This window comes from Prionailurus viverrinus, chromosome C1 (genome assembly GCF_022837055.1).
Source record: "Prionailurus viverrinus isolate Anna chromosome C1, UM_Priviv_1.0, whole genome shotgun sequence".
NCBI lineage: Eukaryota > Metazoa > Chordata > Mammalia > Carnivora > Felidae > Prionailurus > Prionailurus viverrinus.
In genome coordinates this window covers 98166942-98237816 of record NC_062568.1, presented here as the reverse complement: position 1 = coordinate 98237816, position 70875 = coordinate 98166942, and the positions used below count along the sequence as shown (strand labels likewise).

Here is a 70875-nt window from a genome sequence, read left to right as displayed (position 1 = left end):
ACATGCTTTTTTACACATCTAGTGAGATGGTTATGTGATTTTTGTTCTTAATTCCATTAATATGGCATATGGCATTGATTTTTCTACTTGGCAATGATTTGTAACATTTTTTAATATGTTACTGGGTTCAGTTTTCTAGTATTTTATTAAGGATTTGTTTTGAGTGTCTATATCTATAAAGGGTATTGATCTGTAGTTTCCTTGTGACACCTTTGTCTGGTTTCATCGTCAGGGTGATAATGGCTACCTAGATGGAGCTGGGAAGTAAGTGTATTAGTGTATTAGATAGGCTGCTGTAGTAACAAAGTACTACAACCTGGGTGGCTTGACCAATAAAAATTCATTGTCTTATAGTTCTTGACTCATATAGTCTCATAGTTCTCCTAGGTCTAGAAATCTAAAATCAAGGTGGCAGCAGGATTGTATCCTTCTGAGATGGCCAGGGAAGGATCTATTCAGGCCTGTCTCCTTGGCTTGTCGATGGCCATCTTCTTCCTGTGAGCCTTCATATCATCTTCCTTCTATGTGTACATCTATCCAAATTTCCCCTTTTTATAAGGACATAAGTCAGATTAGGGCCCACCCTAGTGACCTTACTTTAACTTACTTCCTCTGTAAAGATCCCATCTCCGGTGCCTCAGTTGCTTAGTTGGTTGAACTTCCAACTTTGGCTCAGGTCATGATCTTGCGGTTCGTGAGTTTGAGGCCCGCATCAGGCTCTGTGCCGACAGCTCAGAGCCTGGAGTGTGCTTTGGATTCTCTGTCTCCCTCTCTTTCTGTCCCTACCCTGCTTGCACTTGGTCTCTCTTAAAAATAAGTAAATATTAAAAAGAAAACATAAAGACCCCATCTTCACATGAGGTCACATTCTGAGGTACTGGGGATTAGAACTTCAACATGTGAATTTGGGGGGAACACGGTTCAACCCATAACAGGAAATGTCTCATTTTCTATGTCTTGAAAGTATTTGTGAAGGATTATGATTAATTTTTCTTTAAAATTAGTTAGAATTTACTGGTGGAGCCTCCTTCTCTAGGTCTTTTCTTTGTAGGAAGTTTTTTTGATCACTAACTCAATCTTTTTACCTGTTATAGGTTGTTCAGATTTTCTTCTTGACTTGGTGTCAGTAGTTTGTGACTTTCTAGGAATTTGTCCTAGAAATCTATCTAATTTGTTGGCAGACAATTGCTCATAGTATTCTCTTATATTTTCTATTCTCTATTTTATTTCTGGAAGGTTGGTAGTAATGTATCCACTTTCATTTCTGATTTTAGTAATTTAAGGTTTCTTTCTGTTTTTCTTGCTCAGTCTAGGTTTGTCCATTTTGCTGATCTTTTTAAAGAATCGATTTTTTGTTTTGTGAATTGTTTTTCTCTATTGTTTTTCTCTTTTCTGTTTTCCTTATTTCCACTCTCTTTTCTTATTTTCCTTTCTTCTACTTTTTATGGGTTTCCTTTGCTTTTGCTTTTTTAGTTTCTTAGGTTACTGATTTGAGATGTATGTATGTATGTATGTATGTGTGTATTTATTTAAGTTTAATTTGAGGGAGAATGTGTGAGTGAGAGAGAAAGAGAGCAGGGGAGGGGAAGAGAGACAGGGAGAGAGAGTATCCCAAGCAGGCTTCGTGCTGTTGGCAGTGTAGAGCCAGATGTGGGGCTTGATCTCATTACTGTGTGATCATGACCTGAACCAAAATCAAGAGTCGGACACTTAACCGGCAGAGCCACCCAGATACCCCTATTTCTTCTTTTTAAATATAAGTATTTATACCTATAATTTTTCTCTAAGCACTGCTTTAGCTGTATCCTATAAGCTTTGGTATATTGTGGTTTCGTTTTCATTCATCTCAAATTATTTTCTAATTTCTACTTGTTATGTGTTCTTTGCCCAGCTGGTATGTTGCTTAATTTCCACATATTTGTGAATTCCCAAAGTGTATTTCTGTTGTTTTCCAGTTTTATTCCACTGTGGTTGGAGAACATACTTTGTATTTCAGTCTTTTAAAATGTATTGAGACTGGTTTTGTAGCCTACTGCATAGTCTGTCCTGGAAAATGTTCCATGTGTACTTGAGAACGTATATTCTGCTGTTGTTGGATGGAGTGTTCTATAGATGTGTGTTAAGTTTTGTTGGTTTATAATATTGTTCAATTCTTTGATTTCTTTATTGATCTTTTATCAAGATTTTCTACCCGTCACTGAAAATGGGCTCTTTAAGTCTCCAACTATCATTGTTGAGTGGCCTGTTTCTCTCTTCAATTCTGACAGTTTTTACTTCATGCATTTTTATTGTTAGGTGCATATATGCTTATAACTGTTATAAACTGTTATAAATTCTTGATTGGTTGACGCTTATTACTATGAAGTGTTGTCTCCAGTAACAAATATTGTCTTAAAGTCTAGTAGTCTTTTATTGTATAGTCTTTCATGATATAGTTCTGGTTTTTTTGTACTGTTTGCCCAGTGTATCTTTTTCCATCCTTTTACTTCCACCTATTTGTGACTTTGAGTCTACTGTGTGCCTCTGCAGCCAACAGCTGGTTGGGTCATATAAAACCAAATTCGTTCTGCCAATCTCTGCCTTTTAACTGGAATTTTAAATCTTTTTACATTTAATGTAATTACTGGTAAGGTAGGATTAATGACTGCCATCTTGCTATTTGTTTTCTGTCTTCTTTTTTATTCCTCGGTTTCTCCATTCTTTCTTTCTCTTGTGTTAAATAGACATTTTCTAGTGTGCAATTTCAATTCCCTTGTCATTTCTTTTACTATATATTTTAACTTATTTTCTTATTGGTTGTGTTGGGACTTCTGATTGATATATTACCTTATAACCATTTAGTTTGGGTTAATAACCAACTTGTAACCAACTTGGTTTCAATAGTAACTTCATTTCAGTAACTTTGCTCCTGTTTATTCTGTCCTCCCTCCTTTGTGCTGTTTTACAAATTACATCATTATACACCGTGTGCCCATCGACACAGATATGTAATTATTGCTTTGTGTTGTCTTTCAGATTGCAAACAAATATGTATTCACTCCTTGGTGAATCACAGAAACTACACCAGGTGAGTTGTTGAACAAAATCCAGTCATTATTGCTTGAGGGATAGTTTTGGTTTCCATCACTGGGATGTTACACCTGTAGGGTCTTTTGCCTGAATTCAGAGATAAGCTAGAAAGAAGAGCTTGAGGAAAAATGTGGGTCAAAGGTCAGTGGGTACAAGCAGGTACGCAGGCCAGGTCTTGGGGTCTCGGTGACAAGATGGGAGAAAGAGTTACAAATAAAGGGTGTATTTGTGTATTTATCTCTGTAGTTACCTTTACCAGTGTTCTTTATTTCTTCATGTGGATTTGAGTTATTTGAGTTATTACCTAGTGTCCTATTAATTTGTCCTGAAGGACTCCCTTTCGTATGTCTTGTAATAGCAGATATGCTAGTGATGAATTATCTATTATATTATATTATATTATATTATATTATATTATATTAATTATATTATATAAATTATATATATACTAATAATATTAGTTTTTGTTTACCTGTGAATATGTTCATTTCTTTCATATTTGAACATATTTCTAATGGGTATTTGGAAGTTTTTTTCTGTGAAATCTGGTATCTGGTCATTTTCACAGGCAGTTTTTGTTGCCTTATTATTATTTTTTCACAATGTATGGGTTGTATTTTCCTGTTTCTTGCATGCCTCCTAATTTTCTGTTGGAAACTTAGACATTTTAGATAATGTAGTGTATAACTCCTCCCCTTCCCCGCCACACACACACACACACACACACACACACACACCCAGGGCTTTTTATTTTAATTTTATTTTTATTTGCTTGTTTGTTTTTTAGTGAGTGGATTATTTTAATGACATCTATTTCCTCCCTGCTGTACAGTGTATTTCCAACTTGGAAATACCCACAGTTCCCTTGGGATGACAGTGGTGTTGGTAGGGTTCTCCTTCTTTCCCAGACCACAGTCTAGCTGTTAAACTCCACTAACTGCTAGATGATTGCTCTATTGTTTCCAGTAATGTCCTGGGGCACAAATTGTTCTACAGACTAATCCAATCAAAGTGTGGCTCCTTAGAAGGAGTAGCTTCTAAGCTCTGTGTTTGATATTTGTTCTGACCCCAGGAGGGTTCCTTCCCGCCATCTCTCTCCATGGTTCTCTTGTAAACTAGCCAGCTGACAGCTAGGCTGTATTTTCTTAAAAATCCATGAAATCTCCCCGTTGCCTTTTTTCAAAACCTCCAGTGTTCTTGACAGCGCCCTTAGGTTTGAACTTCTCCATGCTCTGTTGAAAATGAAGTCAGTTCCTTTGGGAAAAGATTAGGAGCGCTCCCATTTTATAGCCTGCTTCTCTGGCTTAGACAAATCGCTGAGCCAGGGCTCTGGAGCTATGGGTGGGAACAATGGCAAGCTTCTGAGTCCAGTTCTAGGAGCTGAGTGATGACTGTAGGGTGGTGGCAGCAGCCTGAAGTCCCTTTGGTTTGCCTCTCCTGGCATGGAGCCACTACCTCATGAGCTGGAACAAGGGTAATTGGGGGCCCAGTATTCTCAGCATGCCACACCCAAGGTAGGGGCCTCTGTTCTACGAGTGGGGGCTGAGCAGAAGAAAGGAGGCTGCACCTCTCAACAGTACTTGCTTGGAATTAGCCTCAGCAATAGGAAGCTGGGGATACAATGGGAAGCCCTGAAGTTCTGCTTTTCCTGGGAAGAGAGCTCTTTACCTGCTTCAGCTGGTGGCCTGAGGTTCTTGGCTGGAGCATTCTGGAGTGTTCACCTTACCAACCTGGAAGAGGGAGAGAGGGAGAGGTCTTGGTTCAGACACCACACACTCTTGCCTTTCTTACCAATTTTGGGGGGTAGATTTTCTTCTATGTTTTGTCATTTGTGATTTGCTAAAGACCATTTCCAGACGCCTTAAATGCTTGGTTTAAAAACTAATTTTCACCAGTTTCATTAGGGAGTGGTCAGTGGAGCTCCTCACACTGTCATGTTGAAGTGAATCTACTTGTCCCTCATATGGCAAGTATAGTTTTGCTGGATTTGGAATTCTTGGTTGACTCTCTTTGTCTTTCAGCAGTTTAAATACGTCATCTTTCTGCCTTCTGGCCTCCCTCAGGCTTCCATAACAAATACCCGTAGACTGGGTGGCATAAACAAATTAATTTCCTCATAGTTCTGGACCCTGGAAAGTCCAGGATTCATGGTCAGTTCCTGTCTCTTTGTTGATACTGTTTGGTGAGGGATCATTCTCATGCTTCTCCATAGTTATTTAGACATGATTTCCTTTAGTTATTCAAACGTATTTAAGAATAGCTCAGGGTACCTGGGTGGCTCAGTTGGTTAAGTGTCTGACTCTTGATTTCACCTTGGGTCATGATCTCGAGGTTTGTGGGGTCAAGCCCTGTGTCAGGCTCTGTGTTGACAGCATGGAGCCCGCTTGGGATTCTCTCTCTCCCTCTCTCTGCCCTTCCCTCCATCTCTCTCAAAATAAGTAAAAAAATATTTTAAAAAATCTTTAAATTAAAAGAATAGCTAAACTCTCAGGACACCTGAGTGGCTCAGTCAGTTAAGCATCTGACTCTTGATTTCAGCTCAAATCATCTCACCGTGGTCTAAAATCAAGGCGCCCTCCCCCACCCTCTCCCTGCTCCCAGTCAGCTCCAAGCTGGGCATGGAGCCTGCTTAACATTCTCCCTCTCCCTCTGCCCCTGCCCCCCCCCCCCCCGACTTGCTCTTTCTCTCTCTCTCAAAAAAAAAAAAAAAAAAAAGAAGAAGAAGAAGAAGAATAGCTAAACTCTCTTATTACCTATAGATTTGTAGATTCTTTCGGGTTTCCAGTATAGGAAATTATTACTTGTAAATAATGAGTTTTGTGTCTTTTTCTCTTGTTCTATATACACCATTTGTTTCATGTACTATTTTCTTCTTTCGCATTGGCTAGTACCTCTGGCACAATCCTTTTTTTTTTTTTTTAAATGTTTTATTTATTTTTGAGAGAGCACAAGTGGGGTCAGAAAGAGAGGGAGACACAGAATCTGAAGCAGGCTCCAGGCTCTGAGCTGTCAGCACAGAGCCCAACATGGGACTTGAGCCCATGAACCATGAGATCATGACCTGAGCTGAAGTTGGATGCTCAACCCACTGAGCCACCCAGGCAGCCCTTCCTCTGGTACAGTCTTAAGTAGGAGTGGTGATTGTGAGCATTTTTGTTCTTGATTGTAAGTGAACTGCTGCTAACATTTCACCATTAAGAATAATATTTGCTGTAAAGTTTTAATAGATTACCTTTGTCGGATTAAGGAAATTCCCTTCTATTCCTATTTTGCTGAGAGATTAAAAAAAAAAAAACCCACACACAACTTTTTGTTTGTTGCAATCTCCCAGTAATGATAAATTTCCCTATATTTCCTCCCTTTTTTTTGCTTTATGTATTTTGAAGCTGCATTATTACATACAATTCTAAAATATTTAAATCTTTATCATTATACAGTGACTATCTCTATCCCTAATAATGTTCTTTGACGTAAAGTGTACTTTGTATAATAATCTAGCCACCTCAACTTTCATTTGGTTTGTTTTTGCCTAACACATTTTTTACTATAGCTTTATCTTTAGTTTTTAGGTATGCCACTTGTAGATAGCATATAACTATATTGAAAAATCTGATCTGGCAGTCTCTATCTTTTAACTCAAGAGTTTAATGCATTTGTATTTATTGTGATTATTGATATAGGTGGATTTGTTTCTAACATCTGCTTTTTGCTTTTGATATCTGCTGCTTTTTCTATGCTATTTTTCTTTTCTTGCTTTTTTAAGAATTGAAATTTTTGTTTGTTTTCTTATTTCATTTTTTCCTCCCCTGAGGATTTGGATGTTATATTTTAAGGTTTTTAGTGGTTACCTTTGGCATTTTTCCAAGCTTAGTTAACAAAATCTGAATTAGTCCGTAATTTCTCCCACTCTCAAACAGATACAGGAGTCTCAAAACATTTTAACTCATTTACTCAGTCACTTTACATGTCATTGTTGTCTAGTCTTTTAGTGTGCCTTTTAAAAAAGCACCCATGTAAGTGGCCATGATTATTATTTCATATAGACATGGCTTATTTAGATGTACCTGTATGGTCACTATTTCTTTGGTTATCATTCCTTCTTGGATTCCTTCTTCCTTCTATCTGAAGTGTACTTTTTAGTAGTTCTTGAGATCAGAACTATTGGTAAACTCTCTAATTTTTCTATATCTGAAATGTCCTTATTTTGCCTTCTTTCTTAAAGATTAGTTTTGCTCTAAGTTGACAGTTATTTCTTCTCTGCACTTTCAAGATATTATATCACTATTTTCTGATTTCCATTGGTTAAGTTTGTTATAATGTCATAACTGCAAATAATCTGTCACTTTTCTCCAGCTGCTTTTTGAGCTTCTTAGTGTGTCTGGGTGTGGTTTCATTTTCCAAATTTGTTTTCCTGCTCGATGGCATGCATTACACTTTCTGCTTTTTTTAGATTTCAGTCTTTCATTGCTTTTGGAAAATCCTCAGCCCTTATCTCTTTAAAATTTGCCTCTCTACCATTCTTTCATCCTGGGGCTCCATTTATTTGTATGTTAGACTTTTTCATTTTAACCTCTCTTTTAACCTCTCTTTTGTATTTTTTATCTTTTTTTTTTTTTCCATTCTGGGTAATTTCTTCAGCTCCAATTTACAATTCACTAATTTTCTTCAACCTGCAGTTAAATCCATCAAATTAGGTTTGTTTCCAACAGTCTTTCATTCCTGAATTTTCATTTTTCATCATATCAAGTCCTTTCATTGTGCCTTATTTCTTACTTATTTTTGTGATTCTATTCTTTAATCCTTTAGTTTATCATTATTCTCTATTTGATAGTTCTATTCTTTGAAGTCCTTGGGAGTTGTGTCTCTGCTGATTCTCACCTGTGGTTTGTTGATCTTAGATATGGAGCTTTCATTGGTTGGTCTGAACTGAGGTTGCTCTTCTCCAGAAAGGACTTAAACTTGCTTTTGCCAGGAGCCAAGGACAGCATTGTCTTGTTTATTTGTATGTGCATGCATGCTCCCATTTATTTTCTGCCATGGTGGTTTCTCTTACCTCCTGAGAGTTTAGCAGTACATTTAAAAGTATGTCTTTTGGGGCGCCTGGGTGGCTCAGTCGGTTGAGCGTCCGACTTCGGTTCAGGTCATGATCTCGCAGTCTGTGAGTTTGAGCCCCGCGTCGGGCTCTGTGCTGACAGCTTGGAGCCTGGAGCCTGCTTCGGATTCTGTGTCTCCCTCTCTCTGCCCCTCCCCCACTCATGCTCTGTCTCTGTCAAAAATAAATAAACATTAAAATTTTTTTTTAAAAAGTATGTCTTTTGTTCAGGAACTAGTTGCTGTGTAGCAGGAAGACTCTTCATAAAGTGAAAGCATTAATGAATTCTCTAGTAAGGGAACAGTAATTTATTAAAAAAAATTTTTTTTTTAGCGTTTATTTATTATTGAGAGACAGACACAGAGCGTGAGCAGGGGAGGGGTAGGAGACACAGAATCTGAAGTAGGCTCCAAGCTCCAAGCTGTCAGCACAGAGCCCGACGTGGGGCTCAAACTCACAGAGTGAGAGATCATGATCCAAGCCGAAGTCGGTCGCCCAACCAACTGAGCCACCCAGGTGCCCCTAGATTAGACCTTTAAAAGTAAGCTCTGCCTATGATAGAAATTATAGAAATAAGCTAGGCTTCTGGTCTGGTAAATGAAATCAACACTCAATAAACAAGGGGCTGATAATTCACTTTACGGGAGGATTGACATTGAGGCTTTTGGTTGCGAAGTGTATCAAAGGTTCCATTTGTGACTGCCCATTTCTCGACAGAGGACACAAACATGAAGCCAAAGAATTTTGCATAACTATTAGAGGTCAACCTGAACTCAGATAAAGGACCTGGAGTTACTACAGAAAGTGGTGGGGGAAAACAGAATTTAACTGGGCAAAACCTCCACTTGGCACACTTTCCAGGAAACAAAATTAGTATGTTTCACCTTAGACAAAAAAATGTTATAAACCAGTTGTTTCATTTGGTTAACCCCCTATTCAGCTTCCCTGGACAGCTCCTTTTTCACTTTATCCAACAATTATTTGTAACCTAGTTTTAAAAGACAGGCCACTCCTCCTTCTCACTGAAGCCACCTGTGCTCTTTCCATATCTTCTAGGACTTGGGATTCCCATTCTGTCTCTGTCTCTCATCTTCAGCCACTCCTGTTTATCTTGTTCTTTTCCAGGAACACCCAAAACACGTTCAGATTAAAACCATGGAAAAAAAAAAAAAACGAGCTCTCTTTCTGTCCCTCGATTTCTCCCCAGTTACCAATCCTCTCTCTCTCCCACTTTATAACCAACTCTTGGATGAGTTGTCCAGAACTAGTCTCCATTTCCTTAGTGTCTCCATTCCTCCCCAGTCCTCCAACACCGCCTCGACATTCTCACCGTAAAGTTTCCCTATTTTCAAATTCAGTGGACACTTACTGCTCTGCACGTTGCTTCTCCACAGCATTCAATACTGTTTCAGACACTCAGTGCACGCATGTGCATGCACACACACACACACACACACACATACACTTCCTTTATCCCTTATATTTCTTTTAAGTTTATTTATTTTGAGAGATGCAAGCAGGGAAGGGCCAGAGGGAGGAGAGAGGGCATCCCAAGCAGGCTCCATGCTGTCAGGGAGACCCCAACATGGGGCTCGATCCCATGACCCCAAGATCACGACCTGAGCTGATATCAAGAGTGGACACTTAAGCAACTGAGCCAGCCAGGTGCCCCTCTTTAGCCCTTACTTTAAAATGTCAAAGGGACACTTGGTTGGCTCAGTCAGTTGAGCATTGGACTCTTGATTTTGGCTCGGGTCATGATCTCCTGGTTTGTGGGTTCAGGCCCCATGTCGGGTTCTGCACTGACACTGCAGAGCCTGCTTGGGATTCTCTCTCTCTCTCTCTCTCTCTCTCATAATAAATAAACTTAAAAAAATAAAATGTCAGTTATAAAGAAGGTCAACAATGTTGAGTATTATTGTATGTCTCCTGAAACCAATTACTGTATGATTATTACTCATAATAATTACTATTATCAGTATTGTATATATTAGTGTAAATTATTTTCATTTTATATAAATGTATTTTTTAATTTTTTTAACGTTTTTTATTTATTTTTGAGAGAGAGAGAGAGAGAGAGAGAGACAGAGTGCAAGCTGGGGAGGGCAGAGAGAGAGGGAGACACAGAGTCCGAAGCAAGCTCCAGACTCTGAGCTGTCGGCACAGAGCCTGACGCGGGGCTCGAAGTCACGACCTGTGAGATCATGACATGAGCCGAAGTCAGACGCTTAACCAACTGAGCCACCCAGGTGCCCCTCTATTTTGTTTTAATTAAGAACTTATATTGATTTAAAAAATATATGCATAGGTAGGTTCTATTTCTGAATTTCATTTTAGGTTAGTAAAAATAGATTTTCAAGTATTCATTAGAAAAAGTTGGTGCTGGTCTGGTAAGATTGAGAATTTCTGCTCTAACGGTTCTAGCTTCCTCTTTGTAAAGACACCAGGGCAGTGACCCAGTAGAAGCAAGCTTCTGTACTTCCAAGGACCCACGTCATTGCTTTCGGAAAAGATTCAGCTTATCAAGTAGCTGAGTGATAAATCTTCTCTTAAACTTACGTGAGTTATTCTGGTTGTTCCTTAGTTCTTGTGTGAAACCACACAAGAACTTAATAATGGACATTCTATCACTTTTAAAGCTTAACTCTCTCACCGTGATGTGTGGAAGGACACAGAGCAGAAAAACAAAACTCCAAGCATGAGATTTGTTTTGTTGTTGAAAATTATTGTAGTGAAGTTGTTTTCTGACCATGGTTCTTTCTTTGGAAAACTCTTATCAGGGGCTCAAGGCCATCTTTCGGTCATTGTTCCCAGGAAATGGTTTTTAGCCACTAGACTGCTTTGTGCGTATGGGTTTTTTCTTCCCTATACAGTAAGCCAGTTCTGCTTCAGTAGAAAAGGTTGACTGCATGATAGGTGGCTGTTCTCTGAAGAGTTCTTGTTTTCTTGATGGACCCAGGACCGACTTGTGGGACCACCCAGGGGACACCCCACATGGAACATACAGAGCGCAAGCCTGTGGCTCTGGTGGGGTGCGCGTTTGCTCTTTCTGCCTTTCAGAGAACAGGGGTCGCAGCCACATCTGCAGCGTGCAGGGGCACAGCTCTCCAGGGCAGCCAGGGGACCAACGTCCTGGGGAAGTTGGTAACAAGGCAGAGACGCAGCACAAGGGGGACGAAGGAAGCCATCTCAGCCCTGATCCCTGAGGATCAACACCATCCAGGGCACCTGGGAGCTTATTAGAAATGCACAGGTTCGGCTTCATCCCAGATCCGTGACTCAGAGCTGCGTTTGAACAAGATCCACATGCGCTCCTGTGCACATTCTAGTTTGAGAAGCACTGCAGCTCTCACCTGCATTCAAGGCTGCAGCCTTCTGACAGCAGCACAGACGCCGCCCCCTCCAGGAAGCCTTCCAGGAAGGGGCTTCTTTGGATGCCCCTTTCGCATCCCCCCTCCTCCGCATCCTGCCACCGCCACCATGTTGTCACCTGGACCTCCTCCATGTCCTTCCTTGCCCGTTGCTGAAGATCTTCATGTCTACCCTTCCTCAGAGGTGAGCTCTAGCCCAGATCATTCTGTACTCACCTTGCATATTGCCTCAGAGCAAGCGCCAGTCAGAAGGCTCACTGAGCCAATGAGCGAATGAGTGGGCAGGTGATCGGCGGGACAGAAATAAAAGCCTGAAGTTCACAGAAGGTTAGGGGTTTATTTCTGTTGCTTCTTAGACAAGCCCTACAAGGTTTCAAACACAAAATACACAGACTGTTTCAATGGCATTGATTTTAAACCTCAGACCATGGCATTTAGGACTTCTGGAGCACATTGGTTCAGGCACTTTTGTACCCAGAGGCACATAGAATTTACCAGGCTGAAAGGGAATGACCCACTCTCATGGGGGGGTGCTGTTGCCAGCTGCCTGGTGAGGTAGGGAAGAGCAGCAGACACCAGATCAAGGCCCAACACACAGCCCCCCCCCCCCGCCTTTCATGAGTTGACTGTCCAGTTGGTGGGTGGCCAGGTCCCCTGCTGCACCTGTTCCCTCCTGCCACCCCCACCTCGGAACCATTTTCTTCTCTTAGGAGCACCTGCAGCAGGAGGTGGACGGGGAAGGGGAGGGAGCATGCTGGATTTTGCCATGTGTCAGCATCTTTGGTATAAGGAAATTCCCTGGGCCCAGGGAGGAGGGCCAGAGAAGGAAGGCCACCAGTACTGCCCGGGGTTGGAGATCCTGGTGGATCCCAGTCGCCCATGTTCTCCTTGCTTCCAATCAGCAGGACTCTGAAGGGCCCTCATTGTGTTCAGCAAACGCTGGAATCTGTGCTTCGCCTGCCTCCTTTTCAGCGAGCATCTCCGAGGATCATGGCGCCGCTTCATCGGGGCCCATGTGGAAGGCAAACTTCTGCAGCTCAGCCTTGCAGGAGCAGAAGGAAAACATCTGCAGGAAGCAGACAGCTTCGCCTGCGCCACCTTCCCTCCATCAGTCACCGGCCTAATGAGATACTCTTGCACTTGGCTTTTTTTTTTTTTTCCACCCCCTTTTCACTAAAGGACCCTAATGCGTTCTGCAGACATGAGCTCATGAAGCCTCTCTGGGGGAGGCAGGGGCATCCTCTTCTCACAGCGCTGTCTCGCCAGCCTTTGCTGGCTTGACCGTGCTCCCAAGATACCTGTGGCCCAGAAGACCCACACTCCCCATTTGGAGCAGAGGTCAGTGTTTGTCTCACTCGTGTCTTCCGTTGGGACCCTGTCCCCTCTGTGGCTACAGGTCTTTTTTTTTTTTTTTTTTGGTGGAGAGGACAGATCATCCTGGTTCTGGGGTTGGGGGGCTCAGCCAAGAACAGCTATTTATCCACAGGGGAAATCACAGCAGTTTCAGTAGGAACCAGCAAGGGTTGGCATGGGCTTCGAGGACACGTGTCCTGCGGCCCTGGTTGGGGTCCAGCCTCTTGTGCTTTGGGGCAGCAGTCTGACGAGTTTGCAGCTTTGGTAGAAAAGACCCTCCCAACTATTCTGAGTGTAACTGACTGGGGTTGGTGATCCTTGGGGTCACCATTGCCCACGTGCTCCCTGTTTTCCCTGGAGCAGTGTGGAAGTTGGAGCCAGTGAGGTTTTCTGGCAGGTTCTCTGCCTGGCAGCAGCAGAGGGCATCTGATGAGGCCCCAAGGTTTTTCCACAGGACCAGTTCAGCAGGGACAGTCAGTCCTTCGGTGCCCTGGGTGGGTCTGAGAAAAGCCTCAGCTGTGATGCTGAGGGCTGTCTGCTACGTTTCCCCCTCCCCCTCGAACTGATTTCCAGAGGGCCTGCTCTGGGCCTTCCTAAGAGATATCCAAACTAATGATCTGAAAGGTGAGAAGGCACAGTGGTTTGAAGAACAGTCATCACCAACTTAAAGGAGGGAAAAAAAATTACCCTTGTTCTCAAGACGGTTCATTAGTGGCTCCTACGCGGAGGTGACTTCACACTCCCACAGGAGGATCAATGTGTAGCCGCTGTGGTGACTTCTGACTTTCAGGAAAAAAAAAAAAAATCTCCCCAGCTCAAGGAGGATTAGAGGGGAAAGCTTCGGCCCCGACCCCCTGCACCCCCTATCCCGCAAAGGACTCATCTTTAATTTGCTCTCAGGGCACAGACACCAGGCTCACCCCCCAGGGTCCTAGCAACCGCCTGACCTCCTGCTGCCGCTGAAGGTGAATGAGGGAGGAGCCCACCCCCTGCTCGCTGGCGACCCTTCCACCCTGTGATCCCATGAGGCTCCAGGCAGAGCTCTTATCTGCCCCCTTTGGGCTCCAACTCGACAAAAGCCTTGGGAAAGCAGCAAAAAGGGAGTGGGACACAAATGGATGGAATCCACCAAGGTACGAGCCTCTTACTGCCTTTTCTGTGCAAAGAGCGTGTGTCTATTTCTGCAGAGGTCACAACAGTGTGAGCTGCTGTTCTAACATCTGGCTCTTGCTTTTAAATCTACAAATTGAAATCTCAGGGGCTCAACTCTTTAAGTATAAATGCAAATCCTGTTATATATATATATATGTATATATATATGTGAAATATACATGAACATATATATCACACACACACACACACACGTGTGTGCCATTCTGAATGTTGCCACCTACATTGGTGTCCCAGGAATTCAGACCTCACACCACCAATGTGTGCATAATTTCACCGTCCTGCTCGATCGAGAAAAGCAGCCCCGACAGGCCCAGGGCACTGTCCTGCCTGTGTCTGGTTTCTGGGGCCAGAGGCGGGCACCTCACACGTGGCTCGTCTTCTGGGCCAGGGCGTGGTCCATCGGCAGCATAAACTTGGCGGCACCGTCCTTCTCCCAGCCCCTCCGGATTCTGGAGAGTCTGCGGCTGAAGCAGGGCAGCAGGAACAGAGCTTTGGCCAGGATAACGACACAGGGCACCAGCAGCGTGAGCGTGAAGGTGGGAGGCAGGTAGAACTTGTAATGGCTGTCTTCGAAGGCACGGGTCCAGCCGTAGGTGAGTGTGTGGAGGGTGCTCAGCACGAGGGCCACGAAGCCCAGGGTGGACTGCGGAAGAAAGGAAGGATGGAGTTAGGGCCAGGGGGACGACAGACGCAGCGACTCCACCAAAGGCTCATCGGCTTGCCTGGCAGAGGGGAAGGAAGGCGGGGGTTGCTTTGGTAGTCAAGACTCTGGGTTCCAGTCCCAGCCCCATGACCCCCTCTCTGCATGATCTTACCACTACTCCCTGAACTCTCCGAGCCTCAGTTTCCCCAACGGAAAAATGACAATCATGCCTCCAGCCTGCAGGTATGTAAGGACTGACTGAATCACGAGCATCTGATAAAGTGAGGCGGTTTCTTCCCCAAACTGTGTTATTCTGGCAGCCACCAGAGGACTTCCGGTGGAATGCAGTTCAAAGACGTTTAAAAACATCGTACTAGTTTTGCTCATATTTTAACGTATCTTGGAGTACCAGGTGTCTCCCAGCATACCAAAGCCATAGTTTCACAAATAATAATCGGCCTGAGATGAGGGGAGATAAAAAGGTGAACTGGTTTTAGGTTGATTTAAAGATAAACACAAAGTGACAAGCGTACTTGGCAGGTGGCTTTGGCACCAGTCGTGAGAGCGGCTCAGAGGCCTGCGGGCCGGGTCACCTGACGCTATTTGTGAAGCCCTAGGCTTGATGGGTGCCGGTCCCTCCCCTCCCGTCCACGCCCCGACTCACGAACACCTCAGCGGGAAACCCCACTAGGGCACTCTCCTGCCTGGAAGGGGATGCGCAGAGATGGAGACTCACAAACCTAAACAGAAGCTGCGGCCCGTAAATAGCTGGGAAGTGCTGATCTGTAGCTCTAGCCTCGGCCTCTGTGGCAGGTCAAGTTCTTGTGGACGACAAATGAGGTGTTCCAGAGTCTGCTGCTGGTGGTATAGTCTCGCATGACACTGTGACCCCGGGCAAGCCACTAAATCGGCCTCAGTGGGAAGTCCGTGCTTCCCAAAGCTGGAGATGTGGGGGAAGCGCTGTATGGATGGGCGTTCTGCAGCCCCCCAGACGAGGCCGGGGTGATGGACAGCACAGGGCACCAAGGGTTAGGGCTTCGTGGCAGGTGTGGGGGAAAGGCACTGGGCGGTACTGAGGAACCACCGAGAGATTTGGGGCAGGAGAGCCCTGTGTTCATTGCATAAGGGATGAAAATAGCAGGGACCTATCAAGCAGTGCACACATTTGCATTTTCTCCAAGGAGAGCCTGTAAGGGTTAATTGAAATGCGGCAGTAAGACGTTCCCTCAGGGTACTCTTTATGGGTTGCTTTTGAGCTTTCCACGGGGAAGCTACAATTGGGCCTCCTGGATTTCCTTCCAGCCCAGCTTGTCAGCATCGATCCAGGGGTCTGGTTGAGAGACGGTTTTGTCTGCCCACCCCTCAGGCACGGCTCGAAGTGGGTCCAATTCTGCTACCGTGCCTCATTCTCGCTCCTCCCACCAAGATGTGACACCTCAGTATGCGAAAGAACATTGTTTGGGAGAATTGCTTACAGTACTTCTCTGAAGAAACAAACATTTTCTAATGGCCTGCCACTGTATGTTCATAGAGAGGTTCCCAAGTACAGCATCTTTGAGCCCTGAAAAATACTAGTTGCCGGAAGACCCCCAGTTTCTATCCTCCTAGGCATCTCTGTTTTTCCTTAGCTTTTAACCACTCCAAGGATGTCTTTATCCCATCTTTAACAATTTCCTGGCTCAACACAGCCTGTTGGGAAAAGCCATTGTTGGATCTGTGCTACTCCCCACAGTCAGGTCAAATTAAAATGGTCAGTCCCCAAGTGGAAGGCTCCCCGCCTGCGAGTCACAGCCAAATCCTCGTCACTTCCAGAAGTATCTATCAAGAACGCCAAATCTCTTAGCAACTTCTGAACCACACCAACTTTTTCTTAGTTCTGATCTACTGATATTGAAGACTGGGGTTACAAAGGTCTCCAGCACTGAGAAAATATTTGGAATTAATATCCGCAATACATAGAGAACTCAACAACGGAATACCAAATGACAAAGGGGCACCGGGGCGGTTCAGTTGACTAAGCGTCCGACTCTTGATTTCGGCTCAAGTGATGATTTTTTTTTTTTTTTCAACGTTTATTTATTTTTGGGACAGAGAGAGACAGAGCATGAATGGGGGAGGGGCAGAGAGAGAGGGAGACACAGAATCGGAAACAGGCTCCAGGCTCTGAGCCATCAGCCCAGAGCCCGACGCGGGGCTCGAACTCCCGGACCGCGAGATCGTGACCTGGCTGAAGTCGGACGCTTAACCGACTGAGCCACCCAGGCGCCCCTCAAGTGATGATCTTACGGATCGTGAGTTCGAGCCCTGCGTCAGGCTCTGTGCTGACGGTGCACAGCCTGCTTGGGATTCCCTCTCTCTCTCCTTACCCCCGTTCATGCTCAAATAAACTTGAAAAAGAAAAAGAAAACCAAACAACTCAATTCAAAAATAGGCAAAGTACTTGAACAGAAGTTTCTCCAGAGAAGATCTCTGAATGGGCAATAAGCAATGGAAGAGATGTTCTACATCACTGATCATTAGAGAAATGCAAATCCAACCACAGTATGTTGCCTCGTGCCTGTTAGAATGGCTACCGTCAAAAAACCAGAAAACAAGTGTTGAGAGTATATGGAGAAATGTGAGACCTCGTGCACCGTGGGTGGGAATATGAAAGGCTGCAGCTGCTATGGAAGACAGGAGGGAGGTTCCTCAATAAATTAAAAATACAATGACCATGGGCTCCAGCACTCTCACTTCTGGTATACACGCCCAAAGGACTACGAGCAGTGTCCTGAAGAGATTGGTATATACCCCATGCTGGTACCAGCACTGTGCCCGATAGCCAAAATGCGAGAGCAGCCCGAGCGTCCACCAACAGATGAATCGATAGGCAAAGTGTCATCACTCTAGACAGTGGAATATTATTCAGCCTTTAAAAAGGAAGGCAGTTTGGGGGCACCTGGGTGGCTCAAGTCGGTCGAGCGCCTGACTCTTGATTTCGGCTCAGGTCACAATCTCGTGGTTTGTGAGATCGAGCTCCCGCTTCAGGCTCCTTGCTGCCAGCGCTGAGCCTGCTTGGGATTCTCTCCCTCTCCCTGTCTCTTCCCTGTTTGTGCTCTCTCTCTCTCTCTCTCTCAAAATAAATAAATAAATGAACATTAAAAAAAGTGAAAAGGGGGGCGCCTGGGTGGCTCAGTTGGCTAAGCGGCCGACTTCGGCTCAGGTCATGATCTTGCGGTCCGTGAGTTCGAGCCCCGCATCGGGCTCTGTGCTGACAGCTCGGAGCCTGGAGCCTGCCTCGGATTCTGTGTCTCCCTCTCTCTGACCCTCCCCTGTTCATGCTCTGTCTCTCCCTGTCTCAAAAGTAAATAAAACGTTAAAAAATAAATAAATAAATAAATAAATAAATAAATAAATAAAAGTGAAAAGGAAGGTAGTTTTGACACCTGCTCTGCCATGGACGAACCCCGAGGACATGATGCTAAGTGAAATGAGCCCGTCACCAAAAGACAAATACTACATCAGGGCACTTCTGGGAGGCAGTAAAAGTCAGAGACGGTGGAGTGGTGATTGCCAGGGGCTGGGGGTTGGGGACAGTGGGGAGTTAGTGATTAATGGGGACACAGGGTCAGTGTTGCAAGATGAAAAGAGCCGTGGAGATGGATGGTGGGGAGGGTTGCACCGCAGCGTGGATGTACTTAATATCACTGAACTGAACATTTAAAACTGGTTAAGAGTAAATTTTGTGTTATTTTACCACAATTAAAAAAAAAAAATTGAGGGGGAAGGAAAGGCCCCCAACACGGACCATCAGGAATAAATCTTGAACAAGCCAGATGCCACGCTGGGGTCCCTCAACCAGCTCCCCGGCCCCCAACTGTTGCTTCCCTAACTCAGGTGGATTTCCTGGGCTTTGCTCAGATGCCTGGGAAGTGCCTTTTACCCCTGGGTCTGGGACTGTGGTTTTCAGATCTGGTTACGTGGTAAGATCGCCTGGGGGGCTGGGGAATAATGTGAATGCCCACGCCTGGCCCGGAAATGCAGACTAGATTGGTTTGGGGTGGGGCTGAGGGATCTTTAGCTTTTAGAAATTCAGCGATGATGCTCCTGTGCGGGGAGAACTAAGAACAACTAATTTAGGAGACTCTCATCACCCAAGCCTTTCTAGCGTCAGGTCGAGAAGTCCCTGTGTGCCCTCTGCCCAGGCTATTTGATTAGGGTCAACCTGGCCCTATACCTGCCTTCCACAAAGATCCACTGAGGCCTTGATGGGCCCTCTGTACTGTGGGGCTGCCCCAGATGCTGCAGCAATGAGAACCCACCCAGGCCCGGGAACCTAGCCCCTGTAGCCCCAGTGAGGTCTCAGGTCTCCCTCAGTGACATGCCCCGAAGCTCCCTACCCACGTGGGCCACCACCCCCAGCTCCTAGTTTGGAGTAATGGATTGTGCTGGGCATGTGTACATGCACTGGGAGGGCCCAGAGATGCTGCTCCTGTTCATACGTCCTCATCCTTTTGCCATCCAAAATTCCATGCTGACCGATGGCAGCAAGCCCCAGCCTCGGGCTAACGGTTAACAGAGAGGGCTGAAAGTCAAAGACCAGCCAGTAACAAAGGGCCTCTTGACTTTCCAGTCCCAATGGGACTCCTGGATGATCCCAGCGAGTCTGTTTTCCTAAAACTCTCTGTCCTTGGGAACAGTGTGAAGATCCCACACACTGCCCCCATCCAGACAACGCCTGTATTCCCCAAGCTAAAGCCATTTATATTATACGTAAGCTCGTTAGCAAAAAAGAAACAGCCAGATTGTCGGTGGCTTCTGTTGGTACTCAGTTACTGTGGCACAGAGGGGCTTTGGCCAACTGCTCACAAAGCCGGGGTCAGAGCTGGTCTCTGTCATTATGTCAGGCTGGTGGCCGGAGTGGGCAAGGTCACAGGAAGTTCCCCTACCTTTGGGGCCGACCTGGGCTTCTAAGAGCAGAACCCCGATTTCTCTGTCCAGGTGGGCTGCACTGATCCGGGTATTTTGCCATCTAACCACGTCTACCTGGCTTAGTAAGAGCAGTTAGCACAGCTGAGACCAAACCAAAGCAATAACAACAGCAAACAAAATTCAAAACTTTGAAAACAGTCCTAGGAACAAAAGGATAAACACCACCACAAGTCACTGGTCTGGAGTCAACACACCGTTTTGGTGACTCTTAGCTAAATAAACCATAGACCCAGGAGGCAGGCCAAGCCCATTGAGAACCATGGCTCTCCATGGTCAGTTTTTCTTTCTTTCCTTCCTTCCTTCCTCTCTCTTTTCTTTCTTTCTTTTTTTTTTTTTTTAATATTTATTATTTTTGAGAGAGAGAGACAATGCAAGCTGGGGAGGGGCAGAGTGCGGGGACAGAGGATCTGAAGCAGGCTCCGTGCTGACAGCAGCCAGCCCGATGTGGGGCTCGAACTCACGAACTGTGAGATCATGACCTGATCGGACCTGAGTCAGACACTCAACTGGCCGAGCCACCCAGGCGCCCCAACAACAGCCAGTTTCTAAGCCTTAGTGCCCTGCGGTGGTTACGTGTGGCAGCGGAAGGATATGGGAGTGCTAATCTTATGGGGAAGGTTGCAACTTATCTCAAAACTCATTCAGCCGCTACTAAATACATGTATTGCGCATTTGACGTGTCCTCAGCTCACACCTTCCCGAGGACCACAGGAGGGGGGCACAGACATAAATGGGGACACTGATGCTCTAACAGGCTAAGAAACTATCTCACGGGGCAGCCACAGTCTTGGGACTGAAACCCAGATCTGCTGGCTCTACAACGTGTGTCCCCCACCACCCCCTACCTACCCCGCACCCCCCACCCCCCACCAGAGGTTACTACACATACCATGTGCACCTAAGTCCCCCAAGGCGCTTACAGAAACACACTTCTCGGGCTTCTGAGTCCATAGGTCAGGGGTGGTCTGGGTATCTATTTCTCCAAGGGAGTTCTGGGACTCCGAACTTTGTGATGGAGGCTTACGGGAACCATCACATTTTTCATTACTGCCCAGTACACAACCACGTATGCAAACATGACTATTGGAAAAAATATCTGGGGAACATGCAAGGCACTCTGACATTCTGTAACATCCTATTTCGTTTTTAAAAAGCTGGTTGCGATCCACCAAATTGATTTCGTGACCCACCAGTGAGAATCGACCCCAGTTTGCCAACACTGCCCTGGACCATTCGGACCCCCAGGGCTGGAGTGTCTCGGCATCTCGTGAACTCAGAAATGGGTGGTTGGTAGCTTCGTCAGGGAGAGTGGAGGTGTGGCCACACGCCCCAAGCATAATAGCAAAATGCTTTTTGTTTTCTTCCACATATCACCCCCACGGTGGCTCACGACACCTCTGTAGGCATTAACTCCATCTTCTAAGAGTGTAAAGCGAGGCTTGGGGGAGGGCGCGTGTCATCGGCCCCCAGCTCGAGCTGGGACAGGGGGAGGCAGAGCTGGACCCCAGGCTCCGGGCGCTGACGGTTTGCACTCTTGGGAGACAGAGTGTTTGATTTTCTGGACGGAACGCGGGCATTTGACTTCCACAAGTAAAACCCTGCCATTGTTACCTACCCATCTCCTGGCCTTGCAACCCCCCTGCTGTTGCAGTGACAGAGGGGCTTCCATATTTAGATTTCAACTCTTAAATATGTAAAGTCGAGCGCGGCTGCCAAGGTTCCAGGCACCTTTTGCTAACAAAATCAAATCCTCTGGCTTTCTCCGGCAGCCAGAGCCCGGGCCTGTAATCTACAGCTGCTTAACGGAGCAACTTGCTGGTGAGGGGGGCAACCCGCCATCTGTTTTAATTGTGGATGAACCCCGCACCCCAGGATACTTCGGGCAGGAACAGGAAAATCCGAGATTTGGGTGTGCGCCACATGAGGATTAGCGGCAGATAAATAAAATTCCTTTCTCCCCCCTCCGATGCTGGCCTGCGTTAGCCCCGAGTACTCCTCTGGGGACCTCTGGAGATGAGCAGAGCCAGGGAGATTCAGAAACATCCACTTAAAAAACAAAACAAAACAAAACCACCACAACTTTGTTTTGTTCTAGGGTATGTAAGCGTCCCCAGTCAGGAACAATTAATTTGGATTACGTAAGAGCACCGCTCTTATGATCCCTCTGCGGATCCTGTACCGTGTCCTCGCCACACAGAGAGGATGTGTGACAGATTTTTTGTTGATAATGGGGGTGGATATGATAGCTGTTCTCCGCCCTGATACAGTATCGATGGCAGAACCCAGCATTAGTCAGCACCTATCCACGGAGGGGATGAGTTAATCCACCAACACATGGGGGCTGACCGCGTACTTTGTGCAGAGAACAGTGGGAGATGCCAAAGAAAGATAAAAAAAAAAATGTCCCCGTCTCAGTTGTCCTTTCAATTGCAATGCGGCTGTGCCTGTCTTGTTCCCTGTCACATCACAGACCTAACAGGACGCCTGGCATGCAATAGGCGCTCAATAAGTATTTGCTGAACTAATACAGGTGCAAAGACCCTGTGCCGTCAGCGGCATCTCCTCAACTGTGTTTGCTGCAGCGTAAGTTACCGTTATCTGAAAAATCACAACAAAAAAACAAGACAAAAAAAAAGGAAAAAACAAAAAACGGGGGAGGGAAGGGGCTAATGGTGAAATAAGTCAAGGTGGGTGTCTTGTAGACGTTACCAGAATCTCTGCTGGGTCAAAGTGCACTGTGAGGCTCTTAGGGGAAGGCAAATCTTTTCTCAAATTTATTTGACAAGAGACCTCCTTTCCTCTGGAGTTTTCAGAGGAACGGTGGTCCTTTGGGAAATGCTGTGTTTTACCCCCTATACCCTGGTGAACCTCATGTTCACCTCCTCTTTGCCCTGTGTGAATCAAGGGCCTAAAGGGGACAGGAGGGCCAGGTTGAGATGATGTTGCCGGGTGGCCGGCTAGGCTCACTGATCCCAGCTAGATGGGCGAGGTGCTCAAGGATTGTGGAAACTGAGAATGTTTTAGCCCGGGGTTCAGTGTCCTGTCGTCTAAATTTTTCTTCTTTTTTAATTTTTTTTTTTCAACGTTTTATTTATTTTTGGGACAGAGAGAGACAGAGCATGAACGGGGGAGGGGCAGAGAGAGAGGGACACACAGAATCGGAAACAGGCTCCAGGCTCTGAGCCATCAGCCCAGAGCCCGACGCGGGGCTCGAACTCCCGGACCGCGAGATCGTGACCTGGCTGAAGTCGGACGCTTAACTGACTGCGCCACCCAGGCGCCCCAATTTTTCTTCTTTTTAAAAAAAAAAAAAAAATTATTTACTTTTGAGAGGGATGGGGGGCGGGGGAGGGGCAAACAGAGAGGGGGAGAGACTCCCAAGCAGGCTGTGCGCTGTATCTCACCAACTGTGAGATCGTGAGCTGAGCCGAAATCAAGACCCTTAACCGACTGAGCCACCCAGGCGTCCCTGTTGTCTGATTTTGTCACGCGCCTACACCCGGCTTCCCCAGATGTCATGAGGACGGAGCTTCGTCTGCACCCCGTTTATCAAGAGACTTGGCTGAGCCCTCAAGGCCCCGGAAGGCCCTGGCGTCTGACTGAACTGTCCTGTTGCACACATTGTGAAAGCCGAGGCGGTTCCCAGAAGGGAAGGTGCTTGCACACGAGGGTCGGGGCCAACGTAAGCTGAGGAAGTGAGCTAGGGCTCACTAGCGCAGGCAGAACTACCTTACCTGAACGAAGCTGAACTCCCTCCAGTTAAGCGAGTTTGCAATGGATGGCAGTGAGGTGACGGCCAGCAGGGACAGTGTGCCGAGGGCCAGCACTCCCAGGGAGAGGTATATCTCCATCCTCCAGACTTCCTCCTCAATCCACAGGTGGCTCTTGTTGGCCAAGACCTAATGGAGATGGAAGAAAAACCGTGAGCACAGTGGCAGAGGTCAGTGGCCTGGGGCGTGGGCGAGCTGGGGTTTTAGGACTGAGAAACGCCATGCTGGCTAACGTGCCCGCCACACTCAACGTGCGCCTGGTCCTGTTCGAAGTGCTTCTTAGGCATCGGCTCCCCCAATTTACAACGCCACAGGTAGGGGTCGCTGTGATCCCCATTTTATAGATGAAGGAAAATGAGGCACGAGGATCACGTAACTTTGCCAAGGTGACACACAGGGTAGTGGACGGCGGCGCTGGGATTAGGACCCGGGCAGTCTGGGTCTCGGCTTTCACAAAGCTTCCCGGGGCCCGTGAAGCAGCACAGTCACGTGAGCTAACGGCAAGGGGTCCGAGAAGCCAGTAAGACATACAGACCCTTCAAACATGACCATATCACGTGGTTTTCCGGGGCCCAGATCCCCCAAAGGAAGGAAGAGCTCTGCTAGCTTGGAATCCCTTCAGCCAGATGGGTTCACGCCTCCGCTGCCTGGCTCCCCTTCCAGACTGTCTTACCCTCGACCCTTCACCTTCCTGTTCCCCCAAGCTGCCCCGGCCACTGGCTTCCGCTGAGGGCACGCACACAAAGACACGCAGAGACACTAAAGCCCTCAGCGCTTCCTGACTCAAAGCCACCAGCCATCTTCCACTCCGTCCCCCATTTCCGCCCGAGGAATACGGCTTTGGCTCAACCATTGTGCCAGGCAACAGGGATGGACATCCATCGCCGAGCAGTGAGCACTTATGAAGCGCCTGCTGTGTGCTGTGCCCTGGGCTGCCGGGAGCAAGGGCACCTGCCCTCACGGAGCTCTGGGATCCCCCGCGGAGCTCAAAGGGCACACGCATCAGGGAGGCCTGCAGGGCCCAGAGACTTCTCCCCACCGACTCCCCACGTGGAGTGCCCGCGTGCCTGCCACGCCATGAACAGCACACACGAGGAAGCTTCCATTAAGGTCCTTGCAGCAGAGCCATCATTTTCCATCTAGACCAGGTAGCAGAGTTCCTGGAAGTCAAGGTGTTCTCTGAGAAGCACCACGAAATGCCACTGCCTTCGCGCTACAGCTGCAGACCGAGGAACAGTATTTTCTGTCAGGAAATGTGACTCTGCCTCAGCCGGCAGGTCTCTGCTGTGCAAAACAGAATGACTCATACAGGTTTTTGAGACACTATTTCAGCAGGAAAGAAAAAAATAACCCAAGTCCAGTTACCAGAGACAATATTAAAAATGAATCTGGTGAGGGGCGCCTGGGTGGCTCAGCGGATTGAGCGTCCGACTTCAGCTCAGGTCATGATCTCACGGTTCGTGGGTTCGAGCCCCGCATCGGGCTCTGTGCTGACAGCTCGGAGCCCGGAGCCTGCGTCGGATTCTGTGTCTCCCTCTCTCTCTCTCTGCCCCACCCCTCCTCGCTCTCTGTCTCTCAAAACTGAATAAACATTAAAAAAAATAAAATTAAAAAAATCTGGTGAGCTGAGCAAAATGGCTGAAAACCTGATAGGACAAAGTTTAAAGAAACCTAGAAAATGCCATCCTCCCCCCTGCTCCGCCCTCCCCCCCCCCCCCCACCCCGGATTCTTTTCCTGCAGTTGAGAAACACGATCGCCTCTGTTCTATTTTAGGGCCGGTTGGCTCACGCTGGTGTCTTTAAGCCACTAAGGGACCAGGAGTCCGGGGACCCAGGTTCTCATCCTGACCACTAGTTGTATGTGACTGGCCAATCCCAGCTCTGGGCCTCTGTTTCTCCGCTGAGGGCTAGAAGAGGCCACGTCTGAAATCCCACGACTGTGCTTGTGTACTGAGCACGTGTCAGCATTTGCCGGAAGGGTCTGACCGCTACTACCCTGCAGAGGGCGGAGAGGTCCCCCTGCGTCACGGGCTCCGAGTCTTACTCACACCTTCGCAGTGTTGACAACTGCCACCGAGTAAAGTCATCTCCCTGTAAGTTGTTTGTTCTTCAGATACACCTCATTAGTCATTCCTTTCTGCGTTTCGGTAAAATCAGGCAGTTAATGTCATAAGTCAGAGTCTGGATGATTACACACACATACCACACTTGCTTGCAAAATGTCTTGTGTTTTTCCTCTGATATTTCCACTCTGCAGTGACTCTGCGAAGCGGAGGGGTGAGGTGGGCAGGGGAGCAATGGATGGCGAGGAACCTGCGTGAGGACCTGTATCCCGGCTGCCTTCTATAGCCTGTGGGATTTTTTTTTTTTAAGTTTTTTAATGTTTATTTATCTGTGAGAGATAGAGCACGAGCAGGGGAGGGGCAGAGACACAGAATCCGAAGCCGGCTCCAGCCTCTGAGCTGTCAGCACAGAGCCTGAAGCGGGGCTCGAACTTGCGAACTGCGAGATCACGACCTGAGCCGAAGCCAGATGCTTAACCAACTGAGCCACCCAGGCGCCCCCTAGCCTGTGGGATTCTTAACCAACCTCCTGGGCCACTGTATCTGGTGGGCTCCCCAGTGACCAGTGTCACACATGACTGCCTGGAATATAGATTCGACAGCTCCTCATTCCCCTGGTAATTCTCCCACGTTTACTACTAACCCAGTTGGCCACCTTGAGAATGACCAGGGTAGTGCTTGCCAGCAAGGGATGGAATGGCGGCATTCACACGTGGGGTTTCCTTTCCCTGTGCGTTGAAGGCTAGATCCCGAAGGACCCAGGGGCAGGAGGACCAGCGAGGCTGTGGCTGAAGTCCCTCTCCACGTCCCAAGGGTGGGCGGTGGGTGGGAAGAGGGTGGTGCTGACCACCAGCCAAACTCGGAGAAGGAGGAGGCAGGGTGTGAAAGGCAGCCTTTGACAGTGGGAGAATGGCTTCCATCTCAAGGCTGGCGTTCCTGCCGATGCTGCCACTAGGGGGCAGTCACGAGACCGTCGACAGTCTCTTCCTGGCTAATCGCACCGCTCTCTCTCACTTTGTTTATTGCGGGGGGGGGGGGGGGGGGGGGAAGGATGATGTTTGTGAAATGAGTAGCCTGTGACTGACGCACAGTAGGTGATTAGTAAAATAAATGGCTGTGCCGTTGCTCTTAATGGCAGCGAGGCAGTTACCCTACTTCTTGCCCTACCTCCGCTCAATGTGTCCTCCTCCTAAGAGATGCCTGGTATTGGCTTCATAGTGGCACGGACATGCACCGGGAATCTGTGTTAGGAACCGTGGACCTCAAGGGGTGGAAGACCCAGTCGTGGAACTGAGTGGGGGCAGAAGACAGACCTGTAAAGGAGTGATTACAAAGGAGTGCATGATAATAACCCCAGAAGTGTGGACGAAATACAACAGATTACAAAGGTGGGTATGGGTGAGACAGGCAGGCAGGGGGAGCTTAACAGAGGTTAGGTGTTAAAGGAAGAATAAAAGGGGGGCGCTTGGGTGGCTCAGTCGGTTGTGTGTCCGACTTCAGCTCAGGTCATGATCTCTCGGTCTGTGAGTTTGAGCCCCGCGTCAGGCTCTGTGCTGACAGCTCAGAGCCTGGAGCCTGCCTCGGATTCTGTGTCTCCCTCTCTCTCTGTCCCTCCCCTGCTCATGCTCTGTCTCTCTCTCTCTCAAAAATAAATAAAAACAGGGGCGCCTGGGTGGCGCAGTCGGTTAAGCGTCCGACTTCAGCCAGGTCACGATCTCGCAGTCCGTGAGTTCGAGCCCCGCGTCGGGCTCTGGGCTGATGGCTCAGAGCCTGGAGCCTGTTTCCGATTCTGTGTCTCCCTCTCTCTCTGCCCCTCCCCCGTCCATGCTCTGTCTCTCTCTGTCCCAAAAATAAATAAACATTGAAAAAAAAATTTAAAAGAAAAAAAAAAATAAATAAATAAAAACATTCAAAAAAAAAAATAAAGGAAGAATAAAAGGAGCGCCTGGGTGGCTCAGTCGGTTGAGTGTCTGTCTGACTTCGGCTCAGGTCATGATCTCACAGTTTGTGAGTTCGAGCCCCGCGTCGGGCTCTGTGCTGACAGCTTGGAGCCTGGAGCCTGCTTTAGATTCTGTGTCTCCCTCGCTCTCTGCCCCTCCCCGGCTCATGCTCTGTCTCTCTCTCTCAAAAAACAGATAAACATTAAAAAAATAAATAAATAAAGGAAAAAAAGTTCGTCAGACTGTCAAGGTGTCCCAGGGTGGGGAGTCTGGGCCAGGAGGAATGAGCTCTGCCCACTCGGAGGACAACATGGGCCCTCAGTGTCACAGGAGCAGCGGGGAGAGAGCACAGCTGTGCTGTGAGGAGTCTATCATTATCCCGAGGACAGTGCAGGACCATTGAGCGCTTTTCAGCAGGGACACGGCTAAGACGCAAATTTTAGACTCTCCAACAGCCTGGACTAGGTTTGGGGCGAGGGGAAGAAGAAAACAATTGTGTGGGTTAAACATTTCCTCTGATCTCGATTTTGATCTTCGATTTTGATCTTGAAACGCACTTCTAGGGAACCACACAAGCAAATCAGAAAGCGCTACGCAAATATTAATTATTAGGTGATACTACTGTCCACAAACACGGTCTCGGGGGCTTTCTCTACAGCTGGGATGTAGCTCTGCTTCCAAATCTGCAGACTCCGGGGATGGAAGGGACCCCTGCAGAGTCTCCCGTGTCCCAGCTAATGTGCTCCCTTTCTCCAGAGGCCCAGTAGGGCAGCCGAGGTGGTGACCGCCTGCCTGCCTGGAGGCCCCCAGAGGATGGCCTCTGAGGACAGGCTGGAAAGGCCACAGATCAGGCAAGAGCCTGGCAAGAACAGGCAAGAGGCAGAACAGCCTCAGCCCTCAGCCATCCATCTCAGAGCCCGAGGGCGTGGCTGACCCACAGACTATCCAGCCTCTACTCCAACAACCCCAGGTTCAGGAGACCCACCACTTCCGGGCTGCTCTGTGTCAACCCCTCACCTCCATCTAACCCCCCCCCCCCCCCCCGACATACTCTGCCAGCCCTGGCTCTGCCCTCCAGAACTCTGTAGGACAATGTAAGGCCCCTTTGCATGACAGGCCTTCACCATCTCCAAGTGATCGTGTCCTATGGGAGTGATGGTTGCCTGGCAACCTCCGACGGGGACCTGCAGCCCTACAGGGCTGTGGACCTCGGGAAAATTACCTCGCACGCGCCCCTCTGCGCTCTGGTATTTGCACGGTGGCAAAACTGGGTTAACGTAATATCAAGCGGAGCCTTGGCGGGGCAGAGAATTTAGAGAGTGGCAATCAGAGGGTGGACGGGGGTACAGCGGGCGCAGGGGTTTACCCGGGGCTTTAGGAGGGAGGAGGCATCACCTTCTTCTCCACCCACTGCTTGAAGCACCTGCCACCCTTTGCGGGCAGCAAACCCTTTGCGGGCAGCAAACACGGTGCCAGTCCCCGAGGAGCCGTGCAGAGCGTCCTGCCGAGCAGGCTGGCTCGTTTTTAGAAGAAAACCTCATCAAAGAGCATCAAAAACATTAGCACTGGGAGGGGCCTCACGACTTCAGGGCCTTGAGGACAAAAGAGGGACTGTGACTTGCTGAAGGTCAAAGTCTTTGTGCTAATGAGTGATGCTGGGGGCCAAGAGTTTAGGACTCTGGCCTTCAGGCCTCCACGCCACCCTATGTCAGCTATGGCAAGGGACCAGACTGTCTTACTCCCTTCTGGGGCCCCAGGGCCTGGTAGAGCCGGGGCTCAGGGAATGAATGAATGACCTGAGTTCTGAAATCATTTGCTCAACTGTGAATTCGGATTTATTTTCCCCACAGGAAGCAGGAAGGGTATGAGCATGGGTCCGCAGAATGGCCGGATCTGAATCCCAGGCTGTGTGACTCTCTCAAGCTACATAACCTCTCTGTGCCTCACTTTACTCATCCATAAAATAAGGGTAGTATATAGCCCCTGCCTTACAGGAATAAGGGTTAAATGAATTCACGGTACATAAAGCGCATAGAATGGTACCTGGAACATAGCACGCTCTTCTTAAAGGTTTGTGACTATTGTTTTTTCCCTTTTTCTCATTTCTAGTGGGTGTATTGCTTCTCTGCCTGAAATCTGGGGTTCTTCCTTTCCCTTAGGAAAGCCTAAGCCCACAGGCACAATGATGCCAGGTGTCTGTGGGTGGGGAAGAACCATGGCATCTGAGAAGCTGCCAGCAGGGAAGCAGGGGCCCCCAGAGGAATAAAAGCTGGGATCTGTGGTTCTCTGGAAGCGGCCCAGCCTTGCCTCCAGCTCCTGCTCTGGGGAGGTGGCCGCATGGCAGGGAAGGGCCCGGCCCTGGTAAGATCCCTGCGTCCCAAGCAGCAACAGAAACTTCAGGGGCCACCTGGGCTGAAGGAAAGGTGGATGAAAAGTATCTTCCCGGCACTCGGGCCAAACTCCGTTGAGTGACGAGTGGCCTACGGTGGGAAGGAACCCATGTCCCTGACTGGGGGCGGGGGACTGGAGGTCGAATCGAGCAGATGGGGGAAAATAAAGAAAGGCGGTGTTGCTTTACAGACCTGAGCTTGGAACTCAGAACCAGGCCCTGTGAGCTTGTAAACCAGGAGGGAGCAGCAGGGGGCCCTTTTCTGTGGGTACGGGTGTCAGCTGACCCTGCCTGTGTTGCTACCCGGCTTGGCCTGAGGGCCCCTCCATTCCCCGGGGGAATCCTTCTGGCAAAAAAGCACCCCGTGGGTTTCCTAAATGAATGAAATTGAGCACGCCCCTCCCACCCCCCAAAACACCTTGCTCCTGCAGCCTTCCTCACCTCCGCTGACCGGCAACTGCATCAGTCCAGATGCTCCGGCTAAAACCCCGGAGTCATCCCTGACCACCCCACATACCCTGAAACCGACAGGCTTCCAAACTCTTTGTACTCTGGCTTCAAAATATGCGTTCAGTACTTTCGTGCCCCCGGCTGCTCCCACCCCACTCCAAGCCCCTACGGACTCCCGTCTGGGTTCCCATGCAGCCTCCCGACGGGTCTCTCGGCACCTGCCTTTGACCCCCTCTATAAGAGTGGTTCTCCGTGCCGCATGGACAACAGGCCGTGAGTGAGACAGGTAAAACGTCAGGCAGATCACCTCCCCTACCCAGAACCCCTCATCGGCTCCCGGTTTCACCCAGAGTCTAAGGCCAAAGCCCTTCCTTGGCCGTCGGGGCCTCCCTGGTCTGGCTTCAACATCTCAGGCCTGGCCCACCCCGCCTGCGCTGGGCTCCCCCAGGTTCCCCAAATGCGCCAGGAAGCTTGCCCACGGGAGGGCCTCTGTTCTCGCTACCCCTGGGCTGGCCGCCACTGGCCACTCCCCCCTCGTTTCGCCTCTGCTCGCCTGTCACCCCCCTCTCAGCAAGGCCTCCCCTGCCCACCTTTAAAGCTGTGCTCTACTCTACTCCCTGCCTGGCTTTTCTCCTCAGCCTCCCCCGCCTGGCGCTGTGGCCGCGGGCTTTGGGACTCTCCCCGACCCTTGGCATCGCGCGGCGGGGCCAGAAGCTGCCGAGGGCGGCTGGCGGGCGCCGTACCTGTTTGATGGCGAGGTTGACCACCTCGTAGCGGTTAACGCGGCCCAGGGGCAGGCAGAAGCTGTAGAGAGCGTGCAGGGCGGCGCAGAGGAAGCTGAGGAGGCCCAGCTGCTTGCGGTGCTGCAGCCAGTGGTCCAGCCAGTCGGGGAAGCGGCGGTACTTGGTGCCCCGGCGCAGCTGCAGGGCGGCCGCCAGCACGCCAGGCAGGTACACCAGCGACAGCAGCACGTAGGCCACGCACGGCAGCGTCGTGTTGACCACGGACACGGGGAGCTTGTAGAACTTGCTCTTGCCGTCCCGCACGTAGGGCTGCAGGACGTCGCGGATGAAGTTGTAGACGTAGAAGAAGGTGAAGAGGCCCAGGGCCAGGAGGGCAGGCACCTTCCAGCCCGGGAGGAGGCGCAGGGGCATGGCCTCCACCTCCCGGGCCGAGGCCAGGGACCCCATGTCCACAGGCATGAAGCCCATGGCCCGTACCACCTCCGAGACAGCACGCTTGGCTTCCGGCTGGTCGCTGCACATGGGCACCTGTGGGGAGGCGGGGGTGGGGGGCGGGGGATCAGATCGGGTCACGGGCCCCGGGGCCTCCGAGAGCGTCTCGGCCAAACTCCTCACTAAGCGGCTGAGGGAACCCAGGCCAGGGAACCACAGAAGGTGTCTCTGACTCCCGGGCCAGGGTCTTTCCTCGGCCCCCTATAGCCTCCCAGCTCCCCCGCTCCAGCACGCCCCCTACGTAAAGAGAGGACCCAGGGCTCATCTGACAGTGAGCATTTCGTCCGGTTCATTGCCACCAGCAACCGCAAGCACTGTACCCCCCTAGGCAGCCCTCCAGGGGTCCCTGGAACGGGTGCTTTGAGAATGGTGGCCTGCTCTAGGGGTCGCCCAGTACTTGGGCTTTGCATGTGGCCCAGAGCGTGCAGCTGTGGTTGCAGCTGCATCCCTCGGTCCACAGTGTCCCCTTCGATGGTGTCCCTCGGCCCCCTGTGGCCTTCAGCCAGCCCACGAGCCAGCCCCAGTCTCGTCGCCCACGGCTTCCCACCATGAGCTCCCCGTGGGCACATTAGCGTCCTCAGATCTCTGAACACCGTGGCCTTGCTGACACTACTATGGTCGGTCTGGTCCACCAACACTGCCTTGGCCCCTACTATGGGCCAGGCTTTACACAGGCAGCCCTCAAGCCTGTAGGTTAGCACGTCCCCATTTTTCAGGTGAGGAAACTAAGGTCCAGGAACATCATTTCTCACCTCTGTACCTTTGCAGGTTGTCCCCTCAGCCTGGAACGTCCTCCCCGCTCCCTGAACCTGACAACATGAAGCAGGACCGAGCCAAAGCTGACCTTGAAGTCTACCCTAGCCAGCTGCCAGTTCTGTTCCCTGCAGGCCCTGCCACCCAGCCCCCACCCGCTGTCCCTTGCCTATCCACACGTGGGAGTCCCATGACGCAGGCTGTAGGTAGGGTGCTCCAGTCGGGGGTGGAGAGACACCTGTGGGCTCTCCCACAGGCTGGCACAGAGCTGGGCAGAGGAGGCATCTGAGCTGGATAAATCGGTAGAGGTTCTCACACTAGAGCCAGACATCCTTCCTCCAGGAAAATGGAGGTGGCCTCTTGGCGTTTAAAACCACCTCATCTTCACAAAAGCCCCTCCTGCCAAGAACTGTATGCAGCTTTGGCCATTTCCTGGAGCCATTTTCCACCTCTAGACAAAACCTACTATTGACAATTCTGAGAAACCGACTCAGTTCTTGGAAGCTCTTGGAATCAAAGGGCTGAAGTTTGGGACTTGCCTGCTTCCTCAGAACCTGGCACATAAATGTGTTACTTTCCTAAGTCCACTCTCAGAGCAAAGTCTCTCCTCTCCTCGACTCCAAGTAGTCAAAAGAAAGCCATCAACCTCTTCCTCTTGGCCCACTGGGAAATCAAGTTGTCACAGAAGACCGAACATGGATTTCAGATCCATATGAACTCGGTTCACACCCAGCTCTCCAGCTGTGGGACTTGGTGTAAGCAAGTTCATTGACATTCATGAGCCTCAGTTTCCCGTCTGTAAAATGGAACTTTGCAGCGACGGGAGGCGCGCTGAGATAATGCGCGTAAAGAGCCTGGCATACCGAGGGCCCTCAACAAATGTTGGCCACTTATATTTATTGTGATGATGGTAGGTATTCCCCTGGCACCTACCTGCCTGTTCCCATCCCTCGGGCCGGACTGCAGGGTCCAGGCAGAGATGACGTTGAAGGCCTTGACCACCGTGCAGGTAGGGAAGAGGGAAGCCAGGTACTCAGCATTGGACTCGTGGTGCCGAAGGTGCTCCTGCTCTGTGGGGTTGCTCACATCCACGAGGATCTTGCCAGCCAGCTGGTCACTGAGACCGCACAGTGAGGAGTAGTGCTCCCGGAACATGGCCACAAAGATGACATCAGGGGACTCCACTGCATCCGCCTGGAAAGTCACTTGTGCGGCCGAGGGGAACAGCCCGGCCGTGCGTTTGGGGTTGCGGCTTCCCACCACCACGCTGAAGCCGGAGCTCACCAGGCGTGCGGCCAGGGAGCGGGCGAAGTCTCCACTGCCCAGGATCCCCACCTTGGGGGCCTCACTGGGGACCTCAGCAAGGCTCCCATCACTGTCCAGCAGGTGGCGGCTGATCAGCGGCTTGTCCATCTCTCCTGACATCTTGGTGGCTGGAAAGAAAAACAGAACTTGATCAGCGGAGAGCTCCGATGACCGTCTTTCGTAGCACCTTCCTCTTTCTTGTCCACTGTAACCACATGGTGGTCAAAGAATCCCCAACAGCCCTTCAGGAGTGTTAACATGTGCCAGCACAGGGGGACAAGCTGGGTGAGACCTAGCGCCTTCCCAGGGAGGGCCCAAACTCAGGAAGAAAGGGGAGGACCTCTGCCCTCCACCCTTTGGCCTTCGTCCTGAACTGTTTCCTTGGGACAAATCTGCAAGCATGCTGCGAGAGAAGCGTATAGAATTTCCACGAGGGGTGCCACACAGTGCCATCCTTCTTTTCAAAGGAGGATGTGACGATTACCGCCCAGAAGGGACCCCCATCTCACCACCGCTGGGTGTTCTCCGATTACCAGGAAGGGCAACGTGTTCTTGTGCCTGTTTACATTTTGCATTCTGGGAAGGCGCCTCCGTGCTCTTCCTTGAGTAGAGGATGAGCAGCTTGAAGGCAGGGGGACCTCATCTTATTTGACTTTGGGTCTCCCCATTGGTCACACGGCCTAGTACAGAGATGGTGCTCAATGTTTGCTGAATGAATGAGTGAACACTGAAATCCTGCTCTCAGGGGGTAGAACTGGACTGAGACATGACAGTGAGTGGGGCCCTGAGATCTCCTTTACTGAGCCTGACATATGAGAGAACATGGGGGAAAACCCGGACTTGGGCCAGAAGCTTCTAGTAAACTTGGGTAAGGGAACATTCTGCTGTCATTGTCACCAACTTTTTTTTTTTTTTTAACGTTTATTTATTGTGAGAGAAAGCGTGAGTGTGCGAGCAGGGGAGGGGCAGAGAGAGAGACAGGAGAGAGAATTCCAAGGGGGCTCCGTGGTGTCGGCGTGGAGCCCAAGGCGGGGCTCGATCCCAAGAACCGTGAGATCGTGACCCGAGCCAAAATTAAGAGTCGGATGCTTACCTGACTGGGCCACCTAGCTTCCCCTGTCACCGACTTCTAACTGAAATTTGCAATTTCCCTCAAGTATGAATGTTCGTAGCAAAACAGTATTAGCAGGACCTGTGAGGTTGTCACCAGTACTGGCCGGTGTCATATCCCAAGTTTAATTGTGAAAGAGTTCTTCAAATACTATTTAAGCTTTTCACTAACTTAAAATCATAGTACCTATGAGCTCCTAAACATATAAAGCAAATATTAACAGATGTGAAGGGAGAAATAGACGGCAATACAATAACGATATGGGACTGCGCTATCCCGCTTTCAACAATGGATGCAGGCAGAAAATCAGTACAGAAACTGGACTTGAACTATACTTCAGACCAAATAAACCCAACAGACCACACAGAGCGTCCCATCCAACAGCAACAGAATACCAGTTTTCTTCACGTATCCACAGAATATCCTCCAGGATGGATCATATGTTAAGTCATAAAACAAGTCCTACAAATTTAAGAAGATTTAAATCATATAAAGCATCTTTTCTGTATGTTTTTAATGTTTACTTATTTTTGAGAGAGAGAGAGAGAGTGAGAGCGGGGAGGGGCAGAGAGAGAGAGAAAGAGACACGGAATCCCAAGCAGGCTCCAGGCTCCGAGCTGTCAGCACAGAGCTGGACGCGGGGCTCGAACCCGTGAACCGTGAGATTGTGACCTGAGCCGAAGGCGGACACTCAACCGACGGAGCCACCCGGGCGCCCCTGTTTCTTTTCTGTCCACAATGGCATGTAACTGGAAAACTGGAAGATTCACAAATAAGTGGAAACGAAGCAATGCACTCCTGAACAACCGATCAGAAGAAATCAAAAGGGAAATCCAAAAAAATCTTGAAACAGATTAAAATGGAAGCTCAGCACACCCAACTTACGGGATGCAGCGGAAGCAGCTCTTAGAGGGATGTTTGTAGCTTGATGCCACCTTATGAAAAAAGAAAGTTCTCAAACAACCTACCTTTACACCTCAAGGAACTGGAAAAAGAGTAAGAAAGTCCAAAGTTCTAGCAGGGAGAAGTAAATAATAAAATTCCGAGTAGAAACAGATAAAATAGAGGCTAGAAAAAGAATAGAAAAGATCAACAAAACGAAGACCTGTTTTTTTTTTTCAAAAGACAAACAAAATTGACCAAATTTTAGCTACACTAAGAAAAAATAAGAGGGGCGCCTGGGTGGCTCAGTCAGGTGAGTGTCCGACTTCGGCTCAGGTCACGGGTGATCTTGAGGTTCCCGAGTTCGAGCCCCGTGTCGGGCTCTGTGCTGACGGCTCAGAGCCTGGAGCCTGCTTCGGATCCTGTGTCTCCCTCTCTCTCTGCCCCTCTCCCACTTGCGCTCTGTCTCTCTCTCAAAAAATAAAAATAAAAATAAAGAAAAAGAAAAAAGAAGACTCCAAATAAAAAAATGAAAGGTACATTGCAACCGATACCACAGAAATACCAAAGATCATAAGAGACCATATTATGAACAATTATATGACAACAAATCGGACAACCCAAAGGAAATGAATACATTCCTAAAAACTTACAACTCACCAAGACTGAATCATGAAGAAATAGAAAGTCTGAACAAGCCAATAATGAGTAAGGTGACTGAATCAGTGAAAAAACAAAACTAAACAAACAAAAAAAAAATCACCCAATAAAGAAAAGCCCAGGACTGGCTGGCTTCCCTGATGAATTCCACCAAGCATTTCAAGATTTAATGCTTACCCTTCTCCAACTATTCTAGGTTCATTTTATGAGGCTTGTGTTACCCTGGTACCAAAGCCAGGTAAGCACACTATAAGAAAAGAAAATTACAGGCTGATATCCTTGATGAACACAGACGAAAAAATCCTCGACAGACTACTACCCAACTAAATTTAACAGCACATTAAGATGATCCTATACTTGGGACGCCTGGGTGGCTCCATCGGTTAAGCGTCTGACTTCGGCTCAGGTCATGATCTCACGATCTGTGAGTTCGAGCCCCGCGTCGGGCTCTGTGCTGACGGCTCAGAGCCTGGAGCCTGTTTCCGATTCTGTGTCTCCCTCTCTCTCTCTGACCCTCCCCCGTTCATGCTCTGTCTCTCTCTGTCTCAAAAATAAATAAACATTAAAAAAAAAAAAAAGATGATCCTATAGCACCATCGAATGAGATTCATTCCTGGGATGCAAAGATGGTTCAACATGCACAAACCAATAAATAAAATGTGATACCCATTAACAGAACGAAGGATAAAAATCATGTGGTCATATCAATAGATGCGAAAAAAAGCATTTGACAAAAGTAAACATCCTTTTATGCTAAAAACTCTCAAAAATATTGGTATTGAAGGAGTATACCTCCACATAATAAAAATTATATATGACAACCCCATACCCAACATCATACTCAATAGTGAGAAGCTGAAGGCTTTTCCTCTAAGATCAGGAACAGGAAGGATGCCCCTCTTGCCACTCCTATTTAACATAGTACGAGATATCTTACCCAGAGAAGTTAGGCAAGAAAAAGACAGAAAAGGCATCCATACTGGAAAGGAAGAAGTAAAATTTGTCTCTGTTTGCAGATCACATGATCCTACATATAGAAAACTCTAAAGACGCCATAAAAAAATCCTGTTAAAACTAAGAAACTAATTCTGTAAAGCTGCTGGATACAAAATCAACTTACAAAAATCAGTTGTGTTTCTTTTATTAGTTTATTTATTTATTTAGAGAGGGAGACAAGTGGGGAGGGCCAGAGAGAGAGGGAGAGAGAATCCCAAGCAGACTCCATGCTGTCAGCACAAAGCTGGAAGCGCGGCTCAATCTCACCAATGGTGAGATCATGACCTGGGCTGAAATTGAGTCAGGCACTTAACCGACTGAGCCACCAGGCGCCCAAGTTATGTTTCTAAGTGCTAACAATGAGCTAGCTGAAAAAGAAATTAGGGAAACAATTCCATTTACAATACCATCGAAAAGAGTAAAATACTTAGGAATAAATTTGATCAAAAGGTGAAAGATCTGTATATAGAAAACTATGAAACAAGGACGAAAGAAATTCAAGACACAAATAAACAGAAAGATAGCCTATGTTCATGGATTGAAAGAATTAATGTTGTTAAAATGTCCATAGTACCCAAAGTGATCCATAGACTTAAAGCAATCACTATCAAAATTCCAATGGCATTTTTCACAGATATAGGAAAAACAATCCTAAGATGTGTATGGAACTGCAGAAGACCCCAATAGCTAAAGCAATCTTGAGCAAGAAGGACAAAGCTGGAGGCATCACACTTCCTGACTTCAAATTACATTACAAAGCTATAGCAATCAAAACAGTGTAATACTGGCATAAAAAGACACATAGATCAATGGAATGAAATAGAGTCCAGAAATAAACCCATGCATATAAGGTCAACTAATCTTCAACCGAGGTGCCAAGAATACTCAATGGGGAAAGGACAGTCTCTTCAATAAATGGTGCTAGGAAAACTGGATATACGCATGCAAAAGAATGAAACTAGACCCTTACCTCACACCATACACAGAAACCGACCTAAAATGGATTAAGGACTTACTCAAAAAGGATGTAAAACCTGAACTGTATAACTTCTAGAAGGAAACATGGGAAAAGGCTCCTTGACATATGTCTTGGCAATGATTTTATTTTGTTTTGGTTTTTGACTTAATACCAAAGGCACAGGCAACAAAAGACAAATAAGTGGGATGACATCAAACTAAAAAGCCTTTGCACAGCAAAGGAAACAAAATGAAAAGGCAACCTATGGAATAGGATAAAATATTTCTAAACCATCTATCCAACATAGGAGTAATTTCCAAAATATGTAAGAACTTATACGACTCAGTAGTAAACAAAACAGGGGCTCCTGGGTGCCCCAGTTGGTTAAGCATCTGACTTCGGCTCAGGTCATGACCTCACGGTTCGAGCCCCCCATTGGGCTCTGTGCTGACTGCTTAGAGCCTGAAGCCTGTTGGGATTCTGTGTCTCCCCCTCTCGCCCCTCCTCTGCTTGCACTCTCTCTCTCTTTCTCAAAAATAATCATTTAAAAAAAATAGTAAACAAAACAAGACAACCTCCTCCGACAAATAATTCAATTAAAAAATGGGCAAAGAACCTGAATGGACATTTTTCTAAAGATGGCATACAGATGGCTGGCTATAGGAAAAGATGTTCAACATCACTAATCATCAGGGAATGTAAATCTAAACCACAATGACACATCTCCTCAAACCTGTTATAATGACTCATATCAAAAAGTCAAAAGATAATCAATGTTTATGAGGATGTGCAGAGAAGGGAACCCTTGTGCACTGTTGGTGGGAACGTAAATTGGTGCAGCTATTATAGAAAACAGCATAGAGGCTCCTCAAAATATTAGAAATAGAAACACCATATGATCCAGCAATCCATCTTCTGGGTATTTAACCAAAGGAAACAGAATCACTATCTCAAAGAGATATCTGCACCCCGTGTTTATGGCATCACTATTAACAGTAGACAAGATACGGAAACAACCTAAGAGTCCACTGATGATGAATGGATAAAGGAAATATGGTATAGATACACAATGGAATATTATTCAACCTGAACAAAGAAGGAAACCCTGACATTTGTGTCAACATGGATGAGGCTGGAGGGCATTAACGCTACCTGAAGTAAGTCAACACAGAAGGACAAATGCTGCAAGATCTCATTTATATGTAGAATCCAAAAAAGCCAAACTTAGCAGCAGAAAGTAGAATGGTCACCAGAGGCTGGGAGGTGGGGAAGTGGGGAATTGTGGGTCAAACGGCATTCATTCTCAGTTAGAAAATGAACAAATTTGAGGGATCTAATGTCTAACATGGTGACTAACGTATAGTCGTATAACCGTATATGTGTATATACCGTATATGGTCACATACCCTAGTCATATAACTGTATATACGTATATACCGTATATATGCGGTATTATATACTTGAAATTTGCTGAGGGGGCCCTCCAGTGTTCCCAATGCACACAAAAAAATGGTAATTATATAAAGTGGTGGCTATGTTAATGACCTTGACTGTGGTAATCACGTCAGCATCTATGGATAGCAAAACATCACATTGTACACCTTGAATATATACAGTTTTGTCCATCATACCTCAATAGGGGTGGGAGAAAAAAATAGCATTATAATATCAGACCTGCCACCAGAGGTTGTTATTTAGTGTACTCATAAAGAAGCATGCATAGTACTTTTGCACATTTAAACACATATTTTGGGAGCTGGGTTTCACTATAATTGGTCTCCTTTGTAACCCTATGTTATTTTGTGTATGTAAGAGCATGATTCTAAGCAGAAGTTCGGAGGCTTCGCCGGCCTGTGGTTCCGTGCGAATCCTCGGGCCAAGGGCTAAGAGCCACTGCCAAACCAGTGGAGCAGTGGGGATGGCTTTTAACCCCGTCTTCCCATTTTCCACAGCAGTGTCCTGGGTGAGGCACGTGTGTGTGTGTATGTTGGGTTCAAGGTCTCATGCAAGGGGGAGGCAGGGGGACCAGGGGGCTGTGCCTCGGCTCTACCGTGGACTAGCTGTGTGTCCTCGGACAAGCCCTTGTGCCTCTCTGGGCCCCAGCTTCGACCTTTGTAAATGCAGGTCACCCTCTCTGCTCTGAGATGGCAAATAATGCAATCTTAAAAGGCTTTGAAAACTGTGACCAGGACATTTGATAAGGTGGCGGCAGCAACTCCTATTTACGGGGTACCTACCACGTGCAGGACACTTCTCTAAGGCTTTCCACAGTGACAGTCACCTAGGCCTCACAGAACCCCAGGAAGTAGGTGCGGTTAGAATTCCCAACTGGAAGAGGAGGGAACTGAGGCTCAGAGAGGTCGAGGAACGTGCTCCAGGCGGCACAGAGGGTAACGGGGAAAGCAGAAGGAAGCACAGGTCTGTCGGCCTCTGTTTGGAGCTAAGATTCCCCAAGAGTCTTACTGCCCAGACAGAGGGCCTGCCCAGAGCTACCCCAGTGAGCGGCAGAACTGGGACCCTGTGGCTGAGAAGAGGGGGTGGGGTCGAAGGGGACGTGGGTTGCAGCCAGGACCCCGCCCCTCCTTCAGCTCACGTGGGACTCATTTGCACACTCTGATGGGCGCGGTCCCTCCCCGCAAAATCGGAGAGAGTTTTCTGCCTGGTTCTAGGAACAAGGATATCTTTCCAAACAGCGATGTGCTACCCTTTGTAGATGAAAGTGGGGCTCCTGATGCTCCCCGGAGCGCAGGCCCGGAGTTGCATGTCTGCTGAAGGCCACCTTCGGCACCCAACTCTGCCTGGTTCTAATTCTGTCACTCGCTACCCGTGGCCTTGGGCCTGTGAGTGCCTCGGTCTCCCCAGCTGCACGAGGGAGAGAATCACAGCACCTGCCTTAAGGGGAGGTTGTGGGAATAAGTAAGTCAATATACATAAGGCACTTAGAACAGCTGGCACTCGGTGGGTGTCGGTCAGTAGTCGGTGCCGGCACTGCACCAGCAGCAGGGGCGAGGCAAAGGAAGGATTGAGAAGACCCTGCCAACACCTCTGCAGCCCTGGGCAAGGGGGGAGAATCGGGACAGGCCGGAGGCCTCAGGCTCCAGGGCCAGCATGGGGGAGGTGAATGTAAGCCGCTCCACGGGGACACCCATGTTCCCTGTGTCAGTCAGATACACGGGGACCTTCCCCAGTCACTGCACCAGCTACCTAGGGACACCAGCCCTGGGCGGGGGTTGGCCCTTATGGGGAGGGGGTGGGTAACCATCCTGAAGACTCCAGATCATCTGCTAGCAATTTGGAGGGTAGGTCCTTCCTGGACAGAAGAGTCCCCTTTGCTCTCTCCCCCACCTCCCTCCCATCGCTGGAGTAACTAACAGGTGCTGAACACCCTTCAGAGAAGAAACGATGAAACTCATCAGACTGAGCGGTCCCCGCTCTCAGACTGTTTACAATCGTGTGCGCGTGCATGTGTGCGGTGGGGGACACATGAGATGTGTCCACGCCTGCCTGGACACAGAGGACCAGCGGATGGAGCCCGGGAACAGACACCACTTCCAGATGGAAGCCAGGGAGGGCATCTGCTCGCCCCCAGGGAGCCCCACATGGTTTCTCTGGCCTCGCGGCCCACGGAACCAACCCAAACGGGGGAGAATCGGCGACACCCAGTCTTTGAATCCTGTCCACACTGAACCCCAGATTTAGCATCCTCAGGTGGGGAGGGCGTATTTGGGGCTGGCGCTCGAGGCTCACGGCCCAGAACCTGACTTGGAATTTGCTTCCTTTCCGGGAGGCCAGCAGCAGCAGGAGGGAAGCCCGGGCAGGGGGACTCGGGGTGGTCCCGGATGTGCCCGGAACTGGCCGTGGGACATCGGAGCGTCACGGAGCCTCGCAGGTTGGCTTCTCTAACCGAGCTGCCGCACCCAGCCCCGCAGCCTACATCCCCGCCTATTAAAGGCCTCAGACTTCATGTCCTAAGGGGCCTGCTTTCAGTCATAGGCCGAATAGAAACCAAAAACGGCACCCCTGAGTGCTTCTTGCCGCCGAGATTCAGTCCCTGGGACAGGAAAATGCGGGGTTGTCACCCCGCCTTGTGCAGCCTCTCATCCCGGGACAGCTCCTTCCTCTACAGTTCTGATGGTGCTGGGGTCACATCAGGACCCTGCATCATTTCCTAGCAGGGTGCCTTTGGGCCTCAGTCCCCCTCCTTTAAATGGGGGTGCTAACTGTACTTTTCTCCAAGGGATGCTGTGAGGATGAGTTAATACGTGCGAGGGCTGGGAGCCAGCTTTTCTGTTCTCTTCTTCTTTACAGTGTTTGTTTATTTTTGAGAGAGAGGGAGGGGCAGAGAGAAGGGGAGAGCTGCTGACAGCACAGACCCCCGACGCAGGACTTGAACGCCCGAACCCCTGAGGTCGTGACCTGAGGCGAAGTCAAACCCTTAACCGACTGAGCCACCCAGGTGCCCCTCGGAGTCAGCTTTTCTGGCCGATGCGTGTGCTCGCGTGTGCGTGTGTGCACCTGGGCATGTGTATGGACTGTTCTCTGAGGTGCTTCGTGGGCCGTGGTCGCCTCTCGGCACTCTGCCCTCCCGGTGCCCAGCACAAAGTCTGCTGCAGGCGTGAAGGCCGGCCAAGGGAGGTCAGGTGGCAGCAGGCCTAGAGGCCCCAGGGGTCCAGCGCAGCCCCTGCTGCCTGTCCATGTGGCCCAAAGGTAAGAGAGTGAGTGACTAATCCTGGCTGGGCCCTGGCTCCTGGGTTGTTCTATTTACAGATCTGGAGGAGGGAGGAGGGAGGAGGGAAGAGGGAGGGGATCAAATTACAGCTGGAGTGGGGGTGGCAGGCTGGGGCCCCCCAGGTGGCACACAGGCCTGCCCACCTGCCCCCCAACCCCCACCCCCCGGACCGAGCTGTGGACAAAACACAAAAGAGCACTGAGGCTCAGCTGTGCGGGAACTGGCACAAACCACGGGTCCCAAACACTCTGGGTGTTTGCCCAGGCTTGCCTGGTTCCTCCCACTTCCCGGCAAGGTCATGACAGGGCTGTATTTGTGGCTGGGAGCCATGCGGGCTCCCCTGCCCCCTCCTGCCCACTGTCAGGCAGGTCACTAATGGTAGCCAGTCATGACGCGGGCAGCCAGCCCTACAGCTTTTTCTGGGTGGGCAGCAACCAACCTTTCAGGCTCAAGTGGCTAGGGCAGTCCACGGCCACAAAGGGGTCAGGGTGGCGTCAGATGTGGTGGGGGGTGGGGAGGCTGGCTGAGGCACCCTTGCAGCTGGATGGAGGCGGGGTGCCTTCCACCCCTTCCTGTGCAGAGGTGGGCTTGAGCTAACATTTCTGGCCCTGGGCACGAGAGAGGGCTATGGCACAGCTCTCGCCCTCAAGCGGCCCACAGTTATCTTCAAACTTGGTTTAAATGTTATCTGGTCGGTAAAATTAAATTTGGGACGCATTCCTATCACCGCTTTTTACTTATAAGTTAAACACGTTTAAAATGTTATCATTTGTGCTGACAAATCGTCATGAGGAACACAAAAAGATGCTGAACGTCATTAGCTCCCAGGGAAACGCAAATTAAAACCCTTTGGGGAGCCTGGGTGGCTCAGTCGGTTAAGCATCCGACTTCGGCTCAGGTTATGATCTTGCGGTTCGAGCCCCGCGTCGGGCTCTGTGCTGACAGCTCAGAGCCTGGAACCTGCTTCGGATTCTGTGTCTCCCTCTCTGTCTGCCCCTCCCCTGATCATGCTCTGTCTCTCTTAAAAATAAATAAACATTAAAAAACAAACAAACAAAAAAACCAGGAGACGCCACCATACACCCACCCGGACGGCTTAGTCAAAAAACAAGACGGAGAGAGTAAGCGTTGGTGAGGATCTCGAAGTTCTAGAAACCACCTCCAGTGTTGACGTAACAAGAATATAAAATGTGGATGCGATTCCACTCCTAGGTGTATACCCGGGAGAAGTGAAAACCCACAAAAATGTGTTCACCAAGATTCCTGGTACTCACAATACCCCAAACGATGAAACAACCCAACATCCATCAACTGGTGGCAGGATAAATAAAACGTACTCTATCCACACGATGGAGTATTATTCAGCAACAAAAAGCAGTAAAGTCCTGATACAGGCTACAACACGCTGGATCTTGGAAACGCTATGTTAAATGAAAGAAGCCAGTCACAAAAAGGCCGCTCGTATGACTCTCCACTTATGTGAAATGTCTAGACTGGGCAAGTCCATAAAGACAGAAAGTGGATTAATGGTTGCCAGGAAAAGGGCTGGGGTGGGGGGTGGGAGGAATGTTAAGTGACTGCTCATCGGTACAGGGTTTCTTTTTCAAGTGATAAAACTATTCTATTTTTAACATTTATTCATTTTTGAGAGACAGAGACACAGCGTGAGGGGAGAGGGGCAGAGAGAGACGGAGACACAGAATTCGAAGCAGGCTCCAGGCTCTGAGCCGTCAACACAGAGCCCCACGCAGGGCTTGAACTCACAAACCGCGAGATCATGACATGAGCCGAAGTCGGACGCTTAACCGACTGAGCCACACAGGTGCCCTGAAACTATTTTCTTAAAATTTATTTATTTATACTTGAGAAAGAGAGAGAGAGAATCCCAGGCAGGCTTTGCATGGTCAGCGTGGAGCCAATGTGGAGCTCAAACTCAACGAATCGGGAGATCATGATCTGAGCTGAAATCAAGAGCAGATTAACCAACTGAGCCACCCAGGCGCCCCAGTGATGCAACTATTCTAAAATGGATGGTGGCGAAAGTTATACAGCTCTGAGACTATATCAAAAACCACTGGGTTGTATACTTTAAATGGGTGAGTTGTATGGTATGTGAATTGCAGCTCAATTATGTTGTTATAAAAAAAAAGAGAGAGAGAGAGAAATTGAGGGGCACCTGGGTGGCTTGGTCGGTTGAGCGTCTGACTCTTGGTTTCAACTCAGGCCACAATCTCAAGGTTTGTGGGTTCGAGCCCCACCCCGGGCTCTGCGCGGACAGTGTGGTTCCTGCTTGGGATTCCGTCTCCCTCTCTCTCAAAATAACTAACTTTAAAATACATACACAAAAAAAGAAGTGGAGATAGCACAGCCTGTTACTGAGGTGCGTGAACCAAGAGTACACTTGCCTTGGGTGAGAGTCCAAGGGCTTCTCATGAACTCAATGCGTGGATTCTGTGACATTGGCATCGGCGGCTCTAAGTTATTCCCTAGTTGTTTCCCACATATCTGAGTTCCTAAGCCCCACGGCCTCTAGAAAAGTGAGATTTATGTAGTCAGCACTATTAATTATTGTTGTGGGGGAGATGGCACCATGGGCTAGTCCACTTAGCTTCCGAGTGGCTTCCGCTCACGCAGCTGGTTCTCTGCACTCCGTGCCATGCAAGCAGACGGCCAGTCAGGGTCACAGTGCGTGGCGTGCAAGGAGGGTGCTGAGGTACGAGGCCCACCCTTCTGGCCCCCAGGATGGGTCAACGAGCAAGGCAGATGTGCTCCAATGAGAGGGGCAGGGAAGCATCACCTGCTACTCTGCCAAACGACAGAGGGTTTATAGAAGGGCACACAGCTGGAAACTAGCACAGAGCTGCTAATCTCCTAGCATGAGGTCTCATCCATTCCCCCAGACTCATCCCCTCCTTAATTAGGCAGAGGATCAGCCCCCGAGAGCCATCGTGGTCACTGGGAGCTTGTCCAGCCAGGCTAGGCTGGCTCCCCTGAGTGCAGCCATTAGATCGTCGGTTCAGGGAAACATCTGGGTGTTCCCGATTTACTCAGAATCAGTCACTATAGTAAACTGCAAGATAGGCCAGCAAGAACACCGGCGTGGAGGCGGCTGGGGTCATCTTTCAGCCCCTGCCACCGATTAGCTAGGCGGCCTCGACGAGCCACGTTACCTGAGCCTCAGTTTCCTCATCTGCACATGTTACCCACTTGAATGAGTTGTAGTAAAGTTCATGGGGGACAAGCGAAGTGCCACAACGTGAGCCTGTTAAATTCGCTCACTCTTCATTTTGTTCCTCTCTACCCAGGATTTTTAAAAACCTTTTGTCTGTGTCAAGCAGAAATAGACGCACCTAAATCAATACGTGGCGTTCTCTGCTGAATGGAAACATTTACTCTGTAATTTTCTAAAAATGTGCCCTGAGATGACGGCCTGGAGGTTGTGCACACATTTCGCACCAAGGCAAACTGCAGGGAGAGACTGGCTGCTCTTTGGGGCTCAGGGAGTGGAAGAAGAGTGGGCAGCAGAACACGGACAGGGGGGCAGCAGGGAGAGGTTGGTGGTCAGGAGTGAGGCACCAGTGTGGTTTGGGACTGGCCCCTTGAGCTCTCTGGGGACCGCTAGTCCAACATCCAGCTCCCTGCAAGGGACGGTCCTTGTGCCACTGGTGTCCCCAAGCCACCCTCCCTCACCAGGATGCCCAGCTCCTGGATCAAACCTGCACAAGCTGCCTCTCTGCCTCCACACCCCTGAGAGTGGCCCTTTCCCGCTGACGGTATTGCTCTCTTTCCCGTCTCTCTTCTCCCCGGGCTCTCAGCTCCTCGGGGTTGGGAATGGAGTCAGACTCACTTCTGTAACCCCAGCAATTAGCCCAGGGCCAGGCACAAATGAGGTCACACCTGAGCTGCACCTGGGTCATCTGGAGGGCTTGTTAAAACAAACTGCTGGGAGGGGCGCCTGGCGGGGGCTCAGTCGGTTGAGCGTTCGACTTTGGCTCAGGTCATGATCTCTAAGGTTGGTGAGTTCGAGCCCTGCATCTGGCTCTGTTGCTGACAGCTAGGAGCCTGGAGCCTGCCTCGGATTCTGTGTCTCCCTCTCTCTCTCTCTGTCCCTTCTGCATTCGTGTTCTGTCTCTCTCACTTTCAAAAATAAATAACAAAACATTAAAAAAAATTAAAAAACAACACAAAACATACTGCTGGGCTCCATCCCCAGAGTTTCTGCTGCGGATGCTCCCAGGACCACACTTTGAAGACCACTTCAGAAGATGAGCATAAAAGGGGCTGCGCAAAGGGTGAACCACTCCAGATGTGGCTTTTTTCCTGGGTTGTTAAAGTCAGGCCCAGCCCTTAGCCTGCCTCCTCCCCTAAGTCCTCCCTGTCCCCTGGGACCCCTGGTATCAGTGCTCTCTCCCCATGCTCCTCTCAGCCATGGGAGGCAGGTGCATGTGCTCCAATCCCCTGACCCGCCCAGAGCTGGGTCCTTCCAGCGGAAAGGGGATCAGGGCCGTGGCAACATTGCTCCCAGAGCCAGTGAGGCACACTCTGCACAAGGTGCTCTCAGGGCCTCTCCCCTCCCGCACGTGGGTCATCAGGCCCATTGCGGGCTGAGGGAGAAGAGAGGGGTACCACTGGGCAACTACACAGATCCTGGGCGACCCAGGAGCTCCCCAACACCCTGACTGGAGACGTCTTCCGGGAGGACTGAGTTTTCTGGATAGCCAAGAACTCAGATGCCCTGACTTCATACCCAGGGCTCGTCCACTACCACAATTTGACAGGTGGGCCAGGAAGAAGTGTTCACTGGACCGGTTCATTACCACCCGCTTGCCAGCACATAGGCAGGAAGGTGGTCAGCGCTGGTTGGCAGGGGGAAGGGGGAAGTCCCCACGGTCAGCACCAAGGCCAAGGTCTTGACGCAGGGAAAATGGTAAGCCCTTAGGTTCCCATGCTACACGACCCCCTGGGGGGCACCACCAACGTTGTAATCCCCGTAAACAGTAACCTCTACAGTTGTGCAGTGCACATCCTGTGCAGTTTGATGCAATGGTCCTCCCAATCCTAGTTTGCAAAATGGTTTGTTATTCCCTGAATACCTACTATGGACCCATGAGGTGTTCTGGCAGGAGGCCAGAAGATGGTCTAGCCTCTTGGGGCAATCAGGGGAAAAGCCAGCTACATCCTACAGTGAGGAGAAAAGTGCTTTCATGAGGGCATGCCCAGGCACTGGGGGAGCCAGGGAGTGGCTTATCTCTGCCCGGTGAGGTCAGGGCGCTGGCATGCGGGGGCAGCCAGCTCCCTGAGGGCTGGTTAATCCAGCCAGGCTGGAGGCTATCAGGCGGCGGCTGCTGAATCTGCAAGCCTCAGCGTCTGGGGTTGGGTGGCTTCTTGCTTTCCAGGGACACCTGGAACTGCAATCCCTGGGGCCAGAGGGGTCCCTTGTGGTCTGTGGCCGCCCCAACCCCCTCCCCTCGCCATTGTGTGGGTTGGCAGAATTAGAGATCAGAGCCCCCGATTACTGGGCAGAAGGAGGTGTGGAGGCAGGGAAAGGGGCAGAAGCAGCCAAGACAAATAAGGGCAGCTCCAGGGGCTTCTGCCAAGGAGCTCAGCCTGCCTCCCTGGCCTGGTTCCTGAGCTTGCTTGGGGATGCACGCTTCCCCAGCTGATGGGCCACTTTTTCAAAGAAGCTTCTGAGAGGCCCTGACTTCCAGTAGCATCTTTCTCTGGGCTCCTAAGGGCACTGGAAGTCAGCCTCCGCTCTCCAAATGCTCTCTGTGGGGCGGGTCATGCAATTACTCCCCCCACCCCTCCCCCCACCATGGGCTGGCTCCAGGCAGACCTCTGACTTCGCCAAGAATCCCTGAGAGCTCAAAAAGCTGGTCCAGGCAGCCCTGGGAGACGTCCCGGCTTCCTCCCGGAACCTAGGGGATCTTGCACTCTGGGACGCACTTTGCATCTGGCACTGTCACCCCACTACAATAGGGGTCACTTCTTACTCGTTTCTGTGTCTCTAGCACCTAGACTGGGGACTGGCACCGACTAGGTGCTCAGTTAATGTCTGCAGCTTGAATGACTTCACTGCTAGTTTCTGTGCCTGAGGGCAGAGTGTATCTAAGAGTCTTGGCCGTTCTCAGAACCTAGCGGGCCCTCCCATACCCCGGGGTGATTAAATACTACCATAATTTCTAATCCCTACCACAGCCTGATCAGGTTGTCAGACCTGGCCAGGTATTTCACTCTTTGATAAACTTAATCACACAGAAGACTTATTATGCACCGAGGGGTTTAAACCCAACGAGACTCACGCAGCTCTGGCCAAAGTGGAAAACCAAACACCAGACGTGAGCCAGAGCGGGGAACAGCCTGGTATGTGGGTACCCATGAAAAAGGGCTTCAGGGATGCTGGGTCAGTGGTTCCAGGGCCTCTGGGCTTCTGACCCAGCAGGGAATAACCATTCGGAATGGTCTGCCCAGTCTGCATGAGGCAGGTGAGGCCCAGATTTAGTCTTTTTGCCTGGAAAGCCCCTTCCCTCCAAATGACAAAATTCAAGGTCTGGCAGATACAATGGTGGGTGTGGGTACTTTCCCTTAGGAGTAGAGGGTGATGGGGTCCCTGACCACCCCTCCCCATGTGCTAATGTGGCTAGTAAAACGATGGGAATGCAAGCTGGTGCAGCCACCCTGGAAAACAGTATGGAGGTTCCTCAAAAAACTAAAAATAGAACTACCCTACGACCCAGCAATTGCACCACTAGGCATTTATCCAAGGGATATAGGCGTATTATTTCAAAAGGGTACATACACCCCCATGTTTATAGCAGCACTATCGACAAGAGCCAAAGCATGGAAAGAGCCCAAATGTCCCTCGGTGGATGAATGGATAAAGAAGATGTGGTACACACACACACACACACAGGCGTGTTACTTGGCAATCAAAAAGAATGAAACCTTGCCATTTGCAACTATGTGGATGGACCTGGAGGGTATTATGCTGAGTGAAATGAGTCAGTCAGAGAAAGACAAAAATCATATGACTTCACTCACATGAGGACTTTAAGAGACAGAACAGATGAACATAAGGGAAGGGAAACAAAAATAATATAAAAACAAGGAGAGGGACAAAACAGAAGAGACTCTTAAATATGGAGAACAAACAGAGGCTTACTGGAGGGGGTGTGGGAGGGGGGATGGGCTCAATGGGGAAGGGGCACTAAGGAATCTACTCCTGAAATCATTGTTGCACTAGATGCTAACTAATTTGGATATAAATTTAAAAAAATAAAAAAAAATGACAAAAAATGTTGATAGTAAAACTAATATAATTCATATTGAAATTCCCAGTCCGGTGAAATGAACAACAGCTTCTGTAAAACCTTTCCCATTTTATGAATCTGAAATAACAATCTATTGTTATGCAATACTTGCTATGCAAATAGAAGCAGCTTAAAGGAAGCCTTCTAGTTCCCTCTTCCCTCCACATGACTGCCCCTAAAGTCACATCGTGTAGAAATTCTGGGCCTCCCCAGGGCTGTGAGGTCCACCCTCCCTTACAGGGGCAGTGGGACAGACACAGCCCAGCACCTAGCAAGGGCCTGGCACGTGGCACATTTGCAATAATCAGGCGTCAAATGAACAGCAGACATTGGGAGGTGTGGCCGGACTCACAGTGCGGAGAGATCCTGACAGCGGACTTGCACCCTCGGGGTCTGGCCTGCGGAAGGCTATCATCACTTCCATTTTGCAGATGAGAAAACTGAGGTCCACTTAAGACTTCCTTAAGGTCCCAGAGTTGGCTCTTGCCTGAGTCCCAGCTAGTCCCTGCATTCAAGCTGCCTCCTGGGTGGTGAGGGCGGGCAGCTCGTGCTGGGGCATGAATAATAGCCAGTCACCTGGTCTGCATGGGGCTCTGGGGTGGTCTGCTCCCTTCCTCCCGCCTTTCCGTCTGCCCTGCTGGGCTGCCCAGACTCACTTTCCAGCCTCTCATTCTCAGCTGTTTCTGCAAATCCGGGGCTGCCCTCTATCCTGGATTCCAAACCACCACAGCACGGGTCCCAGGCCCTCCGTCTCCCTCTCCCTGAGGGGTCTGAGAGGCAAGAAGGAGGCTCCACCTGGGTCCAGGCACTCACCCCAGACCCCTCACAGCTGACCTCAGCGGGGACAGGACAGAGGAGGCCAGTCTCAAATCCGGGTTTAAAAGCTGGGTTAGAGCTGCACACGTCTTAATTGGTACATTTCTATTTTCTCCGTGGGCATTTTTCCTTGCTGATGGACTCTTACAAACATTTTACTGTTGTATTTCTTGCACTACTGCCTGGAATCGTTATTTCGACATCATAAAAAAAATCATTATATTTTTAAAAGAAAGACTGAGAATTCCTACAAAAGAGAATACAAAAAGCTTGGGCAGACACACACACACACACACACACACACACACACACAGGCCCATCCACACACAAATATATCTACGTGCAAGTTTAGGCTGACAGGAAAAAGAGGTTTCTCGCCATACCGCTTTGCAAAGTAGAAGTGAATGAATAATTGATAGGGCTTTTTCCAAACATCTAGATTTTTAGCAATTATTCTAGAAAAATCCGGTTCGATTACTTAGAGCCGCAGTTCTGTGCTAAACCAACCCAGAAATGGTCACCAATAAGTAAAATTTACGATTCCCACTGAGCCAGCCTTCCACGGAATTGCATCATAAACACGAACATCTTTGTTTTGACCCACCAGAGTCCACAAAGCCGCTGCTCTCACTAACTGAAGGCACTGTCTGATCCACCCTCGAGCCCTTTACTCTGAGTAACGTTCCTGACTTCACGTACAGATGATAGTATTTCCCACTTTCTTTTGGCAAGAACTTCATCCGTCTCACCGCACTCACCCTTCGCCGCCAGTTGCAAATGAGCGGTGCCTGAACCGAGGTCACGAAGCTTTAGTTCTTCTGACTCCCCGAGATACTGGGGCACCCGTAAGCGGGCCAGGGGTTGGTGGTGCTGGTGGGAGAGGCCCACGCGCCACCCGCGCCACCCTGGATCTGTGCCCTAACCAGACTTACCAACAACAGGCTGATGCGACATTTGGCCAATGCCAGTGTCTGATGCATGAGTCCCTTGATGGCCCCACAGGGATCCAGGCCACAGCTTCTTGCTTGGTCTCCCTCCGGTGTGCGGGCAGCCTGACTCTGTCTTGGAAGTCAGGGCTCAGGCTGACCCTCACAGGCGAGGGACCTGCCGGGCTTGGACAGCTGTGCTGCTGCCCCCCTCAGCCTACACACCAGCTCCTGGCCACAGGGACTGGCCCGGGAGTGGTGACTGATGCTTGGTTACAGAGGGGGCTGGGAGAGAGCAGTTCTGGTTGATACTTCCTGTTTGGGGAGGAAACCTCACTGGTAATAATTAGTGGCTCAGACTCCAGCGTCTCTGCCACAGGAACTGAGGCAGGACAGCCAGCAGAGCCCAGGATGCATAAAATGAATAAATGTCATCCAATGCAGGGTGGGCCGCCTCCGTGTGTGTGTGTGTGTGTGTGTGTGTGTGTGTGTGTGAGAGAGACAGAGAGAGAGTGTGAGTGAAAGAGAAAGAGAGAGAGAGAGAGAGAGAGAAAGAGAAAGAGAAAGAGAAAGAGAAAGAGAAAGAGAAAGAGAAAGAGAGGTGCGTTTATTCTTCGGATTACAAAGCCAAACATAATGGCTGCAGAAAGTGGCAATTTATCAATTGCTGTGGGGGTAATTTATTGCAATCACTGCAGCTATCCTTGGCTTGTGATGGTTTTCTCAGCATTTTGTGCCAACAAAGACTTCATGGTCGCCTTTATTTGCCTGTCGGTACCCACAGTGTGGAGAAAGACAGACGGAAGGACCCACAGACAGGAGACAGTATTGTCCCGAGGGCAAAGCAGGGATGCATGTGTGCCTTCCTGCCGCTGGTGGCTTTTCTAGTGACCCTGGGGGCCAGGCTGACGGCACACACGGAGGTCAGAGGTTTCGAGGCTTTTTTTTATCATTGACATTAATGATGCCAAGCCCAGTCTTAGGACAAGTATATGCAACTGCTTCCAACTTGTTTGAAAACTGGTGACCTTGGAAAACAGGAGCTTTGAGTCACCCTGGGCATTTGGATAACCAGAATATGCACGGCCGGGCCCCGGGCGGGTTTATTCTCTTATTACAAGCCCAACAGCACCTGCATGGCCATCTGACTGCTGTGGCCCAGTGCCTTGTCTCCTCTACCAGAAACCTCCTGTGGGCAGGGGTATTCCTGAATCTCCCAAGTCCAGCGTCGGCCAGTGCACACTGACAGACTTCCCTTGCCTTAGCTCACTTTTCATTCCCTTCTTTCTGGTCTCTGCCACCCACCCCCCCCACTTCTGCCAAAGCTTATTACCTCCACCTTACATCTTGACATCCTGTCCAGCCAAATCCCCCTTCCTTGGGGACTGAGGACGCCTCCCAGCCCCCATAGCCCCTCAACTGTCTCTCCCAGCTCTGTGTTCAGAGGATCTAGGTAGACAGACCTAGGTGTGAATTCGGGTTCAGCTGCGTAAGCAGTGTGACGTTGGGCAGGTTCCTTTCCTTCTCTGTTCTGATGATTAAGCAAAACAGTGAAAATGAAAGCCCCTGAACCCACATCTCAGGACGGCTTTGGTTTACACGTTTCCTGTGTTTTGCTGTGGACCGTTCACTGCATGCTGTCCTGGAATCTTCTCCCTCTGCTGCCTGGTGGTGCTGTGTATTGTCACTCAGCTTCCCACTTAGACTGTGAGCTCTCCAAAGGGCAGAGACCTGGTGTCCCGCACCCCTGTGCATCCACACAGCCCTGCTCGTGGTAATTCTGCTGTGAGGCCCGTAGATGCCTGTTGGGCCGACGGGGGGCTCAGGCAGTGTCTCAAACGGTAGTGAACACGGATTGGGGTCGTAGTGAACACGGGATGGCGGGGGAGCTTAGGCTGCAGATTTCCAGGCAGTCCCAGAGGGCCCCTCTCACCCCCCCCACCCCCACCCCTGCCCCGATTCAGTACTTCGGGCGGGCTCAGCACTCTCTGTCCCTATCACAGCTTCTGGGTGGTCTCTGATCCCTTTGAGGAAGCTGTACTGTCAGGAACTCACACTTTCTTCAGAAAGCAAACCCCCCAGCTGTGAGTGGACAGGAGCACGCCCCCTGTTCCCACAGGGGTCCAGGTCAGCTGTGGTTCCCGGTCTCCTGGGGTTTTCAGTGAGCCCTCAGCTGTGCCCTGAGTTCCCCCTCCCCCTTCGCCATACACAGCCATCTAGATTAGAACATCCAAGAAGAACTGTAGCAAAGGTTACAGGAGGACGACAGGCCCAAGAGGCAATACACAACAGAGCGTTGTCAGCCTTCCAATCCAGGAACACCTCGAGGGCAGGGCTTTCCTGGCTAGAAGTTCCCAACCCCCCACACAATCCTTGGCGGCCCCGCCCAGCACCGGCCTGTTTCCTTCCCTTCCAGGGCCGGCCACTACCTTATTTCTGGCCACCCTGAAGCCATCTGCAGGGACCAACCACAAAGCGCCTGGTCTTAACCTCTTGTGGCCGCCCAGCCCTGCACCCAGGTTGTTTGTGGCTGACTCACAGGGCAGTGGTGATCGACTCCCCCACCCTGCCCACTGTATCCCACGTACAGGCCTGGCTGGTCACCAAGCCCCCGCACAGGCCCCTCGGATTCCAAACGGCCCACCCTCCTGACGCCGCAGGCCACCCCATCTTTGCGCAGACTCCACCTGTAGGGCCCATGTCCCAGCCAACACCTTCCCGCTGTGTGCCTGCATGATTCACCTTCAGAGAGACCCCTCACCCGGACCGCAGGGCATACTGTCACCTCCCAAGCCCACCAGTAAAATCACAAGCCTACCTTCCCCACGGGCCTGATGGCCACACCACAAGCATCGGGGGTGACAGCACCAGGAAGGGTCAGCCACCACAGACCCCAGCACGCCGGCTTTGGGACATCGCTGTCTTCCCTGGGAACTGAGATGGCCCGTTTGCCAGCCCCCAAATTCCTTCACATTTACCCGTGATTGATTTTATTATACTCTTGGGGCTCTGTTTTTCAGTTTAAACATCTGAGCTATCCTAATCTGATAGCTCTAGAAAGCTTAGGAACGTGTGCTTCCATCCCACCTGGCTCTCATTAAGCGGAAGGGCGAGGTAGGAAGAAGTTGGTGCCTGATTGCAGGACAATTAGGGCCCACCTGTTGCACATTCTGCCAGGTGACTGTGGTGATTTACAAGGACGGACTGATTGGGAAGAGCTGAGCAGCAGGTAATTCTCCGGTGATAGGGTTCCACACCCCAGGGGGAACCTGGGGGGTTCTGCCCAGGGGGTTGAAGTGACAATACAGGCCTTTTTGATCTTGCATAAGTTAGCAGTGGCTGCTCCCGCCCGCCCTCTGCCGTCTCTGGTTTTGGATCCTGGCTCGCATTAGCTGTGGGACCTGGGACTCAATGATGCTGAGCCCCCTCACTTCTAATTGGAAATAAGGGGGGGGGGGAGGAGGGCGCCTGGGTGGCTTGGTTGGTTAAGCGTATGTCTCTTGATTTCGGCTCAGGTCATGATCTCAGTTTGTGAGTTCGAGCCCCACACTGGGCTCTGCGCTGACAGTGCAGAGCCTGCTTGGGATTCTCTCTCCCCCCTCTCCCTCTCCCCCTACCCTGCTCATGCTCTCTCTCTCGCTCTCTCAAAATAAATAAAAACTTAAAACACAAAGAAGTGGAGAGTGTGGGGTTTTGCTGGGTTAGAAATGACCATGGACACTCATCCCACCAGAAGTGGGACTCAGTCTTGAGGACCTGGCACCAAGATGGTGCTCAGTACCCTTTGTTGAGTGAATAAATGATGAGGCAGAATTTGGACAAGCAGATATAGTTAGTAGTCTCTCAAGTTTGGGATGGAAAGAACGGATTGGAGTCTCGTGTTTAACTTGGGAAAGTTACATCTATCTCCTTAAGAGACTCTAAGGTTCAAATGTGCTTATGGATACGTCACGCTTGGGGCCTGACAGGTGGCGAACTGAATGTTCAGTGATGATGACTGTCATTTCAGATGTAATCCAAGCAGTGCCCATGGCATGCCAAGGATGTGAAGGGCTGGTCTGTAGATGTCTGGACAGGTCAGAAAGCTGGCGGGCCCAGCTGCAGAGGGCAGCAGGAGGAAATGAGAGTTCTGTAGTCCAATGTTTGGAAACCACCTAGAGTGATTTCCCCATGCCTTGGTTCCCCTCTCCAAGTTCTGGAACCTCCACAGCCTCCTGGATTCGGAACGGGGTTGGCAAGGACAGGATATGAGTGGGAAAAGAAGCACACCCCCCCCTCCAACCCCCCCCCCCCCCCCCGGCAGGGAGGAAAGGAGCCAGCTTGGCTTTAGGTTTTAATGACTGCTTTGAAAGGCAAGCTTCCTGGTTTTAAATCAAGAGACTCATCCTCAGTCCAGATGCTAGAAAGCAATTTCACGGAGTGCTCATCTTATGAAGCTTGGACCGCCCAGGCAAGGGAGACGTGGCCACCACACCAGTGGGGAGGGCAGGGAGGGGTAGACCCAGCCGCAGAGAGCCCAGACATCCCTGCAGACCCGGCTCCCCGGCTCCATCCAAACCTGCCTGAAAATCACCCCAGCCACTGAAATGTTCTTTTGCAGACCGGTCAGAGAACGAAGCAGGAAGCACAGACTTTTCCTCCCAGTCTGGAAGACACTGGCCAGGACACTAAGCAGGGAGCCTCGAGGCCTGAGCCCTGCGGCCATCTCTGAAACATAGAAGAGGATGTGGAGGCCACTCTCTGGGCTTTAGCTACCTTTTCTAGGGAACTGAGGGGGCTCGGACTAGAAGAGCAATGAGCCTAGAAGGTCTCCAGCTGATTAACACTCAAATCCTGGGGGAAGAGGGAAGGATCTGATATTTTTTGCACTCCTAAAACTCATCACTTCACACAAGTAATCCCTCAGGCAGGTATTATTGTCACTGTCTTATAGAGATATCAAGTGCAGCGTCCCTTAGCAAGGTAGATGAAGAAGCAAGTGTGGAGAGCTGAGGACTTGGCCAAGGTCACATGGTGAAGAGCTGAGATTCAGACTCGGTTCCATCTGACTGCAAAGCCAGGGGCTCTCACTTACCGTGAGGCAGCTGAAGCTGCCTGACCCCCCCTCCAGGGCTCAGGTGTGCAGCTTTGGACTATAGTCCTTAACTCTCACTGTTTAATTACCTGGAGCCCTGCCCAATACTCTGATAAGCACAAGGAGGGAAGGGCCAGGGGGCAAGGAAGGGAAATGAACTGAAGAGGGCACATCTGTGATCCCAGGGTGACCACAGGTCCTGGGGAGCTCAGCAGGCTTGGGACTGGCTGTCCAACCTCCTAGTAAACAGGTGGCCTGGAATGAGCTCTGGGCTGGCTCTGAGGTCACTCCAGGCCTTCCTCCTAGATTGCCTGGCTAAGGCCACCTGCCCATCATTCAAAGCCTCCTTCAGGAAAGTTTCTATACCTCGCTGATGCCCCCCTAAGTCCCATTTCTCCATCAGACAATGATCAAGCACATGCTCCCAGCTGTCCCATCACCCCTCTCCCCATTCCCCCAGGCCACCGGGGATAGAGACAGGCACAGAGATGGGTAAGACGGTCTCAGTCCTCCAGGTGCTTCTGGCTGGGTGCAGGGTCATGCAGCCTCTGATTCAGTCCAGGTGGATGGGATCTAGGCATCTGTATTTTTAACAAACCATGCAGGTGGCTGAGGGGGCACACCCCTGTGAGACCCTTTTGGCCTTGTGGATATCCTGGACCCCATCACTGCATTTTTTGGGCTTCCACCTCTGAGAACATGGCCTGTCGGTCTCACTGGCAGGCTCTGGGCTTCTAAGTCCGATAAATCTGTGTACAAATCCCTATTTCTGCAACTTGCTACCTGCGTATCTTTGCCAAATAGCCATGCTTTCTGGGGCTCAGTTTCTCCATCTGTAACAAGATGACAGTCGTGCCTTCCTGGCCTGAGGATTAACTGGGACAGTGCATGCGTAGCAAGCTGCCTGGCACAGATAAATGCACAATAAATGTCCGCTATTAATTATATCATCACTGCGCTCTGATAGACAGAAATACTTCCCTGGGGCTATTTCCAGAACCCCACTTCCCAGAGTCTGTTTCAGAGGCGGCCCTGGACACCTGGGAGGCCTTTCGGTGCCCTCTGCCACGGCTTCTGCAGGACCTGCCTACATTTTCTCCGTGGTTTCCGCCTCTTGGGCCCCAAAGACATTAGCTCAGTGTACCTTTCATCTACCCAGAGCGCCCAAAGTTCCAACCACACCCCTGTGGGCAGCCTGCCCCCACATTTCGGGGAAATAGGCAGGAGAGTTGAGTTTCCCAGGCAAGAGCTCGTGGCCAGAGGCAGGCACTGGTCAGCCTCGCCCCTTCCAGTCCAAGGTCGGGCGCCCCGCCCCGGTCGGCCTGCTCCTCTGGGGCCGACAAGCGGCTGGGAGGCCTGGCGGGGAAGGTCCCGCCCACCGCTCCCCGCCCTTCCCTGAGACCCGCCGGCCGGAGCCTCGGGGACCGAGGACCCGAGCATTTGGCCGGTCCGCAAGGCTGCAACCCGGGTCCGGACGCGCGTTCTCCCTAGTCCCGCCCCGGGCAGGGCGTCCCCGGGCCCTGTCTCCCGGCACCGCGCACGCTGCTGGCGTCCCCAGGGAAGGCAGGCGCGCAGTGGAGGACCGGGGATCCGGGTTCTCTGTCGCCGGGCGCACGTGGCTCGGTCCCAGCGGCCCCGGTCGCCCGCAGACGCGTGGCGGCGCCCGGCTTTGGAGCGGCGGTGGCGCAGGGGTGCAGCGGGGGCAGCCGCCGGGGCGGGGTGGGGGGTCCCAGGCAGGGCGCAGCCCACAGCCCCGCGAAACGCGGCGGAGGGGGTCACTCACCAATCCGGCGCGCCGCTCGGAGCAGCGGCGGCGGCTGAAGGTCCGCGTTGGAGGCGGTGGCTCGGCCCGGAGGCTCCTCCCCTCCCGGCGCCCCGCCCGCCCCCGGGGCCGGACCTGCGGGGGAGGTGGCCGCCCGCCAGCCCGCCCCTGCTAATCAGGCTCCGCCGCCGCCCCCAGCAGCGCAATCGGGGAGCTGCAGGGTGCTCTGGCCCTGCAGCCGGGCGGCGGCGCCCTACGACCCTCCGCCCCCGGGCCCGAAGTTCAGAGCCAGCCCGCCCCCTTCCTGATCTACTTCCCCTCTTCCCTGCCGGGGCTCAAGTGTGCAAAACTCCCGAGCCACCACTTAACCAGGACAATGAGGGCGCGGAGACCAGGGTGACTTCTGTGTCCCGCTTCCTTAATCGGAGGGACACCTCAAATCCATTACCATTTTATAACCGGGGGTGAGTAGTAGGTCGGGTTTGCACAGATGGTAAGAGACCAAAGTGTCAGGTTGGATCCTGCTTCCGTCATTTTTACAGTGGAAGCAGGCAGTAGAGGCCCCTTCTCAGCAAGGCAGGCAGCATCCAGGCACAATGGTCCTGGCATTTCTCTGTCCCTTGTCCACTTATTGGGCAGACTTTTGGTCCTTGCCCCTAGTCCTCAGGTTTCAAGGCCTGAGAGCTTGTGGAGGACCCTTGGGAGGAGCTGCTGGGGACAATGGAGATTTCCTTCCTGTCTTGACTTGCTGGGCCCCCAGACAATCCCCTGCCCCTGAGAAAGGTGGCCCGCAACACCTTCCCCCATGTGGGTAGCTGTAAGGCGAGAATACCTTAGGGGTATCTTTCTAGAGGTGCTCCCATCTGAAGCCCTTTCTCACCTGCGACTTCACAGCAGGTGCTGCTGGTTTATTCCCCTCCCTTTACAGGTGAGGGTGCTCTGGTTAGGTGGGGTACTGTTGGCATTAGGGTCCGTCATCTGGGAGGCTGACTTGGGGGTTTCCAGGCCCTGGGACTCGGTCTAGAATATGCCTGGGGGACATATTCCTTCAGCTCCTGATAAGGAGCTTCTGATTACTCCGGGGAGCCAAGCTGGGCGGGGAGATAAGCCCTGGGGAGGAGTTATCTGAGCCCCGAGGTCAGACACAAGGGGCTGAGCCCTGCAAATGGACCCCAAAGAGCACAATAGAGGGGTGAAGAGGCAGAATCGCGACCTCCTCCTGGTGGGAAGGCTGCTATGAAGGGCCTCTTCTCCCCACCCCCACCCCCCCTGAGATCCGCCCCAGAGAGCCAGAGCCTGCCCCGCCTCCATAGTTTCCTCCAGCCTAGAATACCCTGCGGCCTTAGCTCTCCCTGCGAGGCCCCAAGGCCCAGATCCTCTCGCACCTCCTTTTGCCCAAGGCAACACCCTCTCTGAGCTCCTGCAGCAGTTCTCAAAGGTCCCTTTTCCATTCAACACTCAGGGAATCCTGCCATACCCCACAGTGTTCCATGTGCCAGGGACCCAGGTGCCCCATGCCTGGTCCCTGCCCTTGGATGGTGGGTTGCTGCTGCAGTGGGTTATAAACTTTGGGAAGATAGGAACCAGTTCCTAGCCCCCTTTGGTGACCCCCACGCACTCGGTGTTCTTTAAGTATCTGGCTGATGGCCATCTCTGAGCATCCTTCCTGCAATGCCAGTGGACGGCACGAGGAGACCGAGCTTGAGAAATGGAGGCACTCAGAGGTCTTCTGCCATTCTTGGAAGGACCCTTGGATCTGCCCAGCATCCTTCCAAGGACACCTGGTGGGGCTGTTTGTGGGGCTCCCCATGAGCTGGAGAGGTGAAGGCTGGCCTGGCAGAGGGCTACAGAGGGAGGAATGTCCTAAGAATGCGCTTCCTCGGGAGAACACCCAGGGGCCTGAAAGGGTCGGGGCGTAGGTAATTGAATGCCCTTAAGTGGACAGACATCACCCACCCTGTCGGCCTTTGGCACTTTGCTTGTCCGTCTCCCCCTGGATTGGGAGCACATTGAGTGGAAGCTTATCTGGCATGGGGACCGGTGTGGATGAGGGTTCAAGAAATGTTTCCTGAATGTTTGGGGGTGGGAAGGCAAACTTATGGAAGCAGATGAGCGCTGTCCTGATCTAGGGGAGAGGACGGTATGTTGGCATTGGCTGAGCACCTCCTCTGCGTCGGCCTCATGTCTGGTCAGGCCAAGGGCAGAGCAGTCAGAGCCATCCTTTCAAGATGTTGGGCAGATCCTGTTACTTCTCCGCTCCCCCCCTCCCACTCACCCCCATCCTGCCAGGATGGCCTCCTCCCTTTTCCTCAGATTCAGCAGGGTCCTCAGACAGGCCACAATCCTTGCTGTTCCCTCTGCCTGGACCCTGGTCGTCCCTATGGCCCTCTCTCCCTCTCTCAGTTCCTAGCTGAAATACTATCTCAGTGAGACCTACCCCATCGTCCCCTCATCCATGTACCTTGCCCTATTTCCTTCTTGTTTTTTATGTTTATTTTTTTTAATTTTTTTAACGTTTTATTTATTTTTGAGACAGGGAGAGACAGAGCATGAACAGGGGAGGGTCAGAGAGAGGGAGACACAGAATCTGAAACAGGCTCCAGGCTCTGAGCTGTCAGCACAGAGCCCGAAGCAGGGCTCGAACCCACAGACCGAGAGATCATGACCTGAGCCAAAGTCGGCCGCTTAACCGACTGAGCCACCCAGGCACCCCTATGTTTATTTTTGAGAGAGAGAGAGAGAGCCCATGCGAGCCCTAGAGCACATGTGAGTGGGGGAGGGGCAGAGAGAGAGGAGGACAGAGGATTTGAAGCCAGCTCTGTGCCAACAGCGACAGCGGAAAGCCTGATGTGGGGCCCAGACCCACAAACTGTGAGATCATGGCCTGATCCGAAGTCGGATGCAAAGTGTTTCTTCCCTAACATGCTATCAAACACACTTTTCCTGTTTGTTGTTCATTAACTGTCCCCTCCCACAGAAATGCGAGCCCCCCCCCCCCCCCAGGGCGGGGAGTTGCATCTGCCTCATTCACTTCTGCATTTCCAGTACCTCGAACAGTGCCTGGCAGAGGGTTGCTGAATGAAGGTACCCCCATTCTCACCCTTCTTCACCTCCTTCAGCATCCCTGGGAAGCTTCCCCCATGGCTCCCAAGCACCTCCTTTGCCTTCCCCAGAGCTAGCATGGTTCTGGGACAGACCTGGTATATGCACTGTTGGAAGTCTGGGCCTAGAGCTGCTAAATATTCTCTTTACAGAGCCCCTGGTGTCAGCCTCCAGAGGTAGCCTTTTCCTCTGAAGACAAGGCTAGCCCTTGGGCTAGGAAGACAACAGTATCCAGGAAGAGAATCTAAGTTCATTGCCTTCTTGGGCCAGAGAGAAGAACGTTGTGCACTCTCAGCTTCTTGGATCGATCCGGCATCTGTAGGCTAGGACAGAGCCCATCCATTTCACAAAATAAACACCATAATTGACTATGAGGAGATGACCACGAGAAGCTATGTGCCCAATGTGCTCTGACGCCTGCGGGCCAGGCCACCTGGACCTAGTCCTGCTGGGCCGGGGCTACAGACCCAGGGAGGGCGCTCCTCACCAGTGCTGTCCTCCCAGCCTCCGGGCACAGAGAGCTGCTCCCCAACGTGATGGAGGGAATGAGGCTGCAATTCGGATTTAAGTTTACAGACTGTTTCCACTTGGCACCTTATTTTGAACCAATATCGTGTGACATTGTAAGGCGCGCTTACAGGGCACTGGGACCCCCACCCCTGCACCCCAGAACTTGGTACTCTGGTGTAAGACTGCCTTCCCTCTTCTTCTTCAGTTTATTTATTTGTTTTGAGAGAGAGAAAGGGAGAGTGGGGGAGGGGCAGGGGGCAAGAGGGAATCCCAAGCAGGCTCCACTTTGTCAGTACAGAGCCGGATTCGGGGGCTTGATCTCACGAACCGTGAGACCGTGACCTGAGCCGAAATCAAGAGTTGGACTGAGCCACCCAGGTGCCCCGAGACTGGCCTTCTTCCAGTCTCTTCCAGACTTTTCCAGAGTCCATGTTGAAACGTGGGCTCTCCCAAGAGGAAAAGCCCTCTGAGCTCAGTGAAATGAGCTGTATATCCACAGGAGATTTAACACTGGCCAGCACGAGAGTGTGGAGAAGGTTCTAAAGGCAAGTGCTAATAAAAGGGGAGGGGGCGGGGCGCCTGGGTGGCGCAGTCGGTTAAGCGTCTTCAGCCAGGTCACGATCTCGCGGTCCGGGAGCTCGAGCCCTGCGTCGGGCTCTGGGCTGATGGCTCAGAGCCTGGAGCCTGTTTCCGATTCTGTGTCTCCCTCTCTCTCTGCCCCTCCCCCGTTCATGCTCTGTCTCTCTCTGTCCCAAAAATAAATAAACGTTGAAAAAAAAATTTTTTTTTTAAAAAGGGGAGGGGGATAACGACTGGGGGTGGGGTGGGCAGGAGAAACCATTCCTCTCAGGGAGTCACTAGCACTTAGTAGGTACTTAACTCTGTGTAAGATGAAGCGTCTTGACTTGTGACTAGACCACCGGTGGCCAGTGAGAATGTAGGAGCATTCGGTGGGCCCAGAAGCATCCATCTATGGTGGCATTACACTGCCTTTCAGTTGTGGGCGGGGGGGGGGGGGGGGGGGGGGGGGGGGGTTGCAAAGGCACACAACTGGAGAAGTCTAGGTTTTAGTTAGTCCTTGCTCCACACGTGGTGCATGTGATGGCCTGGGGGTAGGGGTGGGGGTGGGGGGTTAGAACTGCCGAGTCTCAGGCCCACCCCAGAAGTCCTGAATCAGAAGTACATTTCAACCCGATCTGCCGGAGCTTATGTGTATGTTCAAGTTTGAGAAGGACTGGGACAAATGAAACCAGCAACTCCTTGAACACCAGGGCCAAGGCCGAGGATCAGAAACCTTGAGCAGACAACACTCACCCTTACTGAGCGGCACTTTAACACCGTATCCTTTGCTTTCTCAGAGTCTCTTATGAGTCATCAAATAGGCTGACTCAGTCTGCTTGTGAATTTGTATAAATATGGAGTAACTGACTCTGTCCTTCACAACAATGCCTCTTACACAAAACTCCAAGAGGAGAAATGGAAGATGAGTACGCTTACTCCTTTCCAGTAACTGATCTTCTCCTTTTACCGTGGGGACCAGGATACTCAGACGCATATTCACGTATTTTCCCCTAGACCATGATTTTTTGTGTCAAGTTGACTATCAGCCGCATCGTTAAACTTTTTCGCTCGAAGCTATCCTAAGTTGCTTTTGGAAAAAGCCAGTTGTGCAGGCAAAAGGAATAGGAAACATCCGTGTGCCTTAGTGGCCAGTCCTCTCTCCCCCTTGATGGCCATCACCCTTTCATGGCAAGAGCAGGGTCGTGGCACGTCCTCTACTAGAATTTTGAGGAGAGAACAGAGGAGTAGGGAGAAGGACGTGCCTTCGAACATCAGCTGGGTGTTACGGAGGAAAGAAAACCCACCCAGCTAGGGGTCACAGCCGGGGAAATCATGACAGGGGGCTCACACCATGCCCCTTCCTGCTACCTCTGTGCCCATGCACACGTCTCACCTGATTGGGAGTGCAAGGGACTGTCCTTCGTGCCAGGGGCCTCCTTGCAGGCTGGGGCGGGGGGACGCCGTTCAGCAGAGGCCTCAGTCGCCATCTCTCCATGTGTTGCTCCCTCTGCCGCTGGGTCCCCAGGTGGGGTATCTGCACTCAGCTCGCTCACTGCGAGGGGTGGGGCGGGGAGGGGGTGTGTGGGCGGAGGAGAGAGTCAGGTGAGGCTGTTCAAGGACTGGAGTGTGGCAGCAGCTCTGCAGGGCAGAGGCGGGGTCACTGACCTTGGGCTCATCTACAAACACACTGTGGTCAGTGGCGGAGATAAGCCCTTCCCCCACCTGGGGATGTGTTTGAACCTGCTCAGTTCTGGTGCCTGGGTCTTGGCTCTCAAGGAAAGGGAAGGGAAGGGAAGTGACATGTGCTGAGGTCCCACCTTGAGGCCAGAACTGTAGCAGGTTGAAATCACTCCATGTAAGCCTCCCTGGCCCCCGCATCCCCGAATGGGATCAGCCCCATTTTTCAGATGAGGAAAGTGACCTCATGCCCAGAAGAAGCGGCAGAGCTGGGATCCGAACCAGGTCTCCCTGACTCCCGCATCTCTCCACTACCTTTTGCCCCGCTAAGTGGAAGGCTCCTGTGGGCCATGGCCAGCACGTCTTCGGTGACCCCCGTTAGTGCCAAGGACTGGGCCCGGCGTGGTGCAAGGGCAGAGCAGGGGCAGTCCATACAGTGTGACCAGAGGGGAGGTGAGCCACGGAGTGGGGCTCTCTCCCAGACACCCCTCACGGTGCCTGCCTGCCCTGCCTAGGTGACATTCCATCAAGCTGTCCCCAGGCTCCACAGGGGTGGCAGCTCCATGAGTCTGTCCACTGGGGATGCGCATAGCCTCAAGCGGGTCTGTGAAGGCTGCTTCTGGCTGGCGGGGTGCCAGTGCCGGGGGTGCCAGTGCCGGTTTCACTGACCCACCCGTGTGCAAATGTGTCATCAGAACCGCCTTCAGACGTTTGCTGGTCTTTGACAGCATGCGAAAGGCAAGGGCCCTGCAGGAAAAGATAAGAGGGATAATGGCCCCAGAACTGCTGTTTGTGCCAAGGGCCAGGAGCCACAGTCAGCCAGGCCCGGGGTCTCCTGGGAGGAGGAGGGGGGCCGGGCTTGGTCTCTGGAAGCATCTGTAGGGGAAGAAAACGCACTGACTTGGGTTCAAGAGTGGTCTCCCCACTGAACCTTGATCCCCTCAGCTGTAATCTGGGAGAATATACCCCCTCACGTGGTGTGAGAATTGAGAAATTACCAGAGAAATGCCTGGCACTTAGGAGGGCTCGTTAAAACACAGTCACCCAACCTGAGAGGGGAAGAAAGGGTGTTCGGGGAGAGGAAGACAGACACTGAAAAAGGCAGTTCCATGAGAAACGTGCTTCCTGTCAGGCCCCCCACTTCTGCCTTGCTAAAGTCTCCTTCCTTGTCCTGTGTCCTGTGAAAAGCGCTCAGGAAACTCTTTCTCCTCTTGAGGAAATTTGAAATGGGGTCGGTGAGCAAAGGGCTAAGAAAGAGTTCTTGAGACGTTTTGGGGGGCACAAAGATGATTTCATTCAAAGCAGGGGAGGACAGGACCCAGGGGCAGAAAGAGCTGCCCTGGGGTTGTGAGGACTGACTGATTGTGTACTTTGAGGTTTGTGGAGGTGGGGAGAGAGATAAAATTAGTTTCTGAAGACTTTCTGTATGCTGAAAGCAGGGTCTTTGAGGACCGTGAAGATTAAGCTATTGTCAAGATAAGCTTGCTTTTAGTTTTTAATGACATGTAAACTTTAAGGCATTAAAGCAGCCACAGACTCCTGGAGGGATGTCACGAGCTGCAGGTGTCTGGGATCTATCAGTGGGCTGCAGGCCTTAAGGGATTTATTTAAACTACATTTTTCTTGCCTTTGTTTCCCTCACCATTCCCTGCCACCCCCCCTCCCCCACCCCAACAATTTTGACCCTTAAATCTTTAAAGGTTTTTGAAGGTGGAACGTCTCACCTTCTGTGGCTTTGTCTGCTGAACAGGGGCATAGAGATGTCCCTACCTACCGGTCAAGGTTGGTCAGTTGAGAATTTACTAGGAGTTAGGAAAGGCTAAGGCAGCTGTATGTAGAGTTGATAGCATATGGGAGTTTTCTTGAGTGGAACTTCTTGGCTTGCAGTGAAGGAGTCTTGGCACCAGGTGGAGAGACATGGAAGAAAACAGCAAAACATGATTAAAATAACAAAAAGAAGCCCAAATAAGAATCCTCTCTTAAAAAATTTTGTTGAAATCCAAGTTAGTTAACATAGAGTGTAATAGAATTGAGTGATTCATCACTTACATATCAACCCCAGTGCCCATCATAACTAGTGCCTTCCATAATGCCCATCCCCCCACCCACCCAACACCCCTCCAACAACTCTCCGTGTGTTTTCTGGATTTAAGAGTCTCTTATGGTTTGCCTCCCTCTCTGTTTTTACCTTATTTTTCCTTCCCTTGTTCATCTGTTTTGCTTCTTAAATTTCACATGAATGAGATATGATATTTATCTCTCTGACTTACTTCGCTTAGCATAATACATTGTAGTTCCACATTGTTGCAAATGGCAAGATTTCATTCTTTGTGATCACTGAGTAATACTCCATACTATGTGTGTGTGTGTATATATATATATATATACACACACACACATATGTATATATATATATACACACACATATATACATAGTATGTGTATATATATATACACACATATATACATAGTATGTGTATATATATATACACACATATATATACATAGTATGTATATATATATATATACATATACATACATATATATATAGTATGTGTGTATATATATATACACATATATATACACATATATATACATATATACATAGTATGTGTATGTATATATATATATACACATACTATATATATACACATACTATGTATGTATATATATATATACACCACATTTTCTTTATTCATTCATCTGTTGATGGACATTTGGGCTCTTTCCATAATTTGGCTATTGTCAATGGTGCAGCTATAAACATTGGGATGCATGTGCCCCTTTTTTTTTTTTAATGTTTATTTATTTTTGAGACAGAGAGAGACAGAGCATGAACAGGAGAGGGTCAGAGGGAGAGAGGGAGACACAGAATCTGAAGCAGGCTCCAGGCTCTGAGCTGTCAGCACAGAGCCCGACGTGGGGCTCAAACCCACGGACCATGAGTTCATGACCTGAGCCGAAGTTGGACGCCCAACCAACTGAGCCACCCAGGCGCCCCTGCATGTGCCCCTTTGAATCAGCATTTTTGTATCCTTTGGATAATTACCTAAGTAGTGCAATTGCTGAGTTGTAGAACAACTCTATTTTTAATTTTTAAAAAAAACTTTTGTAATGTTTATTTATTTTTGAGAGAGAAAGAGTGCGTTCATGAGTGAGGGAGGGGCAGAGAGAGAGGGAAACACAGAATCCACAGCAGGTTTCAGGCTCTGAGCTGTCAACACGGAGCCCGATGCGGGGCTCGAACTATGAACCACAAGATCATGACCTGAGCCAAAGTCACTCAACCAACTGAGATACCCAGGTGCCCATATTTTTAATTTTTTGGTGAACCTCCATAATGTTTTCCAGAGTGGGAGTACCAGTTTGCATTCCCACCAACAGTGCAAAAGTGTTTTCCCCTTTCTCCACATCCTTGCCAACATCTGTTGTTTCCTAAGTTATTAATTTTAGCCATTCTGACAGGTGTGAGGTGGTATCTCACTGTGGTTTTGACTTGTATTTCCCTGATGATGAGTGATGTTGAGTATCTTCTCATGTGTCTGTTAGCTATCTGGATGTCCTTTTTGGAAAAGTGTCTATTCATGTCTTTTGCCCATTTCTTCACCGGATTATTTGTTTTTTAGGTGTTGAGTTTGATAAGTTCTTTATAGGCTTTGGATACTAACCCTTTATCTGATATGTCATTTGCAAATATCTTCTCCCATCCCGTTGGCTGCTTTTTAGTCTTGTTGATTTTTTTCCTTTGCTGTGCAGAAGCTTTTCATCTTCATGAAGTCCCAATAGTTCATTTTTGCTTTTATTTCCCTTGCTTCTGGAGACACGTCTAGTAAGAAGTTGCTGTGGCTGAGGTCAAAGAAGTTGTTGCCTGTTTTCTCCTTTAGGATTTTGATGGTTTCCTGTCTCACATATAGGTCTTTCATCCATTGTGAGTTTATTTTTGTGTATGGTGTAAGAAAGTGGTTCAGTTTCATTCTTCTGCATGTTGCTGTCCAGTTCTCCCAGCACCATTTGCTAAAGAGACTATCTTTTTTCCATTGGATACTCTTTCCTGCTTTGTCAAAGATTAGTTGGCCATACATTTGTGGGCCCAATTCTGGGTTCTCTATTCTATTCCATTGGTTTACGTGTCTGCTTTTGCACCAGTACCATACTGTCTTGATGATTATAGCTTTGTAGTAGAGGCTAAAATCTGGGATTGTGATGCCTCCCGCTTTGCCTTTCTTTTTCAACATTACATTGGCTATCCTGGGTCTTTTCTGGTTCCATACAAATTTTAGGATTGTTTGTTCTAGCTCCATGATAGGATTGCATCAAATATGTAGATCGCTTTGGGTAGTATCAAATTTTAACAATATTTGTGCTTCCAATTCATGAGCGTGGAAGGTCTTTTTCATTTCTTTGTGTCTTCTTCAATTTCATTCATAAGCTTTCTACAGTTTCCAGAGTACAGATCTTTTACCTCTTTGGTTAGGTTTATTCCTAGGTATTTTATGGTTTCGGTGCAATTGTAAATGGAGCCGATTCCTTGATTTCTCTTTCTGCTGCTTCATATTTGGTGTATAGAAATGCAACTGATTTCTGTACATTAATTTTATGTCCTGTGACTTTGCTGAATTCATGTATCAGTTCTACCAGTTTTTGGGTGGAGTCTTTTGGGTTTTCCACTTAGAGTATCATGTCATCCGTGAAGAGTGAAAGTTTGACTTCTTCCTTGCCAATTTGGATGCCTTTTATTTGTTTGTGTTGTCTGACTGCTGAGGCTAAGACTTCCAACACCGTGTTGAACAACAGTGATGAGAGTGGACATCCCTGTCGTATGTCTGACCTCAGGGGGAAAGCTCTCAGTTCTTCCCCATTGAGGATGATATTAGCGGTAGGTCTTTTGTATCTGGCCTTTATGATCTTGCTTATGTTCCATCCATCCCTACTTTCTTGAGGGTTTTTATCGAGAAGGGATGCTGTATTTTGTTAAATGTCTTTTCTGCATCTATTGAGAGGATCATGTGGTTCTTATCCTTTCTTTTATTTATGTGATGCATCATGTCGATTGATGTGTGGATATTGAGCCAGCCCTGCCGCCCCGGAATAAGTCCCACTTGATCGCGGTGAATAATTATTTTCATGTATTGTTGGATTTGGTTGGCTAGTATCTTGAGAATTTTTGCACCCATCTTCACCAGGGAAATTGGTCTATGGTTCTCCTTTTGGCATCTTTGTCTGTATGGTTTTGGAATCAAGATACTGCTGGTCTCGTAAAATGAGTTTGGAAGTTTTCCTTCTATTTCTATTTTTGGAAAAGCTTCAAAAGAATAGGTATTAATTTTTCTTTAAAAGTTTGGTAGAATATGGCCCTGGACTCTTGTTTGTTGGGAAGAGTGCTTTGATAGTTGACAAAAATCTTTCTTTAGTCCAGGAGTTTAACCAATTATTAACAGAAAGAGAGGGATCTTTTTAAAGTGCCAATGTGAGTGTTTGTCAGTTAGAAACTCAGAAATATTTTCGTGGTCATCTGGAATGTATACACAGCATTTTGTTTTTATGAGAGCACAGGTTCCACCTTGTGAAGCGGTTAAAACATCTAATGGCATTTCATTTTGTAGAACTGTTTGATGCTTTTGCGTTACTTCAGTGTTCAATAATAAGTTATTTTGAGAGTCATTGAAGGACCTTGATTATGTAGTAGGTGGTGTTAACCATCATATAGTCACTATTGTGTTGTTGTTTTTTTCAGGTAATTGATAAGAGGCACTTTTATGGAAACAAAAGCATATAGGTTAATGGTTAGAGCAAATTATAAACTGAGTGTCTGGGTCTCAAGTTCTGCCAGTGAGATTTCTAGATGTCAGGCTTGAAGCATCCTCAGATAGAGCGGGAACAGGTAGCGGGAATCAGATGGGTTTTTCTGGTTTGTAATTCAAATGTCTGTGGTGATCCTTCTGGATGGTCCAGAGAGCAACAGTCACAAAGGTTGTCTATATATGAGTTTTGCGACAATTTCTCTGAGGTTTACCCCAAGTTGTCTAGTTTAGGCAAGGAACAAACATTTAAAGACAATCAGGACTAGAATTTAACATCCGCAAAGATGTGTTATTGAAACATAATTTGTTTTCCCTCCAGGATTACCCTTATTTTCAGAGATTGCCAAACCAAGATTAATTGGTTTGTAAAACAGGTCCAGTTTTAGAGAACTTGGCCTAATTATTTACATCAGCTCAGCAAGA

The 70875-nt window shown here is 49.9% G+C and overlaps 1 protein-coding gene across 3 annotated transcripts; it reads right to left on the bottom strand.

Annotated features, from left to right (window-relative positions):
* Positions 1-11849: 11849 nt before the first annotated feature.
* Positions 11850-59700, bottom strand: STEAP3 (STEAP3 metalloreductase). 3 transcript variants are annotated; one of them, XM_047871871.1, is made up of 5 exons: positions 59682-59700; positions 33206-33705; positions 31028-31555; positions 23407-23571; positions 11850-14701 (listed from the first exon to the last, which is right to left on the bottom strand). In XM_047871871.1, the coding sequence occupies exons 2-5, from the start codon at positions 33695-33697 to the stop codon at positions 14420-14422; spliced, it is 1467 nt and encodes a 488-aa protein (XP_047727827.1). In that variant the 5' UTR covers positions 33698-33705; positions 59682-59700; the 3' UTR covers positions 11850-14419. The 3 variants fall into 3 exon arrangements, with proteins under 3 accessions (XP_047727827.1, XP_047727828.1, XP_047727826.1); XM_047871872.1 differs by lacking the exon at positions 59682-59700 and adding an exon at positions 58823-58957; XM_047871870.1 differs by lacking the exon at positions 59682-59700 and adding an exon at positions 51972-52373.
* Positions 59701-70875: the final 11175 nt, after the last annotated feature.

Coding starts and splice junctions, on each gene's coding strand:
- STEAP3 (XM_047871870.1), bottom strand. CDS start 51,993: ATGTCGCATCAGCCTGTTGTTG. Junction 33,706..51,971: donor GTCGCATCAGCCTGTTGTTG/GTAAGTCTGGTT, acceptor TTTTCTTTCCAG/CCACCAAGATGTCAGGAGAG. Junction 14,702..23,406: donor GGGAGTTCAGCTTCGTTCAG/GTAAGGTAGTTC, acceptor TTTCTTCCGCAG/TCCACCCTGGGCTTCGTGGC.